This window comes from Phocoena sinus, chromosome 17, assembly GCF_008692025.1.
Source record: "Phocoena sinus isolate mPhoSin1 chromosome 17, mPhoSin1.pri, whole genome shotgun sequence".
NCBI lineage: Eukaryota > Metazoa > Chordata > Mammalia > Artiodactyla > Phocoenidae > Phocoena > Phocoena sinus.
In genome coordinates, this window is record NC_045779.1 from 78,051,594 (window position 1) to 78,121,660 (window position 70,067).

Genomic DNA, 70,067 nt, shown 5'->3' on the forward strand with positions numbered 1-70,067 from the left:
GCCCCGCGGGATGAGGCCGCTCCTCCCCCAGCAACTCCCCAGCCAGGCTGAAGATGGTTCCCATTGCAGGAAGGACAGGGAGGAATGAGGGAGGGAGGGAGGCTCGGCTGCTTGGACCCAAAGCCTTTTCTGGAATTGACAAAGGTGGTGACTGCTCTCTGCCCACGGGCTGCCTGGTCTGGAGGCAGCTCTGACCCTGGGACCCGGCCCCGCCCTACCCGGCCCCGCCCTACCCGGCCCCGCCCTACCCGGCCCCGCCCTACCCGGCCCCGCTGCCCCATCTCCAGGGAGCAGAGCGTGGTCCTGCACACGGTTCTGTGGGCATTGCAGGTCGTGGTGGTGACTCAGCTGGGCACGCTGGTGGGCTCAGGACAGGTGTAGCGTTGCAAGGCCAACACTGGGGGAGGAGTGGAGAGGGACGGGTCAGGCAGGCCCCGGACCTCCCAAGCCCTCTGACCAGAAGGCCCAGGTTTGAGGGGGACAGCTCCACCCAGGGTCCAGTCGCCCAGCGACCAAAACTCAGGGAAGATTCAAGAGCTTGGAGCTGGGGTGCCTGAGTCCGGAGGCCGATTATGCCCCTGGCCAGGCAGGGATGAAGCAGCTTTGGGAGCGCTGGGGAGGTGCAGGGAGGCGCAGGGAGACGGAGGCACTGGGGCCCCTGCAGTAAAGGGCCTGGCAGGGGCAGGTGGGTCACCCCTGGTGTCCTGATCAGCCAAGTGCAGGACCCGAAGGGCTGCAGAGGGGATCAGGGATCATCAAGGAGGCATATGGCACGCAGGGTGGGCCGGACTGGGCCCGGTGTGCCCGCTGTGGAAGCTTAACAAGGGAGGGGAGAAGAGCCACGGTGCAGTGAGAGCCAGGCCGGTCAGGGCACAGGCTGGTGGGGCGGCGGGGGGGCTTAGGGCACACAGGCTACTGCTCTTCCCTCCAGCCCCAGTGCCCGACCCCTACCATGGCAGCCCGGGCCGCCCGTGTGCACAGTGAGGCCCCTCCACCCCCGCTGACTCTTGCTGTGTCTCTTGGGATGACCTCAGTTTTCCCCTCTGGGAAATGGGCAGAGCCATCTGGCTGGGGCCCACCCAACCCAGCTCCTTTTCTGGTTGGGTGTGGGCGCCCAAGGGCCCGGGATGTCTCTCAGACCCCGAGTCTCCTGGTATGTCTGGTTTGCTTCCTTCTTCTCCACCTCCTGCTCCCCCAACCCCCAGGGCCTCCCTGGTGTCCGCAAGGCCCCTCCTGAGACTGCCCGCGCAGCGTGGCCCGGGAGCCAGGAGCACGGTTCTGACCCTGCCCGCCCGCCCCAGCGGAAAGCCCCTCTCTGGCGCCCGGTGCTGATGAAGGGCTGTTCTCCAGTGGGCACCCAGGGCCTTGGCCATAAACCCCCCTGCCAGTCTCAGCCCTGGGAAGACGCCCCTCCCCGCCACACCCCTCCTCACCCTGGCCCAGGTCGCAGGCGCCCCGTCTGCCCCAGAGCCCCTCCGTGCCTGGCCCACCCCACTCCCACCTCTCCCTTTGCACACCACATCTCCTCTGCCTCCCTGCTTTCTTCCTCTCCCTCCATCCCCCCAACCCCCCAGGCACTGCCCCCTCTGGCGGCCCCGCACCCCTCACCAAGATCACAGCCGGCAGCCAGCACCAGCGCCAGCAGCGCCAGCTGTGTCCCCTGAGTCTCGTCCCTGCAGCGCGCGGTCCCGGGCCTGCCCCGCGGGGATGGTGAATACCCACTGCAGCCACCAGACTGGTCAGCCGAGCAAATCAGGGGGACTGGTTTTCCCGTGGGTGGCAGAGGTACGGAGACCCGCCACCTGCCCACTGGGGCCCACCTGCCTCCACCTGGACACCCGCTCCTCTGTGGTCCTCCGCCGCCCCTGCCTGCCCCTTCCTCATTCCTCCGCCTCCCGCAGTCTGGGCCCCTCCCCGCACCCTCATGACCCCCCTCTTAGGATTGGGGATTCCTCACCCACCTCTGCAACTCCCTTGGTGGGGCTCTCTACCTTCTCCCCCCACCCCAACCCGAGACACCCCTGCACCTGAGGAAGACCCCCAGGCTACCTGGAAGGGAGCAGCAGAGGGTGAGGGCTCTCCTGCACCCTGACTCCTGCCTCTGTCAGGCACCTGTCTGGCCTGGGGTCCCCACTCCTTTCTCCAGGGTGGATTCCTGGTCTAGTGGTTCCGCGTTCGAATCCTCCCAGGGCGCCCCAGGCCCCAGCACCCAGCTACTTTGAGATGGTCACGTGGGACGTAGTGATGGGGAGATGGCCGCCAGGACCACCGGCCAAAATGTGCCCACAGGCTTAAGGGGACAAAGACAGGGCAAGTGCTGGGCCAACAGGAAGGCCCTGGAGGGTGGGAGGGGAAGGGGCAGGGTCGCCTGGGAATGCTAATCCTGGCATCCCCTGGAGGGGCAGGCACATCTGGATCAGGGCCCAGGGGGCTGCCCCTCAGGCAGGGCTCCCCTGGCCCAACTGCAGGTCACGAAGTTGACAGGCAGGCCCTTGCCCGGGGTTCAGATGGGGGAGATGTGGATTTGGGCCCTAGATTCAAGCGGCTCCAGGCACTGCTCCCCCTCCCCGCCCCAGGACGGCCTGCGCCTCAGCCTTGCCAGGTGTGCCCCACCTGTGACCCTGTCACCCCCTCCTCCAGGCCCCATGCTGCCGGAACACTCGCTGGGAGGGTAGGGGCGGGTTGTTGACAGGGCTGTGCGCAGATGCACTGGGGGTTCTGCTGCAGCCGCGTGAGACCCTGCATCTTCTACCAAAGGCTCCAGAGCTCACTCCCCTCCAGACTCCACTCCCACCCTTCCTGCGCCAGGGATGCCCTCCCCACCCCTGCCTCTCACTGTTGAAATTCTGTCTCGGGACCGCCCGCCTCACCTGGCCACCACCCCACAGCCTTTTCTAGCCTCCGGGCATCAGCTCCATTTGGCGTCTGGTCTTTGACCCCGAGACTGGGAGGGCCCATGTCCCCCTGGGCACTGGGTCGGGGGACACCCGGCCTTCCTTAACACCCAGAATGTGTCAGACACTCCGCCTGCTGGATCTTATTTTCCTCACTACAGCCAGCGATGGTACCCAGTGCTAATGGCTGGATGTTGGATGCAGAATGGGAGGCTCTAGCTGCGCGCTGACGAGCCGGTCATCCAGGGAGGCCTGGGCAAACGCCAAGACAGCAGCCGGGCCTGTCTGATTCTACTCTTCACCAGGCTGCCAGGCTTGAGGCTGGGTGCAGCTAATCCTGGCGGTGCAGACACCACCACGCACAGCCGAGCTCCCTCCTCGGGTCGAGCCCAATTCCTCTGCTGTGGCTGGCCCGGCCCACCGCCTTCCTGCCCTCAGACCCACGGCCCCCACCTGTTCTTTTCTTCCGTAACATACCTGGCCCTCGGGCATTGGCTCCTCCTAGAGTTTCTGCGTGACCCCTGCTGGGGAGACACAGGTTGCTCCCTACTGAGGGTGAGGAGACATGTGCCCCAGCCAGCGTCGGGGCTGCTCTGCTTAGGCTGCCTCCCTGCTAAGAGGTCTACATCCTTCTCGCTGTTTCTCCAGGAGCCTCCGGATCAGAGATCAGCGTGCGGCCAGGCTCAGGGCTCAACGTGGGGCCAGGCTCAGGGCTCAGAGTGTGACCAGCATCAGGGCTCAGCCTGTGGCCAGGGTCCGGGCTCAGCGTGGGACCAGGGCCAGGGCTCCGCTGCTCCGTCTGCCTGGCGTGGCCTCCTACCCAGCCTGCCTGTGGGGTTGTCTCCTCAGAGCAGGCTCTGTGGATCCGCAAGTAGGCCAAGGGGCTTCCCTCCCTGGGTTTCCACTTACCTGTGCCCCTCTTGTGTCCGGCAGAGCAGACCGAGCGCCCTTAAACCCATGTTTCTAAGATGTGAAGAACCTGCACAGACGGTGCGAAGGGCTCCTGGGGCTGCTGCCTGTTTCTTCTCTCTGCAGCACCAGTGGGGCGCCCTCATGGGTTATTCCCTGTCCTAGTGGGCACTCAGGCTGCTCAGTCTGTGCTCAAAACACTGCTGTGAGCGTCCCCCACTGCAGAGTCTTCACGGCCTTTAGCCATGAGCAACGGGACACACACACAGGGGCCAGATCAGTCCCTCGAGCACCGTGCCCTCCCTCACGGGCAGGGCCCCCCTGGTCCAGTGGTTAGGGCTTCTTACCCCACGTCCCTCCCATCCCAGGTGTTCGGGTGACCTCTCGGGAGCCTGCACTCAACAACACTCCAGGGACATCTTACAGCTTCCCAGACGGCACCTCCGAGAGGCTGCGCGATTCCCGCGAGGGCACACGGCGGGCCGTGTCCCTGCCGCCTTGGCGTCCTTGTCCTGCCATTATTTTGCTCGAGGATTTAAAATGCTACTTCCTTCATTCTGCTCCTCTCTGATTGGAAGTGTGGTTGAATGTCTTTTTCTTTGAACGTGCTACTCACATCCTTGCCCCTTCCTGTGGATTTGTAGTTTTCTTTGTATAGGAAAGGAATCCACCTCTTTTTCGCATAAAGCAAATGTTTGCCACCTTGTCTTCCTTTAGTTTTATGGCACTTCTCACGCATTTTTTAGATTTTTACGTCATCATGACTCTTTCTCAATCTGAATTTTGAGTCTTGTTTTTCCTAAAATGTTTTTTCTTTTTTTTCACCAGCTGTATTGGGTATATTTCACATACTAGGCAGTTCACCCATGTGAAATGTTTTTGGCATATTTAGAGATATGTGCAACCATCAGAGTCAGTTTTTGAATACTTTCATTGTCTCAAAAAGAAACCCCTACCCTTTGGCCGTCACCCCCAAACCCCCTGATGGGGGCCCCTGGGGGCGGAGGGTCACCTGGGTGGACCTGGTCCCCTCTCTCAGGCCTTCTTCTGGGCTGAGGCCAGTGGGTTCTCTCCCTGCTCTGCTCCTGACTTGCTGGACGCCTGGGTCAGGCTATGCCCCTCTGCTTGGCTCTCCCCACCTGGGCCAGGAGGGTGTGGCCAGCCCGCTCCGCACCCCCTACTCATGGGTGGCAATAGTGATACAGAGGCTGGAGCCTGCTGGGCATCTGGACTTGTGGGAGCATCCTCCAAAGCCCTTGCACTGGTGACACTGCAAGGCTTGGACTGCAGCCACAGGCGTAGGGACAGACAGATGGACGCATAGACACAGGGACAGAGCTGAGGGCAACTCCTGCACAATGGCACCGTCTCTTTCCACTCAGCAACGTCTCAGTGGACTCTCAGCACCCAGCAGGGCTCCCATGATCCCCTGGCCATAGGCTGAGCCGGGGGAGGGAGAGGAGGCTGCCCAGCCCCCGTGACCCAGCCCTGGCGGTGACAAGGGCTTTCTCTGCATTGAGCTCAGATTGCCCAGTCTTCCTGTCCTCATCCATCCACCCTGATGACGCAGGGGCAGTTCTCGGGGGTCATTGGTGAGGCCTGGGCCCCGAGCCTCACAGTCTTTTCCCACAGGGCAGAGACCCCCCCCTTCCCCAGGGTCCCTGCGAGGGGAGACGGTGGGCAGATCCCGGAAACAGTTGGGAAGGGGAGTGCCTGGCCTGGGCCGGGGCTGTCCAGATGCTTCCTCTGTCCGTCTCATTTAGGGCCATGGGGCTGGTGAGGCGGGTGTTGACCCAGATGGGAAAACAGGTGAGGGCTGGGGGAGTGGGCTGGTTGGGATTGGATCGGGAGGGCCCAGCTGGTCTTGTTCAAGCATCTGGGTGGGTGGAGATGCCACCCCAACACAGGGGTCGGTGGGGAGATGACGAGGCCAGGTGTGGGCAGCCCCATTTGGGGGCATGTCCCCGAGGAGCCCTCGAGCAGGCCTCAGGGGCAGATGCAGCCAGCGACAGTGGATGTGGGCAGAGCCAGAGAAGACTGCAGAGATGGGAGTGGGAAAACTGCCTCCAGAATAAGGCCAGACCGGAAGGGGAGCGGCCTGGATCCTCCCTGGGGGAGAGGCAGGGGGAAGGCAGGAGAGGGCGGGCCCAGGAGCAGCCAGGGGGGCGGGGTCACTGCTGGACGGGGAAGGCCTGTGCGGGTGGGGGAAGGAGGGGTCAAGCCAGGGGCAGGGCGCTGAGCGGTCCGCAGCTCTTGCAGGGACGAGGACAGGGTGAGGGCTCAGCTGATGAGCCCGCAGGTCCGGGGAGGGGCTGGGCAGAGGGTAGGAGCTGGTGGATGGGAGGGCCAGTGCCTCAGGAAAGGGGGTGCGGGGGCAGGAAGTGGGCTCCCCCAAGGTGGGAGTCACAGCTCAGTGGTGGCCGAGATCGGAGGGGCAGGCTTAGAGCAAGCGGGGAGAGCTGGAAAGGAGGTGGCCGTGACCCCTGGACTCACCCAGCTCCAGGTTCAAGGCAGCGGCCAGCAGGAGCCCAAGGAGCAGACTCATGTCCTCCTGGGGGAGGCCTGGCTCCCAGGGCGCCCGGGCTGCCGTCTTATACCAGCTGCTGCTCTGCCCCGCCCCAGAGGCCAGTGCAGCCGAGGAACTGGACTGGGGCCTGGGCAGCACGGGGGTCCAGCCTGGTCCCCAGGCTCGATGGCTGTGTGGCCTCCGGAGAGCCTCATTTAATTCCATAAACCTCTTTCCTGGTCCTCAAATGATACGATTGGGGATCACGTAAGGTGGCGTGACACACGATGAACCCTCAGCACACAGCCTCTGGCCTCCTGGGTGAACAGGAATGAGGGTCTGGCTCAGGCCTGGGGGCCAGGCCCTGGCCCTAAACATGCAAACAAAGCTTAGGGCCCGCCGAAACCAGAAGCTTCACCAGCACGGCCCCCTGCGGTGAGTTAGTGGAGCAGCTGCCCTCCGAAGAGCCACAAAGCACGGTCCTCGGCTTTCCCGTCTGTCAAATGGGCCTCCCTCCAGAAGTGGTGGTTCTGCACTGCCTACCCGCTGGGAGTGACGAGGGACCCTGGTCATGATCGTGACTGTATCGCAGGGCCCAGGACCTGTGGGTGTTTGCCCAGTGCTGGGGGGCGGGGAGCAGAAAGGCCCTTGGTATTGAGAGGCCCCATGATGGGTGAGAGCCCAGAAGGACCCTCCGGAGAGCAGGAGCCAGACTTTGTGGGGGCGATGCGCCAGCCAAGCCATTCTGCCAAAACAGGAGGTGCACCGTGGGGGGAGTGTGGGTGGCTGTCTGAAGGGGGCCAGCCCTGCCGGCCCAGAGGCCATTGTCTGCCCTGGCAGCCCGAGTGGCTTTTGTCCATCCCTCTATCTGGTGGGCCCCTGTGGGTAGTCGGTCTCAGACCCCGTTCCCAGGCAGAAAGGAAGAGCCGGTGCCAGGAGCTAGAAAGCTGGGCGGTGGGTGAGTTCCTGGGGTCCTACCTCCCCCACCAGCCCCGTCAGCCTTCCCCAGGGGGCCGCTGGGTGAGGTGGTAGGTCTGCCTCGCTCCCAGGGAACCAGAACCGGGGCCGCTCCCGTGAACCTTGGGAGTCTTCCTGCCTCGCCTGCCTGGCTCCCATCCCTCCCATGGGTCACCCCCTGCCCTGGACCAGGGCTGGTTCCGAGGTCAAGACTGGGCGACCCAGGGTGGGCGGGAGTCTAGGACAGACAGAGCCAGCAGGACCAGCAAACCAGCCCACAGGGTAGAGGTGAGCGCAGGAGGGGTGGCTGGTGGGACAGAAAGTCGACACACATATTCATCCGTTTATTCACTAGCTCGAGGAGGTGCAAACGAGACCTCTCTGGGAGGCCGTGTGAGGGAGGGGGGCCGTGGCCTGAAGTCGATGCCCATGCTGGGTAGGGTCAGGAAGTGGACGGAAAGGGCACCATCCATCCGTCTGTCCGTCCGTTCATCCATCTGTCCACCCGGTGCTTCCTGTGTGCCAGGCCCCAGACTGGGCAGTTACTGGCCCCACTGGGCAGCCTGGTGGGCGCTATTGTCCCCATTTTATCAGCAAGACAACAGAGGCTCAGAGGTGTGAAGGACAAGCTCCAGATCAGCCCGAGGGATAGGATCCAACAAAATTTGGGGGAGGGGGAGAGATGAAAGAGAGCTCTCACTTTCTTTTCACCTTTCTCAGAGGTTTGGAATCATGAAAAAAATACACGTTCATCACCACAAATCAGCTGTTACAAAGGGAGGTGAGAAGCTCCCAGGGCGAGAAGCTCCCAGAAGCTGATTTGTAACACCACAAATCAGCTGTTACAAAGGGAGGTGAGAAGCAGCTGTCCAGCCTCCCCTCCGCACGTCCGTCTGCACCGGGGCCGCAGCTGTGTTCCAGGCAGATGGACAGCCCAGGAGTCCGTGGAGGTGCCGCCACACAGTCAAGCAGCCGCTCCTGAGACAGGCAGGCTGCTTCCAGATCTGAAAGGCCGCGAAGAGCCGCGGGGAAGAGCCTGGGCCTCTCCGCCTGCTGACCCACGATCCTGACACAGGTGGGGAAGGGGTCTGGGCCAGGCGAGCTCGGAGTGCCTGGTACCCCTCTGCCCTCCTCTGTGCTATTCCACCCCTGGCCCAGCACCCAGACACAGGGCTGGATGGCCTGACTCTGTCTTTCATGGCTTCTCAAACCTCCTGGTGCTGATTTTCTCCTTTCCTGACCCTAAGCTGTTGCAATGATTTCACATGCTAAAATCCTCTTAAATTTATAAACCCACCTTCTCAGCTTCCCCTTCCTCTCCCAGCTGATGGGAGAAGCGACTGCAGGGTGGGGCAGGGGTGCAGTGGGGGCGGGGGACAAGAAGTCCCACCTGGCTTGGGCAACTACTTCACCTGTGCCTCAGTTTCCTCATCTGTGAAAGGGGCATGATAACGGCTCCTACCTTGCAGGGTTGTCTTGCAGTGCTTAGAGCCACAACTGCAGGGAAACGGGCAGATGTTAGTCACTAACCTCATGGACAGTCAGTTGGGACAAGTTGACTTGTTTGATTTCCAAGGGCACTACTGGTGCGATCCCCTGATTTTGCAGTGCCACACGCTTCCCACTAGGGGGCCCGGCCAGGGCGTGAGCATAACACGTTAGGTGTGTCTGAGTTTCGACCACAGCCGGGCCAGGCAGAACCCAGTCTGTGGAGGTGGGATGGGCAGCATGGTCCGCGGTGCTGGGGGCAGTGCCATGGGTACTGGGATGGGACCAGGTCAGGGTGGAGGAGGGTCGGACAGATGGAGGCAAGAGGCAGGTGTGAGAAGCTCCCCCAACACCAAGCACGCCCAGCTGCTGGATCCCTGCTCTCAGTGACCCCAGAGCCCACAGGGGGCCAGGCAGGGCTCTACTCCATCCCCGCCAGGACAGGACGGAGGGAGGGAGGGAGGGAGGACCCGATCTAGCCGAGGAGCCACCGGACCCAGGACAGAGTGCTTGCACAAGCAGGGCAGTGACGGTGCTTCCCAGACCTCTCCTGCTGAGTCAGGAGGGCAGTCTGCCCAGGGCTGCCCTCCCTCCCAGAAAGCATCTGGAGGTGCCGTGGCCCCGCAGCCAACTCTGCGGGGAGTGTGGTCACTTCCCTGAGATGGACCACTCCTGGGAGTCTTTGGGTGGAGGAGCTGGGGGTGGGGTCTGGCTTCCCCCCAGCCTCCCCCAAGGAGGGGCTCACACCACACTGGGCATCAGGGGGAGGGGCCACCTGGACGGCTGTCTGGGGTTCGGTCCTTCTGCTTATTGGCCCTCCGGGAAGCCTGACCCAGGCCTGCCTAAGGACCGGATACCCTGAGGTCTGGCGGTCCCAGAGGGAAGCTCTCAAGAGGGAATTTCCAGCACAGGTCCCCCTGACAGGGGCCATGCTTAGGGGCCAAGGGCTTCTGAGTTCCAGGGACAACCCCCCACGTGGGCACCTGACACCATCCTGCACACTTGGGCCGTGCCAACCTGAAGGGGCTCCTTGGCCCCTCCCCGGACACTGGAGCTGGGGGCACTGGTCAGCTGAGGAGGCCTCAGGTGCCGTGTGACCCCGGGCACAACGCTGCACATCGACTGGCCTCACTGAAAGGAGGGCCCGGCTCCCCGGGCCACCCGGATCCAGAACAGCAGACGCTGGGCAGACCGGGCTTCCCCGAGCTGGCCGATGGCGGGGCTCACCTAGGGTGGGTGCCTTTTTTTTTTTTTGCGGTACGCGGGCCTCTCACAGCTGTGGCCTCTCCCGTTGCAGAGCACAGGCTCCGGACGCGCAGGCTCAGCGGCCATGGCTCACGGGCCCAGCCGCTCCGCGGCACGTGGGATCTTCCCGGACCGGGACACGAACCCGCGTCCCCTGCATCGGCAGGCGGACTCTCAACCACGGCGCCACCAGGGAAGCCCAGGGTGGGTGCCTTTTAAATGATGCCCTTTCTTGGGTCTCTGGGGGGTCCCAAGGCCCAGCTTGACTGGGGGCACCTGAGAGCCACTCCCTGAGCTGAGGCTGGAGCGCTCCAGCCGGAGCGGAGCTCCCGCCCTCCCCGTGGGCAGAGTCAGAGGTCGAGGGGCCCGCGAAACCCTTTGGGGCCAAGGCCGGCGCACCCAGCACTCGTTCAGTCGGGATCCTGCTGCCGCCCGGATAGCAGTCAAGCCGCTGCGAGGGGCGAGGGGATCCCGGCTGCGCGGGGAGGGAGCGCGGCCCTTTGCATCCTTCTTTCCCAAACCGTCCTCCCCTCCTCCCCCGGACCTCCCCTCTCCCTCTTCCCTCCCCTCTTTTCCTGACCACAGTCCCCTCCCTTCCCCGACCCCTCCTCCCCTCCTTCCCCGGACCCTGCCTTCCCTTCCCCTCCCCTCCGGCGGACCGAGCCCACCCCCGCCCGGCGCGGCCCCAAGCGTCCACCAGAGGGCGCCCCGCTCCGGTTCAAGGATGCACCGCCCCCGCCCCCGCCCCCGCCCTGGCGAATCCTCGGCGCCCCAAACACCCGCCCCCCGTAAAGAGGCGCGCTCCGCCAGGGCCTGCTTAGGGCTGAAGGCCAGGCTTCGGCTGGCTACCTCTCTGCTCCCTTCCCTCCTGGCCCAAAATAGTACTGGGATCAGCTCTCAAGCTCGACCAAATATAGCCTGGCCTCTCCAGGCTCAGGCCTCGCGCAGCTCCAGTGCTGGGTCTGGAGGGGCCTCACGGGCCTCTTTAGGCTGACCCACTTCCTCCCCTGCCAAGGGCTGCCTAGACACGAGGGGACGGCCGACGGGGGGCGGGGGGCACAGGGCTTCCCCGATCGGCCTGCCATGCCACACCTGCCCTGGGCAGCCCTCCTAGGACCCTGGAGAGCCTTCTTCCTAGGACTGTTCCCCACCCCCTGGGTCCCTAATCTCCCCTCCCCCTCCAGCACACTTACAGGGCAGACGCAGAGGTCCCCTTCACGTCAGTGTTCGCCGGCCAACTGAAGATCCCCCATAAACAGCACACCGTGCCCACACCCCCATCCTGAGACAGAGGAGGGGGCTGAGACAGAGGAGGGGGCTGAGCTGCCCCGTCAAAGCCAGATGCCTTGGGAGGTGTGGTCCCACATCGGCCTTCTGAAAACAACAGGTCATGACCTGGAAGCAGACCCCCAGGTAGCTGGGGGAGGTCAAGGGTCCTCTTGCAGACACTCCTGGATGTGGCTGGGGCGGGGGGGGGGGGGGGGGGGGGGCGGTTCTGGGGCGGGCGGGGCGTGGGTGCGCAGGGGGAGAGGGTGGGACCGTGCTGCTCCGCACTTTGCCCTTGAGTGAGTCTGTGGAGGGCGGGACGGGGCTTTAGAGCAGACCCCAGAGGGTGGCCAGGAGTACAAGGGCCAGGGTTGCAGGGGCTGCGAGGCCAGCGCCATTACAGAGGTCGTACTGGCAGCAGGAAGTGGTGGACGCGTGCTTGGAGTAGCCATCGTACACGGTCTCAAAGCAGCTGGGCACGCACGACTTGCTCACCTTCATCCTGGTTGGGGTGTAGTCTGCAGAGGGATGGGGAGGTGGGCCAGGACCCTGAGGGGGCCAACCCCAGCATGCAGGGCCATTCGGCCAGGTTCCCCTAAGCCAGGAGCTCCCAGAAAGGATCCTGGGGCAGGTGGGAGCCTCCCTCCTCAGCTCCCGCACACTCCCCCACCCGCCACCGCGCCCCCCAGGCAGGGCCGTGAGGGGCATCCCAGCAACTCACAGGTGCGCGTGGTCATGCAGTAGGTGACCATGGCCGGGCAGCGCATGGGGTTGAAGCAGTTCTCGCCATTGTAGGCGCACACGTGGCAGTCCAGAGCCTGGGCTGGGGGCCGGGGGCCGGGGCCGGAGGGAGACTGGGGTCAGAGAACAGCGAGAGGCCCCCTCCTCCAGCCCATCAGCCCCCTGGTCCCGTCAGCCTCCCCAGGTCAGAAGAGCCGGGAGGAGAGGTGGTCACTGGGATTTCCGCCCCCACCCCCTCCAGCCTGCCTGCCCCCAAAGGTGGGTCTGTCCATCCCTCTGTTCTCCCTCCATCTTACCCACAGGCAGGCCCACCAAGGCCACCAGGAACAGGGCGAGCACGGGCACCATGGCCGGAGGTGAGAGGGCAGAGTGGGAGCAGGGAAGAGGAAAGCAGCTGGTCTTCGATTCAACTCAGGCCAGGGCTGGGGCAGGGCAAAGAGGGGGTGGGACAACCCCCTGCCCTCTGGGAGCTCCTGGTCGACTGGAGGCGCTATAGCCCTGCACAGAGGGGGATGAGGACAGGTGGTCACAGCAGGGCCTGAGGGACCCACAGGTTTGGGCGGAGGAGTCCCCCAACTCAGCCTGGGAGTCAGGGAAGACTTCCTGGAGGAGACGACACGAATGAGATGAGAAGGAAGCAGGGGTGGGGGGCCAAGGGGAGGCCAGAAGGCTGGAGGGGCTTTGAATGCCAGGCCAAACCCACAGTCTACCAGGGATGGTTGATGCAGGGGCCCAGGAGCTTGGTATCCAGCCCTCTCCCACCCAGGGCCCTGGGGCCCCAGGGGTGGGTCTATCCTCACTGCTACCCCTACCCTTTGCCCCTGGCGTGTCCCCGCGTGGGCCCCCCCAACTTCCTGACACTTTCAGGGCCCAGCTAGGGGCCCCTCTCCCGGAAGACCTCCAGAACCCTGCCTGGGGTTTTGAGTCAGTACTGCAGAGCTCAGGCCTTGCACAGGGGCCCAGCGCCGGGTCTGGAGGGGCCTCAGGGGCCTCTTTAGGCAGAGCCACTTCCTCCCCTGCCAAGGGCTGCCTAGACACGAGGGGACAGCCGACGGGGTGGGGGTGGGCACAGGGCTTCCCCGATCGGCAGCGGACTCTGTCCAGCCTGTGGGGGAATGTGCTTTGATGCACTCCAGGAGGGCACTTGGGCAAGACAAGAACTTCCCAGTCTGGATCTGCTGTTTGGGGCGGAGATGCCCACTCTCTCGGAAAGGGTCTCGGGGGGTGTCTGGAGCACGACTCCCCTCCCCGCGCGGAGGGTCCCCGCCTCGGGGAACTAAGTTAGACCCTCCCGTTCCCGAGAACAACAAATCCATCTTCCATGACCCATTTTCCGGGCGTGCACCTCGAGATGTCGAAGGTCTGAGCAAGCCCGGGCCTGCGGCTCCAGCTCCTCCCGCCCCCTCCCGGAGAGCCCCGCCCCCAAGACTGCGGTCCCAAGTTCGGGCGGCTGTCGGGTGGACCTCAACCATGACCTTCACCACCATGAGCCCCCGTTGCGCCTAGGACTCACCCCTCGCCGGCCCTGCGAGCCCGGGTCTGACCGTGCGTCCGTCCTTGAGCCCCGCAGTGCCCACGCCGCGCCGCCGCCCCGCGGCAGAGCCGCCCATCGCGCGTGACCTCACCGCAGGCCCCGCCCCGCCCCGCCCGCGAGTTCGTCCTTCCCGCGGAGGGCCAACCGCGCCCAGACCTAGGCCCCCGCAGTGACACCCGCGCTACCCTCAGACGCACGTGCACCTCGCGATGGGGCACGGGGACAGAATCTTCTGCCCCTCCCTCCCTCTCCCTGCTTCCGCCCGCCGCCCTTCGCCTACTCACCCCCGTGCTGCTAGTCAGCCCCGCGCCCCTTCTTCCTTTAGCCCAGTTGTACAGGGATGTTAGCGGAGCTGCGGCGAGTGCCGGGGGTGGGGGGGGGGGAGGCGCTGATTTCTGGATCCGGCTTCTGGGTCCCCACGTGGCCCCGCTTTACCTGCTGTGTGACCTGGGCAAGTTACCTAGCGTCTCTGGGCCTCGGTCCCCACACCAGGTCCCTCCTAACAAAGCGTAAAAGCAAGCCTTGAAAGAAGCCCATTGTTTCATGGACCCCCTTCCACGGTAATAATAATGTTTAAGGCAAAATTTAAGATTTTCATGGGCCCTAAATTTTTTTTTTTTCTAATGTGAGGGAAAAAAATGCAACATTTTCTTTGACCCTCAATTTTATTTTTCTTTAAAAGAGTTGAACCACTTTGGGGACCCTAGGCCCTGAGCCTCCAGAGCGAAGTGGGCACTCTCCCTGGACAGACTGGGATGGTTGGTCACGCTATTTGCCAAATAGTCCCTGAGAGGCCTCAGGGTGCCAGGAGTTGGAGATAAAACGGGCAAACATTCCCAAATATTCTTGCGGTCATGAAGCTCACACTCTAATGGGGCATATGCTGTGGGCTTCAGCATCGGGTCATGATGAGTTAACAGCAACTGGAGTTTCCGCCTGCCTTTAAACAACTGAAAAATGGGGCAAAATAAATGAAGCCACGGTTCTCGGAGGTCGCACAGCAGGCAGCGGGGGCCGTGACCCTGGAGGTGGGGGAGACAAAGGAGCTGCAGGCCACAGAGCAGGGAGGGGAAACCCAGACAGAGCCCGGGACGCTCTGACTGAGGAGAGGAGAGTTCAGGGAAGCCAAAGCAGCTGGATCTCACTGGGCAGAGAGGAGAGAGCCGTCCCCTCTCCAACCCACAGGGCTGGGGAGGTCAGCAGAGGGCGCCTGTGTCTTCAGCTGAGGGCCCATCAGTGCACACATTTGAGGAACCAACCCCAAGATGTGGAAGGAGCAGGCACAAGGGTTCCCAGAGCTCACACGGGGCTGGAGGAGAAACCTCGTGTCAACTAAAAAAAGTACAAACCCGCACAACCTAAAAGTCTTGAGTTAATATTTTACTTGGGGACCCTACGGAGGACTACAGCCCAGGAGACAGCCTCTCGGCTCTGAGGAACTGGTCCAAGGAGGTAAGGGAGGAGCCGGGACATACAGGAGTTCTTGCTGGGAAAAAACAAACAAATGTACTCAAACATCAAAAGATCACTGCTAGTCACAAAAAGCAGACATCGCAAGTTAATGATTTTAGTGCTTTTCTCTGTTCGGGAAGATGCAAGAGTCTGGGCTCATTGAAATTATTCCTTTGATGTGCATCTTAGCTATTTAGGGCAAGTATCCTGCTTGCCTCTATCCTGAATTCCCCTCAGGGAAACTATAAACTCATGGAACCCAGAAATTCAATGAACCTCAAGCACAAGAAATTGAAGAAAACTATACCAAAGCACATCGTGATCAATTGCTTAAAACCAGTGAAGCCCACAGCATATGCCCCATTAGAGTGTGAGCTTCATGACCGCCAGAATATAGGGGCTTCCCTGGTGGCACAGTGGTTAAGAATCTACCTGCCAGTGCAGGGGACACAGGTTCGAGCCCTGGTCCGGGAAGATTCCACATGCCATGGAGCAACTGGGCCTGTGCTCCACAGCCGCTGAGCCTGCGCTCTAGAGCCCGTGAGCCACAACTACTGAGCGCATGCTCCTAGAGCTCGTGCTCCACAATTAGAGAAGCTGCTGCAATGAGAAACCCATGCACCGCAACGAAGAGTAGCCCCCGCTCGCTGTAACCAGAGAAAGCCTGCACACAGCGACAAAGACCCAACGCAGCCAAAAATAAATTAAATAAATAAATTTAAAAAAAAAACAGTGATAAAGAGAAACCACTAAAAGCAGACATTGTGCAATGCACAAGAAGAGAAGGACGCCAGCAGATTTCTTGTCAGAAACAGTACAAGCCAACACAGTGAAGCAATATTTGAAATACCAAAACACAAAAACAAAACAAACAAAAAACTTGGAATTATATGCCCCCCAAAAACATCTCTGAAAAGTGAAGGGGAAATAAAGATATTTTCAGACATGCAAAGGCAAAAAGAATTCTTTTCTAGAATTAAAAAAAAAAGTAAAGAAAGAGCAAGAAAAGAAAAATCAAAGAGCTCTACTTAATAAGGTAACAAAGGAGATAAAATGGAATCACAGGGAGTAATCTGGTCATTGACAAGAATGCAGAAAAAGAGGGGAAAGGAAAAAGAACAAGTGGGACAGAGAGAAGACAGAAGGCAGGGTGAGAGAGTTAAACCCATGACGCCTCTAATCACACTGAAAGGTCCAAACACCCCAACTAGGAAGCAGAGGTGGTCAGATTAAATAAAACGAGAAAGAGCCATGTCTCTGCTGCCCTCAAGAAGTCCACTGTACATGTAAGATCACATGTAGGTTAAAAGGCAAAGCACGGAGGAAGAGACACCAGACTCACAGTAATTAAAAGAAAGCAGGAGTGACCACACTCATATCAGACAAAGTGGATTTCAGAGCAAAAGATATAGCCAGGAATAAAGAAGGATGTTACATAATGATAAAAGGGTCGGTTCATTAAGGGGACATAGCAATCCTAAATGTTTATGCACCTAACAACTGAGTTTCAAAGCACATAAAGCCAAAATACCTGATAGAACAAAAAGAAGAAAAAGAAAATTCATGATTCCAGCCAGAAATTTCAACACTCCTTTCGTAGAGAATTTTTTTTTTTTGGCTGCACTGGGTCTTCGTTGCTGCATGTGGGCTTTCTCTAGTTGTGGTGAGTGGGGGGGCTACTCTTCGTTGCAATGCACGAGCTTCTCGTTGCAGTGGCTTCTCTTGTTGCGGAGCATGGGCTCTAGAGCGCAGGCTCAGTAGTTGCGGCGCATGGGCTTAGTTGCTCCGCAGCATGTGGGATCTTCCCAGACCAGGGCTTGAACCCGTGTCCCCTGCATTGGCAGGTGGATTTTTAACCACTGCGCCACCAGGGAAGCCCAACACTCCTTTCTTAAGAGCTCATAGAAGTCAACGGAAAATGAATAACGATAAAGGAGACTTGAACAACACTACCAGCACATGTGACCTGCTTGATAAGTACAGAAAGAGAGCCCGTTCTTTTCAAGGACACACAGAATATTAATCAAGATAGGCCTATTGTGGGCCATAAAATAAATCTCAACAAATTTACAGGGATTGAAATCCTACAAATTATTTTCTTGGGCTACAATGGAATTAAATCAAGAACAGAAAAATAAGATCACCAAATATTTAGAAACTGGGCAACACATTTCTAAATAACTGGTGGGCTAAAGGAAAAATTTTAAAGGAAATTAGAAAGTATTTCTAACTGAATGAAAATGAAAACACAATATATCAAAGTTAGTGGATGCAGCTAAAGCAGTGTTTAGAAGGAAAATTTTGGCACTAACTCTTGTATGAGAAAAAATAAAGTTCTCGACATAATGGCCTATGATCCCACCTTCAGAAACTAGAACAAGAGTAAATCAAACCCCACATAAGCAAAATAAAGGAAATGATAAAAATAAGAGCAAAAAAACCAAGGAAATAGAAGAAGAAAATCAATAGAGAAAATCAATCAACTGGCAGTCATCTTGGAATTGGCCGCCAGTGGTCTGGTCAGCGTCATCTTGATTGTTTTAAGTACAGTTAAATCTTCGTTTCCAGGGTTGGTTTGTTCCCATTTCTTTGAGGCCAGTTCTCAGAATTGTGGCCGCTTATGTCATGGCTACAGCCTGGTCCTCATGTAGTTAACTTCTTCCACCTGGTGGGGATTTCGAACCTGGGGCCCAGGTGGCCTCGGTGTCCCTTCAGGGATGGCTGCTCTGCGGAGCCTTCCCTGACCCCGTGTGGCGGCCTCCTCCTCCTTCTGCCCCGGAAGTTTGCTGACTGCACCCCTGGCTTCCAGGTGGGGGTGAGGGGTCTTCTCCGGAGTTTGGCACCAGGAGGCACTTTCCTCCCTGGCTCCAGCTGGCCCAGCTCAGAGCACCCTCCCCTCTCCGGAGGCGGATGTCCCTGACCCCCCCACCTCTTGATTCAAATCCCAGCCACACGGCCGGCCTGCTGTGGGATATCCCGAGGACTCGGGATGGTCCGCGCCCTGTGCGTCCCCGCCCGTCTCTCCGACCGCAGTGGCCGCGTGTCTGATCCGGCCTTTCCACTCCCTGCCCCGGGTGCCGGGTGCCGTGGGCACAGAGTGGGCTCTGAGGGAGGGGAGAGGCATGCCCCCTTGGCAACTCCTCCCAAGGCCCGGCTCTCCGGTGGCCACCGGGGTGGCGCGCTGGTCCTCGGAATATTCCCGTCGCAGCAGGAGCTACGGTCGGATCGCAGCCCACGGGGGCGCGGAGCGGGAGAGACCTGCCGCGGGCAGAGGGTGTTGCTCAAGGTCACCTGGTAGGACAAGGTGGGACCCGGGCGAGCCTGGGCAGGCGGGGCTTGGCCGTGAGGGGTGGGGGAAGGGCTGGCAGGGTGGGCGGGGCGGCCCTGCAGGGAGGGGTTCCACCGCGTGGTCTCCGGCAGGCTGGTGGCTGCCCGGGGAAGAGCTATGGCCTCGCATCACTGCTCCACTGACAGACTTCTGCCGGCGCGCCTACTCAGGCCTCCCCCAGGAGGGCCCTCCTTGTCTGGGGCTGCAGAGGAGGTGTCTGGGGAGGGTCGTGTCCCCTCCGGGGGTGAAGGGTGATGGTGCCCCTCCAGGCGTCATGCACGCTGCCAAGACTGGCCCTGGGTGACAAACCCTGGGACTTGGGGGCCTGTGTGTGTGGATGGCTCCTCCCCACCTCCTCTACTCCCGGAACTAGCACAGACATGACCACAATGGTTTGCAACCATTTATTCCGGTGCAGGGCTTTGGGTAGAAAAATAAACGGAAACCAAACAGAACGAATATGAAGCCTGAAGGGAGCCGAATGCCTCCTGTCCCCCCTCCTCCCCTCGCTGCTCAGGGAGGGGCGTCCTCTTGTGCTGGGGGAGGGGCGGCTCCAAGCCAGCAGCTCTTCGTGCCGCACCACCGCCCTGCACTAGACCTTCCAGGGGAGCCCCCAGCCAGGGTGTCTGAGCCCCCATCCTGGCCAGGGAGAAGAGGGGGTGGGGCCCCGGTCCCGAGGGTCACAGGCTGGCGGCCCAGGTGAGGGCGAGGAGGCCCAGGGCCAGCGCCAGGCCGAGGGGGGCGCTGGTGAGCAGGGCGCGGGCGGGCGCAGCGCTCTGCAGACTGTCGTTGCACAGGTCGCCCCTGCAGCACAGGGTGGCCGAGGACCCCCTGCTGACTTGGCCCTGCAGGTTGTGGGTGGGCGTGCACGACTCGGCGCAGTCCTTCTCCACCAGGTTCCCAGATAGGGGCTCCACTGGGGACGGGCGGGCGAGGTCAGGCCAGGCACCGCCTCCGACCCCCAGGGCCTCCCAAGTACCAGTTCCCAGCGTCCATCGCCACCGTGACCGGTCAGTCACCGAGATCACTCCCACCATCCTCCCCAGGGATGATCCTCCAAGCCCTGGGGCACCGGGACAGAGCCCTGGAGTGTCCTGCAGGGGCCCCTTTCCCCTCCCCCAGATCGCTCACCCTTGGTCACCGTCTTGCAGAAGTTTGAGTTGACTGAGCAGACCTGAGGTTTCTCACAGTTGGTGGAGCTTGTGCATACGTGACACCGGAGAGCCTGGGCTGGGGGCGAGGGTGTAGGGGTTTCAGCAGGCCCCAGGGAGACCTCCCAGGGAGACAGGGATGCCTGGGTTTACTGCCAGAAAAGACTCCTCCTGGACAGAGCCCTCTGTCACCCCTACCCTAGACCAGTCGCCTCTGAGGCTCCTGGGCCCCGCCAGGGTCCAGGTCTCGCACACAGCCTCAGGAGGCAGGAGGTGGCAGTTCCTGTCTGCTGGGGCCCTGGCACCCCACCCGGAGGAGCTGTCCAGTGCCGGGCATCCCTAGAGGACCAGTGAGGGGGTGGCCAGTATGAGGTGCACTGAAGACCCTTCCCCAGGGGCATCAGAGGCTCTGGGATTTGCTAATAGTGGCTCACAGGACCTGGCTGCAGTCCCCACCCTGGGGGCTGTCTCCTGGTGGGGAGCCCACGGTGAGGACCTGAGGCTGCGTTGGGGTCCCGGAGGCCGTCAGGTTGACCATGCTGAGCCTACGGGGGGGGGGGGAGGGGGAAGGGTGACCCAGGAGGGCCCTGGGCCCTGGAGAGGGGGATGAGGGGCTGAACCCTGGGTATCTGTCTTTCCCCAGGAGAGGCATCTCAAGACAACTCCCAGCATCGCTCCCTCTCAGAATGTCTGATTCTTGGGGTTGATTTTCTGATTCTGAAATATTGTTAAGTCTGTGATCCCACAAAATTAAGATGAGGGGTTCACTTTGTTCTAGGGTTCACAACGCCAAGGTTCTCCGTGCCTAGAAGTGAGCAACTCCAGGCTTCCAGGGTCCGGCTCCCCACTGCCCCCAGCCCCCAGCCCCCAGCCAGCCCCTCACCTGGCCCAGAAGCCACAGCCAGGGCGGCAAGGAACAGCAGGGCTGTCTTCATCTCGGGGCGTTCCCGGGGCAGTGGGAGCCCCTCCTCTCTGGAGGCCTTATAGCTGGGACCGGTGCTGGTGGGAGGGTAGGGGCGGGGACCTGCCCCTTCCGGCCTGGCCCAGCGAGGCACACCCCTGCCCTGCCAGCTGGAGGGATCTCTGCCCGCGCTCCACCACTGCCCCCCACCACCCCCCACCGCCTGCCCTTCTCTGGGCTGTGGACAGCGGCCTCAGCTGGCTCTGCCGCCTGCCTCCTCTCTGTCCTCTGCCCAGCTCTGGTCACTTTGTCTTTGACCTTCTACTTTGTCTCTGACTTCCACCCTCAGATAAGGTCACAGAGTCCCAAGCCTGTGTGGTTGCCCTGGGGATGCCCAGTGCTGTGCTCGGGGCCGAGGGGCGTGGTGCAGGAGGAGGTTCAGGCCCTGCCTTCTTGGGCTCCCGGGGGCTCTGGGTTGCTAGGTTGACCCCCAGGGGTCCTGGGGAAAAGACCCTAGGGAAGTGAAGTGTTCACTAAGATGTCTGGACCTCGGGAGAAGGGGAGAGAGAAGCCCTCGGGGCAGGGACGTGGATGCCAGATGTACCTGCGGAGAGGTGAGCACCGCCGGGGTGAGGGATGTGAAGTCCAGCGGGGCCTGGGGCTTCGGAGGAGGGGCAGGGGCTGGATGCTGGGGAGGCGGTGGTGTGGAGGCAAAGACTCAACCCCCCGTCGTCTCCACCGCCCCTACCTGCCATCTTTCCAGGCCCCAGGTCCCCTCCTCGCCAAGTGCTCCCTCCGCCATGCTCCAGCCCGGCCCTCCTCCAGCAGCTGCCTGCGTCCTGCCTTGTGACAATTGCTCTGCATGTCTGCTTTGGTCCTGAAAGGCAGTGTGCTCTTCCAGGCCAGGCCTAGGGTCCCGCCCGGTGCGGGGTTCGGCTGGGGGCTGCCGGGCAGATCCCGCCGCACCTTCCCCCTCCGGCACTGCTCACAGGAGGGACTTGGGCCTCTGCGTGTAGGCTCCCCCTTCCCTTGTCCCTCTCCCCACAGGTTTCCCTGTCTGCTTGCTGACCCTGGGACCCCACTACTTCTCCGATGTGCCCGGCAGACCCTGCTGGGAGGTGCGGGTGGGACCCGCAGAGGCAGGCTGTGATGACGCTGACTGGGGCCGGGGCACCGATGGAGGTCGGCCCTGGGCCGCTGCCAGCAGCCGAACCTGCCGGTGGACATCCCCCTGAGGGTCTGGTGGGGCAGCGCCTGCTGTGGGGATCTGGGCCAGCCTAAGGCTCTTTGGAGCAGAGGCTCAGGACGGTCAGGTCTGGGCTACAGACCCCTGGCCTTTCCTCCTGGCAGGCCCCCAGGCAAGCTGGCTTCTGAGCTGGGCCTCACCTCCTCCCTGCCGAGTCAAGGGTGCATATCGTGATGCTGGGGGGCCAAAGAGGTGTGCCCACCCTGAAGCAGTCACTGGACCTGCAAGACCTGCACGATGGTGGAGGGGTGGTGTTGCGGTGCCTTCCAGGATCCTGGGGGGCACAGGGAGGGGGCGGGCAGGAGCCCCCGAGGCAGCCCCGCATCAGCCGCCTGAGCCCGCAAAGGCTGCCTGTCCTACTGGCTGGTCCCTGGGGCTGGTTTAAGGCAGCTGGGGTCTGGATTGACAAGGCAGGTGACGTGGGGGTCCCTGGGCCCTGATCCAGAGAGAGAAAGTCACCCTGAGCTCCAAGGCCTCCCTCGGAGTGGGAGGGATGGTGCCCAGGAGGCCCTGGGAAGCAGGGCACAGGGCTCAGTGACAGGGTGGTAACTAGCAAGGGGTGGCAGATGGCAGGTGGGGAGTGGTGACTACTTGGGCCAAGGGTTATGGAAGCTGCTGGAAAAATAGCTTTGGGGGATTGGATTTCCTGCCGGGCCCGGTGGCGCTGCAGGATCCAGGGATGTCGGGCCGACTGGGAGTGGAGGTCTGGGCGTGAGGGAGCTGGGCAGCGGGCTCCCTGCACGTGGGGCTGGAGGGGGCCCTGTACCCCCGATCCACCTCCGTGAGGCACCTCAGGCTGTTACGTGGCTGTGTGCCCTGGTGGCAGGGCTAGACACTGGAGCAGAGACGGCAGCTGGTCCTGTTCTGTGGGAAGGAGGCCTTTGCCCCAGCAGGGCTGCCCACGAGGACGCGAGCTGCCTCTCCTGGGGCTTCCTAGCAGAAACGTCAACCCCAGATACACTTTACTTGTGGGAGAAAGTGGGTGATTCCAATGACTGGAGCTCTCAGAGAACTGGGAGTTATCAGGACGGTGCAGTCGGGGAGGGCTTCCTGCAGGCAGTGCTCTGGCCACCACGGTCTTAGAGGCCGGGTTCAGGGGAGAGAGGAGCCCTGAAGCTCTTCCCCTACCAACCCCTTTCACCGGTGAGGAAATAAGGGCCAGAGAGGGCCGGGCTGGCGCCAGGTCATCCGGGAGTGGGGCAGAGACTGGCTTGTTTCTGTCACCACTGACCCCTCCTTCCCTTCGCCCTCACATGCTGGAGAGAGCAGCTGCTTTCCAGAACCCGAGCCCTCCTATCAGCCTGGGTCCCTAGACCTGACTGTACCAGCAGGCGTGACGCCCAGGAGAGGCCTTGGAGGGAATACTACCCCCTACACCCACCCCCAGCCCTGCCTGCTCCCTGAACTCAGCTGGCCAGGAAGCCAGACGCCAGGACAAGCCCAGGCCTCTGCCTGCAGCTGAGGTTCTCCTGCCCGGGCCCTCTCCCTGCACCTTGCCTTCCTGCCCTCTCCCCCTCGTCTCAGCCTGGGCATGGGAGAGGGGCAGGGCCACTGGGGTTACACAGAGCAGGAGTGTGGCCCAGAGAGGGAAGTGCCTGGCTCAGCGTGGCACAGCAGGCCCCCAGGCCTGCCCGGGCTGAGGGTGGGCACCTCCAAACCTCAGGCCGGGACAGGCTTCTTCAGCTCAGGTCACCATAAGGGCAGCCCCGGCCCCGACTATACCCCCAAACTTTCCTCCACCTCGAGGTACCCCATTCACCCCCTCCTTCATTCCTTCAACAGAGTTTTAGAAGGACTCAGCACGTACCAGGCACAGAGGGTGCAACGGAGACTGAACGAGGAGAGACAGGGTCCAGGCTTCAGGGCCCCCTGACTAGCCGGGGAGATGTCGAGGGGGTGGACACGTGATGCTCTGTGTGTACCCCACGTGACCATGATTATCAGGGAGGCCGAGGGACCCAGGGGGCCTCTCCCCGGGGGGGAGTGGGGAAGGGCATCCCGGCAAGGCAGCCAGGGTCTGGCTCAGGGGCCGTGCATGGCCTTGGGGGTCATGCTCCCGTTCTGTCTCTCTCCTTCCCCAGCTGGAGTGAGGTGACTTCCCCTGAGCCAGGCAGCGGAGTGATCCAGGGTCTCCCTTGGGCCTGCTCTGTTCCTGTAAGTCACACACCTGCACGCATACGGGGCCTCCCTCAGCTGACATACAGAGGGCAGGGCCTTGCCCAGGGTCACCCAGTCAGTGAGTGGGAGCCAGAGCTGGGCCTGGCCCCCCAGCATGGGGCTCTGACCCTCACCCTGGCCTCTCCACTCATCCTTCCTGGTGCGGGAGAGTTGCCTTTACACCCAGGGCCGCGGGCCTAGATGTAGGTCTCTCTCACCAACTGCCCAGGGCCTGACGTGGCCCCATCCATCCTAGATCATCCCCTGGGGCCCTGGCCACCAGCTGCCCTTCTCCAGAGACACCTTCTCCCCATCGCTGGGCGAGGCTTCTGGGTGCAGTTAATATCCTTGGGCTGGGCTGGGGGCTGGGGTCCAAGGCCGGCTCTGCCCCTCCGCTGGCCTCTCATACATGCGGGGCCCCTCTTTCCTGCTCTGCCAGACCAAAAATCCAGGGAGTAGCTACGTGGGCAGCCCTTCCCTGCCTGGAAGCACAGCCTGTTGCCAGGAGTGGCTGGGCAGGAGCCCTAGGAGAGGCCTCACAGGAGCCCTGCTCACAGCAGCTCCTAGGGCCAGCACTGGGCACCTCTCCACGGAGACCCACGTGGGCCCCGACCATCAGCTTCTCTGGCTGTGTCCCTGAGGACACTGGGACTTGGAGATCTGGGTGATGAGGGAGAAGCCCTCAGGTGTGAGCTGCGTCCTTCCATGAAGGCATGGGTATAGGTTCTGGGGTAGTGACCACGGGGCCCTTCTCACTTTCCACCCTCACTTCTCTGTCCTCACTTGCTCCCAACACCTACCCACCCATCCACTCGTCTATCCATCATGCACGCATGCATCCATCCACCCATCCATTACCCATCCATCCATCCTGGGTGTGGGTACAGCCCCGGGGCAGGGAGGTGGGTCCCAGTCTGGGCCTGCCAGCAGCTCATGACTACAATCCCAGGGGCTCAGGGGATCAGAGGGTTTGTGCCGTCATAACTTCAGATGTTATGTAAGAAGGGAGCAGGGGCGGCCCCCCTGGCTGGAGGAAAGGTGACTCACAGAGGCCCAGGAGCCCCCAGGGATGTGCCCAGAACAGAGGAGGCAGCTCTGACTGTGAAGCCCAGGGCACACGGAGGGCCTGGTGCTCCAGGACCCCTGCTGGCTGGCAGTCTGGGCTTCTAGCCCAGAAGACTGCAGAGTCACCCCTGCTCCCAAGCCCTCTGAGCTCCAGCTGCCTCCCTGCCCTCCCACCCCACCCTCCCTCAGGGATTTCAGAAATAACAGGTCGAAGCCTGAGCCTTCCACAGACGGCCCTACCCCCGCGCCCCCTAAATGCTCCTCCCTAAACCAGCAGCAGAAGCGGGGGCTCCAGGGTCAGAGCCAGCCTCCCTGCCCCGCTGCCCGAGAGCCCTGCTCTGCTGGCACATCAGGTGCCCACCCTCAGTCTTCCCGCCGGGGGTCCTCTTGAAGTCCCTCCAGCCCTTCCCTACCTCCGGGCCTTTGCACCTGCCGTCCGACTGCCTGCCCGTGGTCAGGATCACAGCCACAACCTCGCCCTCTGAGAGGCCAGTGAGCCCTGCAGCACCCGACCTCCTCCCGAGTCCCCGTCAGAACTTGCGGGCCCACTTTTGCTTGTCGGTTTGCGGGCTACGGCCCCCAGGTCTGCTGTGTCACTGTGATGTCTCAGTGTCTGCTGATTTAATGACTGGGGGGCACCTGTAGGTGGGCGTAGAGAGAACTCAGGCTTGGGTGCAGACCACCACACCCCCACCAGGAGCTGGGGGGCCGGGAAGGGGTCCGGAAGGCTCCTCGTGCCTCAGTTTGCTCATCTGTAGTGAGGGAGAGTGAGTGTCTTCATCTGGAAACAGCCCCCTTGCCCCACCCCTACTTCTGAACACAGAAGCTCTTGGAGGAGGTGGCCATGAGTCGTCATGTGGCGTCCAACGTGGCTCTCCGTTGGGACTTGTAGGGGTGGGGCCTGCCCCAGAGGGAAGGTTGGTCAGAGAAGAGAGGCGAGAAAGGAAATTTCCACTTTCCTTAAGAGAAGAAACCCCAAGCTTCTAAGGCTGGGTGGAGTGGTCCAACCCTGAGCTCACCTTTGCTGCTGGGATGGCTGCCCCATACGTGCCCCATAAACACCTCTTCCTGGGCCTCTGGGCCTGGCTGTGCTGGGGGCTGGGAGGGCCCCCAAGGGAACCCTGACACCCTTATTTCAAGGCAGGGCACCCTCAGCCTATCTTGTCCCCCAGACATAGCCCAAGGTGCAGACAGCGGGCAGGAGTCCCACAGGAGGGCAGGCCCCCTCCCACTGGCTTGAGACCTCTGCTGCCCTGCACTTCTCAGGGCTGCTGTGCTCCCCGACGGAACGGCCACCACTGCCCTGCCACAGGAGCAGGGGACCGACAGTGGCTGCGCACACAGGCCCTGGGGCCACTCAGAGCTCCGGGCGCCTGGCGTGCCCTGATCGCGGATGTAGGATGGGCAGGGGTGGGCACAGAGCTGAGCACCCCTGCCGGGCTACACTGAGGCTCCGAGGGGCTACCCGGGGGTGCCGTGTCAGCCCCCAACGTGGGATTTGCTGAAAGCATGTTTCTGCCTCTCTGGCCCAGGGGGTTCGGGACAGAAGTAAGTGCTGCGTCCCCACCTGAGCATGTGCCTTGCTGAGGACCCCCCTCCAGGGCACAGCGGGGCCCCCAAGACCGAGGACGCGCGAACTCACCAGACCCCACGCCTCAGACAGCTCAGAGCAGCCCTGCAGCTCTATTCCTTCTCTCTCAACACCCTGCGGGGTCGCCTCTGGGGGAGGTAGGGCCACCTCCCAGTACCGATGTCCCCCCCCCCGGCCTCCGTGGGCAACCAGGGTACCGTGGGAAAGGTCTGACTTCACCTGGCAGGGGCTGGCAGGGGTGCCAGTGGCCTTCCAGAGGCTCCATCCCTCCCCGATTTCAGCACCCTGAGCCCCGGAGGCAGGAAGGAAGGAGGCGCCGTGGGTCTGTGATGCATGAACGCTCTGGCTGACCAGTGGACGGGAAGGTGGGAGAGCGAGGCGGCTGGAGGGACACTGGCCCTGCCTGTCACTGTCACCAGCAGGCCCTACTCGAGAGCTGGGGCCCCGGTTCAGCCGGCGGATGCTCAGAGCTGAAGAGGGGATCCCGGGAGGTTGCAGGAAGGAGGGGCCTGCCCTGGGGGTGTGAGGGGAGCCTGGAGAAGGCAGGGTCTGGGCGTGGTTGGGCAGGGCAGGCCGGGGCCCCAGCACAGTGCGAGGTGCCCAGGTCGGGGGTCCTGCCACGCATGATGGGAGGTAGGGAGCCCGGGAGAGGCGCCCCGGCCGGGCTGCCGACCGAGGCCAGGCGTCCCAGGCATCACCCTCCTGCATGCCCACGTCTTGCAGAATCCGTGGACCGGCTGCTCCCTCCCTCCTGAGTATTTTACATGGACTCACTCAAACCGGGAAGCCCACGCTGGGGCCTTGCTGGGACGGTGTTGTTGGGCTGCAGAAGGAGTTTCTCTTAACCGACCCTTGTATGGACACGTGAGTATTACAAACAAGGACGGGTAGCCCCTGCCCCCTAGAGCCCCGGGGTGGGCCCCACTGCGGGGATTCCTGCTGGAGGGCGTGGTGTCCCCCAGGGTCTGGGTGGGCCGAGGAGAGGGCACTCCACCAGGCTCGCAGGGCTCGAGGCCGCAGCAGGCCAGGGCCTGGGCTGGGAGGAAAGGAAGCAGACCCGTGGGCAGTCTGGGCTGGGGGCTCGGGCAGCCACTGGGGTGGGCGGCCTCGGGGCCCAGGCCTGGGGCTAGACTGAGCGCCCCCTCTTCCTGGTCCCCTGGGACAGGCCGAGGGGCAGGGACTGCTGTGCTCCACTGGCCCTGTGTGTGTGAGCGCCAGTCTGGCAGCAGGAGTGCGGGCAGAGGCGGTGGGTGGAGGTCTGCAGGCTCCCCCGGGACAGAGACGACCTGGGTCCTCTTCCTCACTGCGCCGTCCCTCTCTGGGCCGCAGTGTCCTTACCTACAGGATGGGGCTGCAGGCTCAGGACTGCTGCCTGCACACAGTAGGTGCTAAGTGTTGTTTACTAGCAGGAAGGAAAGGCCTTGCCCCTCAATGCCTGGGGCCTGCTGGTGCACCCCACCCCAGGCCGATCGATGGGGAGGCTGCAGCAAAAGGTCCGGTCCTGGCTCACCCCTGAACGCTGAGCAGCCGGCCCTAGGGCCCACCGACAGGGAGACCGGGACAAGGCCCCTGTCCTGGAGGCCCCAAAGGCCGTCCAAGGGTGGCCGCCCGCCCGAGGTGCAGCGCGTCACCCCAATGTGCTGGAGCGGAGTGCAACAGACACCCCGTGGGCACTTGGCCGAGAGGGACCACGGTCTTCACAGAGGGTGGCTGCAGTCTGGGAAGGCTCCCTGGAGTGGGTGGCCCTGGAGCTGGGCCTGGACAGATGAACAGATTTTTACTTGTCATCTGGGGAAAGAACCCTCGGGCGGAAGGTGCAGCCTGGCGGAGGCCAGGCCGGCGGGGACCAGGCTGCGAGGACCCAGGAGCTGTGACAGGGCAAGTGGGCAGGTGGGAAAGCTAGGAGCCCCTTACGTGGGCTGTGCTGTAGGAAAGGGCACCTCTCTGCCAGGGCTCGGGGTAGGGGGCTGTGGGGGACCCGGGCGGGGTGCCCCGTGGGGTGTCCTTGCCCACATGGGTCCACTGATGTCAAATCTATTTCCGCCTATGGGGAGGGTTGGACCACAGGCAAGCAGGAGGTCAAGCTCAGACCTCCAGAGCCCCCGCCCCGGGCTCGGAGGCCGTACCTCCCAGGTCAGGCTTCTGGAACTCCCCAAGAAGAATAGGCCTCTGTGTCTCAGGGTGACCCCCCGCCGCTCCTAATCCTCTGTGTGCAGCTAAGTCCTGGGCGCTGGTGGGGTGGGGAGACACTCCTAGCTTCCCTTGACCAAGAACCTTATTGTGCCTCAGTTTCCCCCACAGGGGTCCAGATCGTCCCTACGTCCTTGGGCCGTGCTGAGCATTAATGGGTTAATGCTCCACAGGTCCCTGTGCTATCTCCCAGTGTCAGCCTCCCAGGAGCTCTAAGCCCTGGAGGACAGAGACGTCCCAAGCCCGCCTGCCCCCTGCCCTGCTCCCGCAGCTGGACCCTCCCCAGCACCGGCTCTCTCTTCCGCTACTCACCTCTGCACCAGGCTCTCTTTTGAGAAGCGACCCTGCCCACTGCCCGGTCCACGGAACCAGCCTCACACCCTCGCCCGAAAGTCCCCTCCACCTGTCTTTCCAGCCCCCCCAATCTGGGACTGATCCCCAAGGTGCCTCCTTCCCCTCTGCCCTCTACCCCCTGCCCCCCCGGGCCTTCCCCGACAGCTGGCGGCTCCACCTCAACCCTCATCCCCCAGCCACCCTCAAGGGAAGCCACAGATGGGGCTAATTATCCCCAGATGATAGTTATTCAGCTGATAATAACGGGCTGTACCACCCACTCCTCAGGCCCCATTTCCGGTGACCTTAAAAGCATCAGGCACTGGTGTTCAAGGTCATAAAACCAGGTCATCAGGTAGGGGCAGAACTGGGACTCAAGGGGGGTGACCGATTTTTTTCCCTGGTTTTAGCACCACAGTCCCACCTCCCAGAAATCCCAGGAAAACAGGACAATTGGTTACCCTCACTGGAACCAAGGTCCCCCTGCCTGGCCCAGAGCTCTGCCGCCTCGGACCGCTCGCCAGGGTCCTTCGCCCCACAGGAGGCAGATATGCCAGAAGCTGTGCCCAAAGGGACACCAAGGTCTCCGTGTCTGGCTGGTCAGGGAGCAGCCACGAGGGCCTCTCCCCCCAATCCCTGCAGCCCCCCATCCAGGCTGATGCCGCAGACCCTCAGACCGCAGCCAGCCCTACCCGGCACCTCCCACCCAGGTCAGCGTCCCTTACCCAGGTCAGTGCACAGCACAGCCGGAAGCAGGAACACCAGGAGTGGCCTCATCGTGGGGCATCTACCAGCTAGGACTGGGAACACAGGACACCGCCCGTGTCCCCCACAGCCGACACCGGGGGCCTTTGTACGGCCAGCTTCCTGGTCAGGCAGACCTAGGCATTTAGCTAGAGGTGAGCTTGGGCCAGCCAGGCCAGCCTGACTCATGCCTCCTGGGCCTCCCCTTGCCCTGCCCCCCAGGCCAGCCTGACTCATGCCTCCTGGGCCTCCCCTTGCCCTGCCCCCCAGGGGCCCCAGGGGCTCTCAGAAGGTCTGCTAATCCTCTCTCTGCCTGTCTGTCTGTGCCGAACCTTCAGCCTCCCTGTCTCTGCAGTTATCACGAGGCCCCAGGTTGGGCTGGGAAGAAGGAAGGCAGCACGGGCATGGTGACCCGCTCTGGGAGTCTTAAGGACAGGGCCCTGCCCTGAGGTCTGGTCTGGGGGTCACAGCTGTGCCCTGGGGTCTGGGGGGACACGGCTCCCCCAGAGCTCTTCTGAGTAGGCATAGCCATCTCCCCTGGGCCTCTCTCTTGGGCCAGGGCCGGCAGGGAGGCATTTTAATGGGGAAACTGAGGCACCACAGGCTGAAAGCTGGCTTTGGACGGGCCTGTCAATCCAGAGCAGGCACACAGATCACCTGGGCTCTGGCAAAATGCTGCTTCTGACTTGGAGCCCCAGGTGGGACCTGAGCCTGCATTTCCTGTGAGCTCCTAGGGTGCTGGTCTGTGGGCCCCACTGACCAGGGGCAAGCGGAGCCAGTGGCGTCCCACTGGGAGCCGCTCTGCTGCCCATCAGGCCTCCAGGCCAGGCTCGGGGGACTGTGGGTGACAAGGGTGCCCTGGGGAATGCAGCAAATGGCCTACTCACACGGGGCTGCCCCCACTTAGTGTCTTGGGGTGGGAGCTCACATCTCCTGGTGTCTCTACTCCATCCCCTCCCAGGGCGCAGCCTCTCTCCTGGTGGCTACCGGCCCCTCCCCGGTAACTATAGCCACCCTTCTGGATGCAACTCTGACTGGGCCGCAGGGCTCTCTGAGTAACTCTGCCCTCACATCCGCCTCCAGGGCGGACCCACACATACCTCCAGGCCCTCCCTCGCCCAAGCCTGCCCTGTGCCCACGGCCCTCTCTCCACCTTCCCCTCCCCGGCAGAATCACCTCTGTCTAGAACACTGTCAGACCCCCGCCCTGGCCTGTGTCCTAGAGGCGCCCGCCTGGAGCCTGCACCCTTTCCCAGGACCCCTGTGGGGGGGATGGCTGCTTCACCCACCCGCAGAGCACGGGCTGAGCTTCTGGGCGCTCATCCTCAGGCCCAGGTGTGGCACAGGGCAGCTGTTGGTGGGGGTGGGAGGTGGAGCTGGCGTACAGGCTGGGGCCACACGCACGCAGGGCCAGCCTTGCAGCGCAGGGCAGCTCAGGTCTCGGGCTGGGGCCAGCCGTGCTCCGTGCAGCCAAGGAGCCGGGAACCTAGACTCGCACTAGACGGTCCAGTGTTTGTTTGTTTGTTTGGGTTTTTGTTTTTTCCGCGCCATGTGGCACGTGGGATCTTAGTTCCCCGACCAGGGACGGAACCTGCTCCCCCTGCATTGGAAGCAGAGTCTTAACCACTGGACCGCCAGGGAGGTCCCTGTCCAGTTTGTTTCCATGGTATATTTGTCAATGATATTTTATTTTAACTTTTTTAAAGCTTCTTTTAGAACTGTCATATTTTTGGCTCTATGGTACGTGGGCTCCCATTTACCCCAGGCCCCAAAAGATGAGGCTGGGTGAGGAACCGAAGTTCTGATCACTTCCCCCAAAATTGTGCACATCTGTATACTGAGATGAGACAGACACTGAACAAGCAATCCTGGTGTCCACACCACCCCCTCCGTCCACACCACCCACTCCGTCCACACCGCCCACTCCGTCCACACCGCCCACTCCGTCCACTCCGTCCACACCATTCATCCATCCACACCACCCCCTCCGTCCACGCCGTCCACACCACCCACTCCGTCCACACCGCCCACTCCGTCCACTCCGTCCACACCATTCATCCATCCACACCACCCCCTCCGTCCACGCCGTCCACACCACCCACTCCGTCCACACCGCCCACTCCGTCCACTCCGTCCACACCATTCATCCATCCACACCACCCCCTCCGTCCACACCGTCCACTCCATCCACTCCGTCCACACCATTCATCCATCCACACCGTCCACTCCATCCACACCATCCACTCCATCCAAACCATGCCTCCATCCACACCACCCCCTCCGTCCACGCCGTCCACACCACCCACTCCGTCCACACTGCCCACTCCGTCCACTCCGTCCACACCATTCATCCATCCACACCACCCCCTCCGTCCACACCGTCCACTCCATCCACTCCGTCCACACCACCCACTCCGTCCACACCGCCCACTCCGTCCACACCGCCCACTCCGTCCACTCCGTCCACACCATTCATCCATCCACACCACCCCCTCCGTCCACGCCGTCCACACCACCCACTCCGTCCACACCGCCCACTCCGTCCACTCCGTCCACACCATTCATCCATCCACACCACCCCCTCCGTCCACGCCGTCCACACCACCCACTCCGTCCACACCGCCCACTCCGTCCACTCCGTCCACACCATTCATCCATCCACACCACCCCCTCCGTCCACGCCGTCCACACCACCCACTCCGTCCACACCGCCCACTCCGTCCACTCCGTCCACTCCATCCACTCCGTCCACACCATGCCTCCGTCCACACCGTCCACTCCATCCACACCATCCACTCCATCCAAACCATGCCTCCATCCACACCACCCACTCCGTCCACACCGCCCACTCCGTCCACACCGCCCACTCCGTCCACTCCGTCCACACCATTCATCCATCCACACCACCCCCTCCGTCCACGCCGTCCACACCACCCACTCCGTCCACACCGCCCACTCCGTCCACACCATTCATCCATCCACACCACCCCCTCCGTCCACGCCGTCCACACCACCCACTCCGTCCACACCGCCCACTCCGTCCACTCCGTCCACACCATTCATCCATCCACACCACCCCCTCCGTCCACGCCGTCCACACCACCCACTCCGTCCACACCGCCCACTCCGTCCACTCCGTCCACACCATTCATCCATCCACACCACCCCCTCCGTCCACGCCGTCCACACCACCCACTCCGTCCACACCGCCCACTCCGTCCACTCCGTCCACACCATTCATCCATCCACACCACCCCCTCCGTCCACACCGTCCACTCCATCCACTCCGTCCACACCATTCATCCATCCACACCGTCCACTCCATCCACACCATCCACTCCATCCAAACCATGCCTCCATCCACACCACCCCCTCCGTCCACGCCGTCCACACCACCCACTCCGTCCACACTGCCCACTCCGTCCACTCCGTCCACACCATTCATCCATCCACACCACCCCCTCCGTCCACACCGTCCACTCCATCCACTCCGTCCACACCACCCACTCCGTCCACACCGCCCACTCCGTCCACACCGCCCACTCCGTCCACTCCGTCCACACCATTCATCCATCCACACCACCCCCTCCGTCCACGCCGTCCACACCACCCACTCCGTCCACACCGCCCACTCCGTCCACTCCGTCCACACCATTCATCCATCCACACCACCCCCTCCGTCCACGCCGTCCACACCACCCACTCCGTCCACACCGCCCACTCCGTCCACTCCGTCCACTCCATCCACTCCGTCCACACCATGCCTCCGTCCACACCGTCCACTCCATCCACACCATCCACTCCATCCAAACCATGCCTCCATCCACACCACCCACTCCGTCCACACCGCCCACTCCGTCCACTCCGTCCACACCATTCATCCATCCACACCACCCCCTCCGTCCACGCCGTCCACACCAGCCACTCCGTCCACACCGCCCACTCCGTCCACTCCGTCCACTCCATCCACTCCGTCCACACCATGCCTCCGTCCACACCGTCCACTCCATCCACACCATCCACTCCATCCAAACCATGCCTCCATCCACACCACCCCCTCCGTCCACGCCGTCCACACCACCCACTCCGTCCACACCGCCCACTCCGTCCACTCCGTCCACACCATTCATCCATCCACACCACCCCCTCCGTCCACACCGTCCACTCCATCCACTCCGTCCACACCATGCCTCCGTCCACACCGTCCACTCCATCCACACCATCCACTCCATCCAAACCATGCCTCCATCCACACCACCCCCTCCGTCCACGCCGTCCACACCACCCACTCCGTCCACTCCGTCCACACCATTCATCCATCCACACCACCCCCTCCGTCCACGCCGTCCACACCACCCACTCCGTCCACACCGCCCACTCCGTCCACTCCGTCCACACCATTCATCCATCCACACCACCCCCTCCGTCCACGCCGTCCACACCACCCACTCCGTCCACACCGCCCACTCCGTCCACTCCGTCCACACCATTCATCCATCCACACCACCCCCTCTGTCCACGCCGTCCACACCACCCACTCCGTCCACACCGTCCACTCCATCCACTCCGTCCACACCATGCCTCCGTCCACACCGTCCACTCCATCCACACCATCCACTCCATCCAAACCATGCCTCCATCCACACCACCCCCTCCGTCCACGCCGTCCACACCACCCACTCCGTCCACACCACCCACTCCGTCCACACCGCCCACTCCGTCCACTCCGTCCACACCATTCATCCATCCACACCACCCCCTCCGTCCACACCGTCCACTCCATCCACTCCGTCCACACCATGCCTCCGTCCACACCGTCCACTCCATCCACACCATCCACTCCATCCAAACCATGCCTCCATCCACACCACCCCCTCCGTCCACACCGTCCACTCCATCCACTCCGTCCACACCATTCATCCATCCACACCACCCCCTCCGTCCACACCGTCCTCTCCATCCACTCCGTCCACACCATTCATCCATCCACACCGTCCACTCCATCCACACCATCCACTCCATCCAAACCATGCCTCCATCCACACCACCCCCTCCGTCCATGCCGTCCACACCACCCACTCCGTCCACACCGCCCACTCCGTCCACTCCGTCCACACCATTCATCCATCCACACCACCCCCTCCGTCCACGCCGTCCACACCACCCACTCCGTCCACACTGCCCACTCCGTCCACTCCGTCCACACCATTCATCCATCCACACCACCCCCTCCGTCCACACCGTCCACTCCATCCACTCCGTCCACACCATTCATCCATCCACACCACCCCCTCCGTCCACGCCGTCCACACCACCCACTCCGTCCACACTGCCCACTCCGTCCACTCCGTCCACACCATTCATCCATCCACACCACCCCCTCCGTCCACGCCGTCCACACCACCCACTCCGTCCACACTGCCCACTCCGTCCACTCCGTCCACACCATTCATCCATCCACACCACCCCCTCCGTCCACACCGTCCACTCCATCCACTCCGTCCACACCATGCCTCCGTCCACACCACGCCCTCCTTCCACGCCGTCCACACCACCCACTCCGTCCACACTGCCCACTCCGTCCACTCCGTCCACACCATTCATCCATCCACACCACCCCCTCCGTCCACACCGTCCACTCCATCCACTCCGTCCACACCATTCATCCATCCACACCGTCCACTCCATCCACACCATCCACTCCATCCAAACCATGCCTCCATCCACACCACCCCCTCCGTCCACGCCGTCCACACCACCCACTCCGTCCACACCACCCACTCCGTCCACACCGCCCACTCCGTCCACTCCGTCCACACCATTCATCCATCCACACCACCCCCTCCGTCCACGCAGTCCACACCACCCACTCCGTCCACACTGCCCACTCCGTCCACTCCGTCCACACCATTCATCCATCCACACCACCCCCTCCGTCCACACCGTCCACTCCATCCACTCCGTCCACACCATTCATCCATCCACACCACCCCCTCCGTCCACGCTGTCCACACCACCCACTCCGTCCACACTGCCCACTCCGTCCACTCCGTCCACACCATTCATCCATCCACACCACCCCCTCCGTCCACACCGTCCACTCCATCCACTCCGTCCACACCATTCATCCATCCACACCACCCCCTCCGTCCACGCCGTCCACACCACCCACTCCGTCCACACCGCCCACTCCGTCCACTCCGTCCACACCATTCATCCATCCACACCACCCCCTCCGTCCACACCACCCACTCCGTCCACACTGCCCACTCCGTCCACTCCGTCCACACCATTCATCCATCCACACCACCCCCTCCGTCCACACCGTCCACTCCATCCACTCCGTCCACACCATTCATCCATCCACACCGTCCACTCCATCCACACCATCCACTCCATCCAAACCATGCCTCCATCCACACCACCCCCTCCGTCCACGCCGTCCACACCACCCACTCCGTCCACACCACCCACTCCGTCCACACCGCCCACTCCATCCACTCCGTCCACACCATTCATCCATCCACACCACCCCCTCCGTCCACGCCGTCCACACCACCCACTCCGTCCACACTGCCCACTCCGTCCACTCCGTCCACACCATTCATCCATCCACACCACCCCCTCCGTCCACGCCGTCCACACCACCCACTCCGTCCACACTGCCCACTCCGTCCACTCCGTCCACACCATTCATCCATCCACACCACCCCCTCCGTCCACACCGTCCACACCCACCACTCCGTCCACACCATTCATCCATCCACACCGTCCACTCCATTCATCCATCCACACCATCCACTCCATCCAAACCATGCCTCCAATCCACACCACCCCCTCCGTCCACGCCGTCCACACCACCCACTCCGTCCCACACCACCCACTCCGTCCACACCCCCCCCCTCCGTCCACTCCGTCCACACCAGTCATCCATCCACACCACCCCCTCCGTCCACGCCGTCCACACCACCCACTACGTCCACACCGCCCACTCCGTCCACTCCGTCCACACCATTCATCCATCCACACCACCCCCTCCGTCCACGCCGTCCACACCACCCACTCCGTCCACACTGCCCACTCCGTCCACTCCGTCCACACCATTCATCCATCCACACCACACCCTCCGTCCACGCCGTCCACACCACCCACTCCGTCCACACTGCCCACTCCGTCCACGCCGTCCACACCACCCCCTCCGTCCACACCGTCCACTCCATCCACTCCGTCCACACCATTCATCCATCCACACCACCCCCTCCGTCCACGCCGTCCACACCACCCACTCCGTCCACACCGCCCACTCCGTCCACTCCGTCCACACCATTCATTCATCCACACCACCCCCTCCGTCCACGCCGTCCACACCACCCACTCCGTCCACACTGCCCACTCCGTCCACTCCGTCCACACCATTCATCCATCCACACCACCCCCTCCGTCCACGCCGTCCACACCACCCACTCCGTCCACACTGCCCACTCCGTCCACTCCGTCCACACCATTCATCCATCCACACCACCCCCTCCGTCCACGCCGTCCACACCACCCACTCCGTCCACACCATTCATCCATCCACACCACCCCCTCCGTCCACGCCGTCCACACCACCCACTCCGTCCACACCGCCCACTCCGTCCACTCCGTCCACACCATTCATCCATCCACACCACCCCCTCCGTCCACGCCGTCCACACCACCCACTCCGTCCACTCCGTCCACTCCGTCCACACCATTCATCCATCCACACCACCCCCTCCGTCCACACCGTCCACTCCATCCACTCCGTCCACACCATTCATCCATCCACACCACCCCCTCCGTCCACGCCGTCCACACCACCCACTCCGTCCACACCGCCCACTCCGTCCACTCCGTCCACACCATTCATCCATCCACACCACCCCCTCCGTCCACGCCGTCCACACCACCCACTCCGTCCACACTGCCCACTCCGTCCACTCCGTCCACACCACCCACTCCGTCCACACCACCCCCTCCGTCCACGCCGTCCACACCACCCACTCCGTCCACACTGCCCACTCCGTCCACTCCGTCCACACCATTCATCCATCCACACCACCCCCCTCCGTCCACGCCGTCCACTCCATCCACTCCGTCCACACCATTCATCCATCCACACCACCCCCTCCGTCCACGCCGTCCACACCACCCACTCCGTCCACACTGCCCACTCCGTCCACACCATTCATCCATCCACACCACCCCCTCCGTCCACGCCGTCCACACCACCCACTCCGTCCACACTGCCCACTCCGTCCACTCCGTCCACACCATTTCATCCATTCCACACCACCCCCTCCGTCCACACCGTCCACTCCATCCACTCCGTCCACACCATTCATCCATCCACACCACCCCCTCCGTCCACGCCGTCCACACCACCCACTCCGTCCAAACCGCCCACTCCGTCCACTCCGTCCACACCATTCATCCATCCACACCACCCCCTCCGTCCACACCGTCCACTCCATCCACTCCGTCCACCACCATTCATCCATCCACACCACCCCCCTCCGTCCACGCCGTCCACACCCACCACTCCGTCCACACCGCCCACTCCGTCCACTCCGTCCACACTATTCATCCATCCACACCACCCCCTCCGTCCACACCGTCCACTCCATCCACTCCGTCCACACCATTCATCCATCCACACCACCCCCTCCGTCCCACGCCGTCCACACCACCCACTCCGTCCACACTGCCCACTCCGTGCCACTCCGTCCACACCATTCATCCATCCACACCACCCCCTCCGTCCACGCCGTCCCACACCACCCACCTCCGTCCACACTGCCCACTCCGTCCACTCCGTCCACACCATTCATCCATCCACACCACCCCCTCCGTCCACACCGTCCACTCCATCCACTCCGTCCACACCATTCATCCATCCACACCACCCCCTCCGTCCACGCCGTCCACACCACCCACTCCGTCCAATCCGCCCACTCCGTCCACTCCGTCCACACCATTCATCCATCCACACCACCCCCTCCGTCCACACCGTCCACTCCATCCACTCCGTCCACACCATTCATCCATCCACACCACCCCCTCCGTCCACGCCGTCCACACCACCCACTCCGTCCACACCGCCCACTCCGTCCACTCCGTCCACACCATTTCATCCATCCACACCACCCCATCCGTCCACACCGTCCACTCCATCCACTCCGTCCACACCATTCATCCATCCACACCACCCCCTCCGTCCACGCCGTCCACACCACCCACTCCGTCCACACTGCCCACTCCGTCCACTCCGTCCACACCATTCATCCATCCACACCACCCCCTCCGTCCACACCACCCACTCCGTCCACACTGCCCACTCCGTCCACTCCGTCCACACCATTCATCCATCCACACCACCCCCTCCGTCCACGCCGTCCACACCACCCACTCCGTCCACACTGCCCACTCCGTCCACTCCGTCCACACCATTCATCCATCCACACCACCCCCTCCGTCCACGCCGTCCACACCACCCACTCCGTCCACCCACTGCCCACTCCGTCCACTCCGTCCACACCCCATTCATCCATCCACCCACCCCTCCGTCACGCCGTCCACACCACCCACTCCGTCACACTGCCCACTCCGTCCACTCCGTCCACACCATTCATCCATCCACACCACCCCCCTCCGTCCACACGTCCACTCCATCCACTCCGTTCCACCACCATGCCTCCGTCCACACCGTCCACTCCATCCACACCATCCACTCCATCCAAACCATGCCTCCATCCACACCACCCCCTCCGTCCACACCGTCCACTCCATCCACTCCGTCCACCACCATCATCCATCCACACCACCCCCTCCGTCCACGACGTCCACACCACCCACTCCGTCCACACTGCCACTCCGTCCACTCCGTCCACACCATTCAATCCATCCACACCACCCCCTCCGTCCACGCCGTCCCAACCACCCACTCCGTCCACACTGCCCACTCCGTCCACTCCGTCCACACCATTCATCCATCCACACCGTCCACTCCATCCACTCCGTCCACACCATTCATCCATCCACACCACCCCCCTCCGTCCACGCCGTCCACACCACCCACTCCGTCCAAACCGCCCACTCCGTCCACTCCGTCCACACCATTCATCCATCCACACCACCCCCTCCGTCCACACCGTCCACTCCATCCACTCCGTCCACACCATTCGTCCATCCACACCACCCCCTCCGTCCACGCCGTCCACACCACCCACTCCGTCCACACCGCCCACTCCGTCCACTCCGTCCACACTATTCATCCATCCACACCACCCCCTCCGTCCACACCGTCCACTCCATCCACTCCGTCCACACCATTCATCCATCCACACCACCCCTCCGTCCACGCCGTCCACACCACCCACTCCGTCCACACTGCCCACTCCGTCCACTCCGTCCACACCATTCATCCATCCACACCACCCCCTCCGTCCACGCCGTCCACACCACCCACTCCGTCCACACTGCCCACTCCGTCCACTCCGTCCACACCATTCATCCATCCACACCACCCCCTCCGTCCACACCGTCCACTCCATCCACTCCGTCCACACCATTCATCCATCCACACCACCCCCTCCGTCCACGCCGTCCACACCACCCACTCCGTCCAATCCGCCCACTCCGTCCACTCCGTCCACACCATTCATCCATCCACACCACCCCCTCCGTCCACACCGTCCACTCCATCCACTCCGTCCACACCATTCATCCATCCACACCACCCCCTCCGTCCACGCCGTCCACACCACCCACTCCGTCCACACCGCCCACTCCGTCCACTCCGTCCACACCATTCATCCATCCACACCACCCCATCCGTCCACACCGTCCACTCCATCCACTCCGTCCACACCATTCATCCATCCACACCACCCCCTCCGTCCACGCCGTCCACACCACCCACTCCGTCCACACTGCCCACTCCGTCCACTCCGTCCACACCATTCATCCATCCACACCACCCCCTCCGTCCACACCACCCACTCCGTCCACACTGCCCACTCCGTCCACTCCGTCCACACCATTCATCCATCCACACCACCCCCTCCGTCCACGCCGTCCACACCACCCACTCCGTCCACACTGCCCACTCCGTCCACTCCGTCCACACCATTCATCCATCCACACCACCCCCTCCGTCCACGCCGTCCACACCACCCACTCCGTCCACACTGCCCACTCCGTCCACTCCGTCCACACCATTCATCCATCCACACCACCCCCTCCGTCCACGCCGTCCACACCACCCACTCCGTCCACACTGCCCACTCCGTCCACTCCGTCCACACCATTCATCCATCCACACCACCCCCTCCGTCCACGCCGTCCACACCACCCACTCCGTCCACACTGCCCACTCCGTCCACTCCGTCCACACCATTCATCCATCCACACCACCCCCTCCGTCCACACCGTCCACTCCATCCACTCCGTCCACACCATGCCTCCGTCCACACCGTCCACTCCATCCACACCATCCACTCCATCCAAACCATGCCTCCATCCACACCACCCCCTTCGTCCACACCGTCCACTCCATCCACTCCGTCCACACCACCCACTCCGTCCACTCCGTCCACACCATGCCTCCGTCCACACCGTCCACTCCATCCACACCATCCACTCCATCCAAACCATGCCTCCATCCACACCACCCCCTCCGTCCACACCGTCCACTCCATCCACTCCGTCCACACCATTCATCCATCCACACCACCCCCTCCGTCCACGCCGTCCACACCACCCACTCCGTCCACACCGCCCACTCCGTCCACTCCGTCCACACCATTCATCCATCCACACCACCCCCTCCGTCCACGCCGTCCACTCCATCCACTCCGTCCACACCATTCATCCATCCACACCACCCCCTCCGTCCACACCATCCACTCCATCCAAACCATGCCTCCATCCACACCACCCCCTCCGTCCACACTGCCCACTCCGTCCACTCCATCCACACCATGCATCCATCCACACCACCCACTCCGTCCATACCACCCACTCCATCCACACCATTCACTCCATTCGACTCCATCCAAACCATGCCTCCGTCCACACCGTCCACTCCATCCACTCCGTCCACACCATTCATCCATCCACACCACCCCCTCCGTCCACACCGTCCACTCCATCCACTCCATCCAAACCATGCCTCCGTCCACACCGTCCACTCCATCCACTCCGTCCACACCATTCATCCATCCACACCACCCCCTCCGTCCACACCATCCACTCCATCCAAACCATGCCTCCGTCCACACCACCCCCTCCGTCCACACTGCCCACTCCGTCCACACCATTCATCCATCCACACCACCCACTCCGTCCACTCCATCCACACCATGCATCCATCCACACCACCCACTCCGTCCATACCGCCCACTCCATCCACACCATTCACTCCATTCGACTCCGTCCACTCCATCATCCCTCCGAGCTTGGTGACCTCCTGCGGCCACGGGCCGTGGCAGCAGCCAGGCCTTGCCCAGCAGCCCCTGGCTTCCCTGGCCTGAAGCCCAGCCTTGCCTGGAGCTGTCCTGAGATACGGACTGGACTCTGAAGCCTGGGTGACTTTCCAGACTCCACCTCAGCCCTCAGCCCAGGCCTGAGGAAGTTCTTCGATCTTGCTTCGAGGGTCATGTGGCTGGGAAGGGCACGATGGAGCCCAGACTGGGGCCATGAGCCTTTTGTTTGCAGCGCCAGGCAGTGGGCCGGCCCTAGACCCAGCTCAGAGGCCAGCAGGCGGAAGCCAGGCCTTGGGTCTGTGGGTGCAGCAGACAGTCTGTGGGAGGGAGAGAGCTCCTGGGGCTCTGGGCTCCCCCTGCCCCAGGCGTTGCTGATTTCTACTCCGTTACCCCTTGGTCCTGGGGTGCAGGGACGAAGGACTGAATGTGAGGGGTTGGGGGACCCGCGTTCAGTGATCTGTTGGGTAACACACCAGAGCCCTGTGCACAGCCTGGAGAAGGTGGACTGCATTTGAAGTAGGGGCGATGAGGGGCGGGGCTTGAAAGAAGAGGAGGAGCCAGTGCAGAGCAATAGGCAAGGGGGTGGGTTCCCAAAACCCTCCCACAAGCAAAGTCCGCTGGATTTCTCCCGGGGGCACAGCGTTTCTCAAACTGAGGTCTATATTCCTGGGGATCTGTAAGAGATTTTTTTCCCCTAATAGGGCAATGTGGGAAATACTGAACATAAGGACTCTCAAAGGGCCTTTTGCAGCAAAGACTCTGCAGTCCTGTGGGGCAGGGCCCTGAGAGGGCCCAGCTATCTGCAGAGATGCTCTCAGGGAAGGGGGGGATCCTCCGCACAAGGAGGGCAGGAGGGCAGAGGCTGCCCTGGCCTGGGGATGGGCAGAGAAATGCGTCCCAAGTACCAGCCTGCCCAGGGGCTGGGGGCCGGGGGGGAGCCACCCCTCATTAAACTAACCAGGCATTTGAAACTCACTCTTTTACCAGCTGGACGTTCTCCAATTAAGGCCCATGCTCCCACCCCAGGTCACAATTAACACATGGCCTCCTCAGCCTGGCATTGGCCTCCACTCCCCAGAGTGGCTGAGAGGAGACATGGAGCTCCCTGCCCCACAGGTGTGCAGGGCAGGCGAGAAAACTAAGATCCCAGTGAGGCCCTGGACTGGACACCTGCCCAGAGGAGCTCCATCCCTCCCTCTGGGAAAAGTCCTTGACCCCAGTTATGAATCCAGGACCACCACGTGAACAAGAGGCTGAGCCCTGTTCCTGCCTCCCCCTTCCCCCCTCCCCTCCCTGCGTCTGACCCTTCCTCGTGCCCTGTGCCGGGGACAGAGTGGTGGGGACCCAGGATGTGAACTCAGGCCCCACGCTGTCAGGCAGGTCTGGAAAAGGGATGTTCCTATGCCTATTTCACCAAGGGGGCTCCAGAGCCCTGAGCCTGGTCCCACTCTGAGCCCTGAGCCTGGTCCCACGCTGAGCCCTGACCCTGGTCACACTCTGAGCCCTGACCCTGGTCCCACTCCGAGCCCTGGCCCTGGTCACACTCCGAGCCCTGACCCTGGTCACACTCCGAGCCCTGACCCTGGTCCCACTCTGAGCCCTGACCCTGGTCACACTCTGAGCCCTGACCCTGGTCACACTCTGAGCCCTGACCCTGGTCACACTCCGAGCCCTGGCCCTGGTCACACTCCGAGCCCTGACCCTGGTCCCACTCCGAGCCCTGACCCTGGTCCCACTCCGAGCCCTGACCCTGGTCACACTCCGAGCCCTGACCCTGGTCCCACTCCGAGCCCTGGCCCTGGTCCCACTCCGAGCCCTGACCCTGGTCACACTCCGAGCCCTGACCCTGGTCCCACTCCGAGCCCTGACCCTGGTCCCACTCCGAGCCCTGACCCTGGTCACACTCCGAGCCCTGGCCCTGGTCACACTCCGAGCCCTGGCCTTGGTCACATTCCGAGCCCTGGCCCTGGTCCCACTCTGAGCCTGGGCTTTGGTCACATGCTGAGCCTTATTCCTGGCCATAAGGAACGGATGCTGTTCTAGTCTTAGGACCCATGCCCAGAGTGTTGGGGAATGGCAGAAAGGCTGCTGTGCGCACGGGCACAGGGCGCCTCAGAAAGGGCTTAAGCAGCCACCAGAGAGCTCAGGCTGGTGGGACTCTGAGTGTCCTGAGTAGAAAGCTCGGTGTCCTGAGTTGCTCTGGCACCTGCCCTCGGCCAGTCTCCCCTCTTCCTTCCCTTCCCGCTCACGCAGAGCCTGGCCCCTACCCCCCGCACTGCAGCCTTCTGTTTCCCTGCAGCAGGGAGAACACCAGCACCTCCCTACCCATCCTGAAGGGCCCCAGTCTCGGGGTGGGGGTCTCTGAGTGTCCACCTGGCCCGGGAGTGTCCCAGCTAGCCCCTCCTTGAGCCTCCCTGGCTCCTTCAGAGGGACAGAGAGAGAGGTGGAGGATGGGGATAATTCACTCTGGGTCCCCAGGTGGGAGGGCTGCTCCTCTTTGGGCTGGTCTGGGCAGCAAGGAGCCAGGATGCAGGGACACCCGTGTTCCTGATCATGGGCAGCTGGTGTTCTCCAGGAGCAAGAAGGTGGGAAACTGGATAAACAAGGGAGTCCCAGCAGCCAGCGGCCAGCAGGGCACACCTGGGACAGCCCGGCACGCCCTCCTTGCAGGCTGGGGCTGAGCCACGGAGTGGGGGGGGGGGGCACTGCCAGCTCCCCAGTGAGGGGCACTAGAGATGGGCCGGGAAGGGTGAATAGGAGCTCACCAGCCAGAGCAGGGGCCAAGGTGAACAGGTACACCATCTCAGGGGATGTCTGCATGGGAGAGGCTCCCTCTCTGAGATGGTGCCCTTGGGTTCTGTTCCAGCAAAACGTCATGGAAACTTCGTCACACCCTGGGCAGAGCCGTTATCCTGTTTAATGCGGTGCCAAGGGACAGCCGTGTCACAGGCCCAGCTCCTGCCCTCCAGTGTCCATCTCCCTCTAGCACCCTCTGCTGGCAAAGTGGGAGTGTGGCGGGCAGCCTTGCTGCCAGAAGCTGGGCACAGAGGGTAGGTGTGGACCTGAGCCCATTTCACCACCAGCCCCCTGTGAAAATTAATAAAGGGAAAGTCACTAAAATGGAGTTGGGATGCCAGAAGAGGGCGCTCTCATGCACCTACCCCTCAAGGTCAATACAGATCCCAACAGGAAGAGACCTACCTTGCATCTCTGGCAAGAAGTGACACCAAGACCAGCAGGAGGAAAGAAGATTTTTCTCCCCGCCCGACAACAGCCCAGCCAATGAAAAGCTACCACTCCGTCAACTCCCAGTTTCCTCCAATGGACTCTGTTTATAACAGCCCCTCCCAACTCCCCTTCTCCTCTGCAAAAGAGTCTCTTCTTTGCTTTACCAGACATACATATAGTTCACCACAGTTGCATTCTTTGCAAATCCCAAATTGCAATCCTTTGCTATTCCAGAACAAACACATTTTGCTGGTAAAAGAACTGGCTGTTATACTGTTTTAGGTTAGCAACCCCCTCCCATAGCCGAGACCACGCGCCCCTCAGGGCTCTTTCAAACCTCCCTCCAGCCCAGGACTGGAAGATGCCTCTAATGGGCAGCTTGGGCCTGGCCCAGAGCACACTCCCTCCCCCTCCCTGCGCTGTGGAGAGCTCTGTCTGCTCCTGTTACCCTCCTAGGGCTCCAGAGAGCGAGGCCACCGGTAGGGGCTGGAGCAGGGTGGCTCCAGGGCCACACTTCCCACCTGGACGAGGAAGCAGGGGACAGTGGAGGCTACGCTTGCTCGGGGCAGTGGAGCTTTCTCTGCCAGGTTCAGACCTCGAGTTCGTGCCCCTTGCCAGGTGGGGAAGGGTCTTGAACAGGCACTGAAGTGGCTGAGTGGACACAGGATTGCCGCCCAGCTTGGAGGATGCCAGCAAGGATGGTTTTGAAGGAGAACCTCGTGTCCCCAATGCTGCCCTGAGGTTCTCCATCCCTAAAGTTCAGGTGCCCTCTTGGCTGGTGAGGTAAAAGCTGGGTTGCTGGTCTGCGGGCAGGGACCCAGGCCTCAGGGTCCCCTCCCCACACTCCACCCCACGCTGTTTATACCACCACTGGGTCCCCTCTGCCTTCCCGTGCCTGCAGTGCCCAGCTTGGAGCCTGCCACCTGGAGGGCCTGTGTCGCTGTAGGGCAGGTGGCACCTGCAGGACCGTGCGGGGCCTGGAGAAGTCAGCTGGCCTCCTGGAGGCTGGAACGCCCCAAAGGCAGCACCACCTTGCTGGTTCTGCTGCAGAGGCCTGGCCAGTGGGCAGGCTGGGCCTTGGCATCTTGGCCCCCAGGACCCTGGCAGATGTCCTCAGTCTGCAAACGGGAGACAGGTAGGGGAGGACTGGGCGAGCTGGAGACAGTGAGGCCCCTACGCACTGATCTTTTCATTTATTCACTCATCCACAGACACTCATGTACCTCCTCGTGCTGGGCGCTGTGTCCAGCACTGGCTCACACTGGCCTTGGCTGGATTGGAAGGGCCAGTGGCTCCACAGGAAGGGGGCCCTGGGCGTGAGAAGAGTGAAGGGAATGGTCTCTGCACACGCTTGCCACAGTCCCAGGGAGCGGAGAAGACCTTTCTGGGAGGTCCTCAGGCGGGGGCGGCGGGCCGGTAGTTCAGACACCTGACTGTAGCCTCTGGCCTCCAGCAGTGAGAGCTTAGGCAAGCCGCCCGCTTCACTCTCGGCTTTACCATGAGCCCCCGCACGGCCAACCCTGGAAGGCACCTACCAGGGACCGCCGTAGGCCTGGCAGCCTCCCGCCTGTGCCCCGTTCCCAGCACCGGCGCTGCACTTCCTGGCCTGGATCCCATTTCCCCCCAGCAAGGTAGGGAATCGATACCCGCCTCAGTCCCTGAGGCCCCAGCACTGACAACTGGGAGACGGTACCCGCACTTCCTCGCCCAGGTGGGACGATTCTGAGGTGAGGGTTCTACATGGGCGTCAGAGAGCCCCAGGGGACCGTCTGCAGTGGCAGCTGGATGGTGACCTCCCTTCCCCGTCTCCCCTGGAGATGAGCCTTCACCTCCGGAATAAGCCACCTGCTCTCCAGCCCTTGTCTCAGGGCTGCTCCTGGGAGGCCTGGAACTTAGTGCCTTTGGCACCTGGCACACAGCTGATCAACCACCAGCAGCTACGGCCATGATGCTAATGATTATCTCAGGGGTTATGGGGCTCCCGGGGAGGCTGCAAACACCCGGATGGTAGACCAGATGTCTATCTGTCTGCCCACAGCCGAGGGTCCTGGAAACTGCGGCTGGATCTGCCCTGGGCTGCTGAGTTCACAGAAACCTTCCCAAGTGGAAGCTGAGCCAGGTGCGCGCCCCCCCGCCCAGACCACACTGAGGCTGCTGAGATCACAGAGAGCAGGAAGAGTTGTGCGCCTAACTCGCTGTTGCAACTGTCAGGACGTGAGGAATGTATTTTCTTGATTCAGTTTTAAAAATACAAGGAACAGCAAGGCATAGACATTTAAGATCTATTACGACGGACCGTGTTCTGACGTCACCTGGAGCCGAGTATGACTATCTAAATTCAAATTAAACAACGTAAAATCGCTTCCTCTATCACACGGGGCAGCGCTTCACGCACTAGGCAGCTGCGGGCGGGCGGCTACGGGCGTGGAAGCAGCCCCGGGGGAAGGGCAGTGCTGGCAGGTGGGGAACCTGCCGCCGTGGTCACAGAACCTTCCTCCCGCTTCCCACATCCCCAGCTCCACACGAGCCAACGCTACCGCTGCATCAACGGCTCTTTCGCTGGCAAATCAACCATGTCTCTCTAGTTCCACTCGTCCCGGTGACCCTGCGGGGCGAGCACAACCCCGTCTTTCACTATTTGCCGGCCAGAGGCACTGACAGTTTGTGGGGAGGCAGCCCTGCCACAGAGCTTTGCATCCCAGCCCTTGTGCCTTCTGTCGCTCCTTCCGAAGCCCTGCATACGCTTCCCAAAGACCTAACAAGATAAGAAACGTCCCAGTGGGGAGCCATCAGAGCCCATGGATCAGGGCTGATCTAACCAATTTCCTTCCATAAAGTGTCCCAAAGAGAAGGAAGGTCTCTCACTTGGCTTGCCTTGGGGCTTTACCCCGTGGCAAGCTTGAAACGTGTTCAACTGACCCTTCACCTTGTCACCTGTAGGGTGGAGAAGGTGTGAGTGCCCTTCTCACTGGGTGGATCTGTGCGTACCGAGCTTAGGACAACAGCTCACCACATACTGTTCATTCATTCATTGATCACCGGCTGCACAGACTCGGCTGCCTTCTCATCCTCAGGGGATCCTACCATGAGGCTTCCCCATAATAGGTCCTGGTTTTCTGGATGGTTTGAGAAAGCCTGTATCGTTATGCAGATGGATCCCCATAGTATGTAGGGGGAGACTGGCTGCTTTTCTCACTCAGCACAATTCCCTTCAGATTCATCCAGGTTGTTGCCTGTTTCAATAGTTTGTTGCTTTTTATTGCTGAGAAATAGTCCATGACATGGATGGACTGCAGCTGGTTTAACCACTTGCCCATTGAAGGACATCTCGGTTGTTTCCAGTTTTGGGCACTTTTAAATGAAGCTGCTATACACGTTTATCCACGGGGTTTTCTTGTGAACATACATCTTCATTTCTCTGGAATACACACTCAGGAGTGCAACTGCTAGGTCATATGGTAGTTGCATGTTGAGTTTTATAAAAAACTGTCAAACTGTTTGCCATTGTGGTGATATAACTTTACATTCTCACCAGCAACGTATGGATGGTCCTGTTTCTATGCATCCTCATTGGCATGTGGTGTGGTCACTATTTTTACTTTAGCACTTTGATAGGTGTATAGTGCTATCTCATTGTGACTTTAATTTGCATTTTCATAAAGGATAATGCTGGTGAAAATCTTTTCGTGTGCTTATTTGCCACCTACCTCTGCTTATTGGTGAAATGTCTGTTCATACGTTCTGACCCATTTTCTTTCTTTTTTAAATATTTTATTTATTTATTTATTTATTTATTTATATTTTTTTGGCTGCATCAGGTCTTAGTGGTGGCACACGGGATCTTCGTAGAGGCATGCAGGATCTTTCATTGCGGCGCACGGACTTCTCTCTAGTTGAGGCACGCGAGCTCAGTAGCTGCGGCCTGCAGGCTTAGTTGCTCCGAGGCATGTGGGATCTTAATTCCCTGACTAGGGATCGAACCCGCATCCCCTGCATTGGAAGGCGGATTCCTTACCACGGGACCACCAGGGAAGTCCCCTGGCCCATTTTCTGATCGGATTTTCTTCTTTTTAATTGTTGAGTTTTGAGAGTTCCTTAGAATTTTAGATGACACTTTGCTGGATACGTGCCTTGCAAATATTTTCCCCCAGTCTGTAGTCTGTCTTTTCATCTTCTTATCAGAGTCTTCAGCAGGGCATAAGTTTTTAATTTTGATGAAGCCCACTTTATTAACTTTTCCTTTTATGGATTGTGCTTTTGGTATCAACTCTAAGAACTCTTTGCTTAGCCCTAGATGGTATCTTTTTCCATATCTTTTTAATGGTTATAGGACCTGTAGATATGTCATCCTTTTCATTCCTGATATTGACAATTTGTGTCTTCTCTTAGTCATAATCATTCTTTCTAGGGATTTATCAGTTTTACTATTTTTTCAAAGAAATAACTTTTGATTTTTTTTATTATTTTGTGCATTTCTATTTTGCTAGCCTGTTTCTACTTCTTTGGAGTTTGTTATTCTTCTTCTAATTCCTTGAAATAGATACTCAGATCTCTGACTTTCAGGTTTTCCCCGTTAATATATGATTTCAGATTACAAATTTCTCTTTATAAGCATGGCTTTAGCACTATGCCACAGGTAATAATATGTCATAGACACATTGTAATTTAATATAAATATTTTCTAATTTCCATTGTGATTTTTTTGAATCTTAGGCTATTCAGGAATGTATTGCTTAATTTCCAAATATTTGGGAGTATTTTAATTTTTGTTCTTAGTTTCTTATTGAATGTCACTGTGGTCAAAAAACACACTCCAGATGATTTCAATCCATTGAAATTGTTGAGAATTGCTTTACACCCAGCATATGGACAAACGTCTGGTGAATATGCCATGTCCCTTGAAAAGATTGTTCAGTTGTATGTAATACTCTATATATGTTATGTGGAATTAATTAAAGAAATCTCAGCTAAAGTTGTAGTTGGGACAGGCCTGGAGTGGGGAGCGCTCCCCCTATATGCATAGTCAGTTACCCCAAGGGGAACACACAAGGGGCTACATACATTGCCACAGGAAGGAACCCCTACTTCCTGTCTAGCAGAAGGAAGACACTGCTCTCTGCAACCCGCAGCTCAGCCAGTCAGAAACTGCAGCAGCTGAACCAATGGGAAGCCTCCATCCATTGGCCTCCCAGCTCCTCCAATGGACTGTTTGGTTATCACGGCAGCCCCGCCCAACCTCCCCATTTCCCTATAAAAGCAAGTTCCCCTTCCTCATCCTCTGGGTTTGCCTATGGTTGGCCCTAGCTGGCTCCTCTCGAGTCTAAATTCCTCTCGCTATTCCTGAATAAACTCAGGAATAGTTTATTTTTGCTGGTAAAATACCTGGCTGTTATATTATTGAAGTTGACGGTTACTAAGTCAAGATTGTTAGTCACGACGTGCAAATATTCTATACCTCTATTAATGTCCTGACTTGTTCTATCGTACACAGAGAAAATTATACTGAAATCTACCAATTCTTCTTTTATTTCTGTTAATGGTTGCTTTATATTTTGTGGCCATGTTAATAGATGCAAACTCTTTTAGAATTATTTCAGCCTCTTGGATTTACACTTTTGTAATTACCAAAAGCTATGATAGTAATGCTTCTTGTGGTGGGATCACCTTTGTCTGATATTAGATGCTCTACCAGATTTCTTTTGTTTACTGTTTGCAGGGTATGCCAATGACTAGTTTTTGACTCAGCATCTGTGCCCACCCAGGAAAGCCCCCCGCCCCTGGACTCAGCTCTGCAGATCCCATTGGATCTTCCTGGTGCCGCCGGGCGAGGCTGGGCCGCTAGGGGCGCCAGAGGGAGCAGTGGGGCTGGGAGGAAGGAGGACACACTCCTTCCACCGTGCTTCCGGTTTGCGCATTGCCGCTTCCGGTTCGCTGGCGGCTCTGCGGAGTTTGGGGCGCACAGCTCGTTCACCTGATGCGGGCGTTTTTGTCCGCAGCTGTTTAACCAGGTTGCGGTTTCGCCGGCGTGGAAACCTCGTGCATCGCGCTCCTCTTGGCGGGGGTCTCTGTGACCGCCCCGTGGGCTCCGCTCGATGGCGATTCTAGGTGTTAGTGGTTCCCTGATGCAGTGGTTGGCCGACTGCAGCCTGAGAGCAGTCCGGCTGCTTGTTTTTAGTTGCACCTGGGAGCCGAGAATATCTTTTGTACGCTTAAACGGTGGGGGTGGGGGGAGTGGGGGGAAGCAACTTTTGTGAAATATATGAAATTCAGGTTTCGCCTGTCATAAGTAAAGTTTTTTTGGAACGTAGCCACGGTTGTCCATTTCCATGTTTACCGCCTCTGGCTCCGTGTATCTCGCTGCCACCTGTGCCACTCCTGTCGCAGGCAACTCTTTACACTATTGATATCGTTGGGTTAAATATGCTATGTAATTCTTTAACTCTATGTAGCGAAACCCCAAGACCTCGTTGTTATTGCTTCAGATAATGATATTCATTTACATTGTCTCACATTCACCCTTTTTCTTCCCTTCTTTCTGTGCATTTCTGTGCTTATGTTTGAGATCATTTTTCTTCTACCTCTTATAACTTTTTTGAGTGTGGTTCGCTGGGGGTAAGTTCTCTGGGATTTTTTTTCTTTGAATTTGTTGTTACCTTTGATCTTTCTTTTTATTTATTTATTTAGGGTTTTTTTGTTTATTTGTTTGTTTTTCTGGCTGTGCTGCGAGGCATGTGGCATCTTAGTTACACCACCAGGGATTGAACCTGCACCCCCTGCATTGGAAGCGCAGTCTTAGCCGCTGGACCACCAGGGAAGTCCCTGTTACCTTTGAATTTTGAAGGATATTTGTGCTTTGTATTAACTTCTAGACTGGTAGTTATTTTCTGCCAGTGGTTTGACGATGTCATTCCATTGTCTCCTGTCTTTCACTGCTTATTTTGTCTTTTGGAACTCAGTTGTTAGTCTTGACGTTGCCCCTTTAAGTGTGGTGGCTGTCTTCTCTGGCTGCTCTTAAGATTTTCCCTTTATCCTTGGTGTTCAGCAGTTTTACTGTGATGCGCGTGGGTATGATTTTTCTTGATCCTGCTTCAGTTCCTTAAGGATTTCTTAAATCTGTGGGATGATATCTTTCATCAGTTTTGGAATCGTATTAGCTCCTGTATCTTGGTGAAATGTTGTGTCTGGCCCATTCTCTTTCTTTTCCTCTCAGTGGATCCACATTGTCTCAGTTAGCTGCTGCTGCTGCTGCATATCAAGTGGCTACACAGCTCTCAGAGTCAAAGCATTGATATTATCATCCATGCATCTGAGGGTAGGCTGGGGTTCAGTGCTTCTCACTGCAGATCTGGGGTCAGCTGAGATGTTCAGCCACAAGTGTTTCTCATCCTCCTGCTACAAGGGCACTAGTGAGCATTTTCTCTCATGCTGGTGATAGCGGCATAAGAAAGCAGCCCCTGGCAAGTTACAAGATTGAGCCCCAAGTCAAGGTCAAGGAAATAAATCCAGCCTTTGGTTGAAGGGACTGCAGTTATATGGCAAAGGGTTGGTTAAGAAATGGGGTCCATATTTACATCTGCATTCAAGTATGTTAGACCCTTCACCATGTCCCAGATATCAATCTCTTTGCTGTTTTCTAGGCCTTTAAAAGCGGTACTGTGTTTAGTCTGATGTTTTCTACCTACTACTCTTCTCGATTACTAAAATCTCTCTCCTTGGTTTTGTCTCAAATGCTGCTAATCCAACTCTTGGTCCTTTCTGTTATACCCTAGATTTTTATTTCATTAATTTCTGCCACTTCATTATTTCTCATTACAAATTTCTAACTTTTGAAATGGAATGTCCAATTCCTTAATTTTCCGATGTTCTTCTTTTCTGTTATAAGCGTTTGAGTTTTAAAATGCTTATCAGTTTTTCCCTGGAAGCTGCTCTAGCTTTATCCCAGTGTTCCGTTGTGTATCGTTTTGTTTTCTGTAGACCTTGTTAACTGTCCAATTTAAAGTACTTGAAAATTTTCATCATGGTGTCTTGTTTTTGAGCAGAGTGCCTATGTTGTAATTGTTGGGTGCAGGGTACAAGATATGTTAGCTGTGTTGTTCAGTGTTTTTACTAAACTTCTGCCCTCAGGTCTGTCAGTTGTTGGGAGAGGTGTGTTTAAACATTCCACAGTGTTGCTGGTTTTGTCCATTTCTCCTTGTTGTTCTAGCACTTTTTATGTATTTTGGAGCACTTCTGTTAGATAGATACACATAAGTTTTAAGTTGTTAAAAAAGTTTTTTTTCCGGTGAGTTGAATATTTTGTCATTTACGTCTCTTAGTGATTTTTGCCTTAAAGTCTATTTGTCTAACATTAATAGTATAAGTCCATGATATCTTCTTCCATCTTTTTTTTTTTTTTTCTTACAGTACGCGGGCCGCTCACTGTTGTGGCCTCTCCCGTTGTGGAGCACAGGCTCCGGACATGCAGGCTCAGCGGCCATGGCTCATGGGCCCAGCCGCTCCGCGGCATGTGGGATCCTCCCGGACCGGGGCACGAACCCGTGTCCCCTGCACTGGCAGGTGGACTCTCAACCACTGCGCCACCAGGGAAGCCCTCTTCCATCTTTTATGATGAATTTTTCTGTGGTCTTTTGTTTTGAGTGTTTTTCTGGATGAAAACAAAAACTTCAATCTAATAATCTGTCTCTGAGCTGGTGATTTTATTTATTGTGGTTGCTAAGGCAGGCAGATGTATTTCTATCATCAGTTATGTAGTACTTTTAATTTTTTCTATCCGTTTTCTCAATTATGACTTCCTTTTTCTGTACCTATGCGGAAGGTAACAAACGCTATTTCTATGACCCTTTGGCATTGACCCTTTATGCCTATGGCATCTCTAACCTCTCTGTGAACCACGTAGAAACCAGAGAACACTTCATCGTTAAGCACATTCCTCCTGTCTTTTCATGCTGTTTGTATCCCACGTTGTCTTATTTTCTTTAACCTCCCAAATAAGAAATTGTTAGTTTCGTGCTCTCTAGTCAGTGTTTGTTTTGCTTTACCCACATGTCTTAGTCTGCTCGGGCTGCTACAACAAAACATCGTAGGCTGGGGGGCTTAAACAGCAGACACTTATTTCTCACAGTTGTGTAGGCTGCGAGCCCAAGATCACTGCCTTGTCCTCTGTCTCCCATGTTGAGCTGAGGTCTGCATAGGGTGTAACTGCTGTTGCCTCCGAGACGTGTCTTTTCTCTCTGGCAGCTTTTAGGATTTTCTCTTGGTTTGAAATCTGGACATTTTACTCTGAGTGTGTCTCAGTACAGGTCTGTTGTGATTGCTTGACCTGAGTATTCGTGTCTTTCATCACTTTTGGAAAATCATCCGTTGCTCGTTTCTTTGAACATTGTCTGTACTCCATTTTCTGTGTTCTCTTCTTCTGGGATTCTGCTTGTTTCTGTACTAGCCTCTCTCCTTCTGTTCTTCATGTCTTCTAGTTTCTTCTCTGTGTTTTCCATTTCTTTTAATCTCTAGGTTGCAGTGGAATAATTTGTTCAGCTCAGATTCCAGTTTATTGTTCTCTCTTCATCTATGTGTAATCTGTTAATTTCTCCCTTAAGTCTTTATTTTTGAATTTTATTTTTTTTATGCAGCACGTTCTTATTAGTTATCTGTTTGATACATATTAGTGTGTACATGTCAATCTCCCAATTCATCCCACCACCATCTCCCTTAAGTTTTTGTATTCAAAGATTACATCATTCGCTTCCAGCAGTTTCCTTTATTTTTTTGCCTAATGTTTTTTGATGGTATCTCGTTCTTTCCTCATGTTTTCTATGCTCTTTTATTTCTTAAAGAAAATTTATTTTTTATTATATATCTGTGATTTCCAATGTTTGAAACCTTTGGTGGTCTACTTCTGCTTACTCATTGTTTCTTGTTTTCTTGTGTCTTCTGTGATTTTTTAGCAGATATTTATTGAGATAATACCTTTGGGACTCTGACTTCCGAGTTGAGCAGATATTCCTTCAGAGAGGATTTTCCTTTGTTCTTCTAGGTATCTACAGGGTGAAACCCATCATTGCCACTTAACATTTATTTTGTGGCTTGAGGTTGATTGGAATAAACCAGTAGTGGAAATACAAGCTGCAAGGTCATATGAGAGTTTCTAATTCTCAGGAATAACTTCTCTTCATATGTTTTTCTCCACATAGAGCCAATACTGACAGAGACAAGCTTCCTCGTGCAGAGAGTATCCTTTTTTCTAGTTTAGTATTTAATTTAGGGCATATTCCTTCTGAAGCTCCTCATTTATGTTTTTTTACCTTCACTTCCTCTCTTATGGAGACCAGTGCCTTGTCTGCCACCCAGCCTGTGGCTCTAGGTGACTGGAAAGAAGCAAGTATCCTGAAGGCAGCTGCCAGCTTCACTACTTGCTGTCCATATATTGTCAAGATCGTTTCCTTTTCTTTTCTTTTTTCTTTTTTTTTCCCTTCCTTCCTTTCTCCCTGCCTCCCTTTCGCCCTCCCTCCCTCTCTCCTTTCCTTTCTTCCTCTTCTGAAATGTTCACATTAGCTTGGCATACAGTTGAAAAGTATTTAGAATGTTTTTTCATGCAACATTTTTAAGTGTTTTGTAATAGGAGGGTTTTTAGCTGCCCGGTTAGACCTGTTGCTGGGGGAAAGCATTTCTATAGCCCTTCCTTTATTCTCCTTCCTTTGTGACATGTCTAAGCCTCCACTTGAGCATCTGACTGTAGCCGGGACAGTGTGTGTGCACGTTACGTTCTTGGGTTACGTGGGAGCATTTGGAATGCTTCACCACTAAGTATGGTGTTTGTTTTAGGTTTCTGGTGGGTGACTTTTAGTAAATTACTGACATTTTTTCCAGTTCCTAGTGATCCAGGATTTTAAAAAAATCATATAAGTGAATGTTGATGATCCTCTGGTTATTATCCTTTATCTCCTTGGTTGACATCTTTTTCTAAGGCTGACTCATTCTTAACGTTTTTGGAGCAAATTGTACTTGGTCATAGCCTGTTATTATTTTAATACAGCCAATTAGCCAGTTTTTGGTTTTAGTTCACAGTTACGTGGACCTCTAGTGTTCCTTTCTTGTACTGTTTCTGTTTTGTGGTAGTATCGGTTCTGCGCTTGGCCTATGAAGGGAGTGAGTTGGTAGGAGCGTTCCAAGTGCTTGAGACAGAGGATGACGTTTCAGAAGGTGGACGTGCTTGTTCAGAGGTGCACACGGGCTTTGGCGACCCTGTGTCCAGCACCTTGTGATTTGCTCCATGGGTATCAGGAATGGGGGGGGGGGGCTTTGCTGTGGTCGAGGAGCACCGTTTGAAGGCTACAGTCCCTAGCTCCTCTGCGTGTCTTCACGTGGCCCGTTGAGTCCAACCGTCCAAGGGACCGGCAGCTCAGAGCACCTGAGATACCTGTTCTCCCTAGAAGACTGCTTCCTGTACTCAAAGTGGACCCTCAAATTCTCAGTTTTCTTGGTTTTTAAAGCCTACGTACAGGTGACAACTTGGGCGTGCCTATATATTTTGGAGAACTTGTCACTTTGAAAGAGATGCTGCTTTTGCGGCCCACACGCTCCCCTCCCCGAAGCGTGTGCCCCGAGCTGCAGCAGCGCTCGGCAAGGCGGAGCGTGCTTCCCCGCCACGCCGCGCCGCTCTGGGCTGCTGAGCGCTTCGCTTCGTGTACGTGAGCCAGAAAGAAATACTTTCTGCCCTTGCTGAGGTCACCATGGTTTGGGGTTTTCTGTCACTTGCACCACACCGGCTTTTTTTTTTTTGTGGTACGCGGGCCTCTCACTGCTGTGGCCTCTCCCGCTGCGGAGCACAGGCTCCGGACGCGCAGGCCCAGCGGCCATGGTTCACGGGCCCAGCCGCTCCGCGGCATGTGGGATCTTCCCGGACCGGGACACGAACCCACGCCCCCCGAATCGGCAGGCAGACCCCCAACCACTGCACCACCAGGGAAGCCCCACACCGGCTCTTAAGGAACACGGTGGCCCACCTTAGCAACGCCACTTGCGGAATCACGCGTCCTTCCCCAGCACGTGAGCTTTCTCGTACTCTGCATGGAGTTCTGAGGGGTCCGGGTGACTGCGGGCGCTTCCCTTCACGCTCTTCCCTCAGCTCTAGCCAACACTCTGCCCTCTGCCTCCGCGTGGCCTTGCAGGCCTGGCCTGGGCCTACTCACCTTGGCTGGACCTCCTTCTCTATCCGGCCAAGTTTCGACAGGTCGTCACTCGGTTGCTCTCCTGAAACCACGTGCAGTTCCCTCTTGCCCTGGCGACAGCCTTGGTCACCGTGAGCCTTGCTCACGGCAGGCTTCAGAGCGCCTCCACCATGTCGGCCGGCTCCTGCGCCTCAACCGCTCCTGCGTCCTCCCGCCAGCAAGCTCCTCTGGGCCTCTGCACGGTCTCAAGCCACGACCTCCTCTCTCCGCGGCTTGCAGGGACGGTCCCAAGCTGCCATCATGCCCCACCCCGTCTGTTCGCTCACCCTCTTTAGCAGATACCCCGTCTGCTGCTCACGGAGCAAGCGTGACTGTGGGGAGCGCATCCTTTCAACTTCCCGGCCCCTTCCCACACGCGCGCTCTCTGTGCACTCCTGCCCGTCGCTCTGCTGGCTCACGGGAGAAGCGTCCGCTCTCCCTGCCGGGGCTGCGGCCTCTGCTCTGGATCCCATTCCGTTCTGCCTGCACCAGCTGGGCCCCCGCCTCCTGCTTCTGTCCTCCGCCGACTGGCTCCCCACTCTTCGCAGATAAAGGCTCCCAAGTCTTTACACTCTTAATGTGGCACCGATGTTGACCCTTGATCTGTTTTTTCTAAACTCTACCCTCTTACAGCTCCTTCCTTCCACAGTGACTTCTGGAAAGAGTATCTATCACACTGGTGACAACACGTTTCCCAGTTCACCTGAACTCCTCATCCTGCAATACGCTGGTATCTCCCATCATCTGCCATTGAAAGCGATCCTCATCAAATCACCAAAGACTCACCAGGTCCAAATTTAGGGATTCTCCATATTCACGCGTCTTGACTTCCCGGTTATCTGACACTGCACCTAACCGTCCTCCTGGTGAAGAGACTCCAGTGTCAGGTTGCCATGGTAACCCTCGCGTAGTTGACCTCTTGCCTCTCTTGCCTGCCCCAACAAAAGGGTTGCTCCACAAGCTCCTATCCTAGGATGTGAGTCGGGAGTAGCTGGGGGATGCCATTCCCGGACCCCGGCACGAGTAGCAGGGTGTGAGCGCAAAGCCTGTGCTTGGAAAAGGGACGTGCATGCAGTAGGAGCCTAACAGAGGCTGGAAATCTTCAGTCCTGGAGTTGCTGGCCAAGCCTCAGGGGGCTTCTGGCCCACCTAGACCTCTGGTTTAGAGGGTCCAGATGTGACAGAGAGGGCCCTCCTCCCTGCCTGCCCCACAGGGCCTCCTTCTGCGGCCACCGAGACTCTTTGGAAGGTTCCCAGGCTGCCCCCACCAGCAGTCTCCCTGAGTCAGACCAGGTCGGGGCGGGCTGGAGTGTGGGCAGACGGGGGAGGAAGGTGAGCTGCAGACGGCGCTGCCCCCATCCTAACACCGAGTCAACGCCACGGGGGAGAAAGCCTTTGTTTTGTGCGCGACTGTGACTCCGACTTTTCAGCTGTCTTTGGACAGCTGCATCTCACCTGAAAACCGAGAAAAGGCTGACCCTGCCGCTGCCTACCTGCTCAAGGTGGACATGCTGGACAAATGCATGGGAAAGAATTCGTGAGTCCACCCACCTGTGCCAGTTGGTGGGTGAAGTCCATGCTTATTCAGCAGAATTCCTTGTCTTCTGTCTCCTGGAAGCTGGTAGCAAGAGCTGACGGAGAGCAGCCATGGGGCCTCCCCCGTCAGAAGAGAGCTGCCCCCAGGACGATGTCCCACTCCCCACGCTGAGCAGTATTTCTTTCGCTTCAGGGATGTCTTACGCCCAAATCATTGTGTCTCCCCCACTGACCCTGGGCCCCCCGAAAGGTCAGAAGCCTCTGAGCAGTACTCTTCGTGGGTGGGCCTCAGGCCCTCGCTCCCAACAGTACTGAGGCCCTCCGAGGTGAAGGGGAGTCAAGAGTGGCTGTCAGCAGTAAACAGACTTACACGTCTTGATTTCAGAGAGAAACAACTTGTAGACGAAATCGCTGTGGGGAAGGTTTGGCCTTGCTCTAGTTTGACCTGCCGACCTGCCGGCTAGAGCCAGACAGATTCGATCTCCCCACTCCTTCCCCATTTCGAGGTCCCTGGAAAGTCAGACCACCAGTGAGCTAATAAACGGAAAACAAGTTTAATGCAACAGGTTCCAACCGTCTGCAGCCAGTCGGCTTCATCATGGCAGCCTGAGGCCCAGGAGCCCAGAGGCCAGTGTCAGGAAAGTCACCAGCCCCGCACTGCTGCCCCTGCGGCCCTGCCTGCTGCTGACGCTCCTCTCTTTGTATCTATCTTCTGTGTTTTCTTTGATGATTGGATTCTGGTTGTTGCACAGATCCTGCTTACAGCACGCTATGAACAGGAAGGGCGTGGGCTTTACGAGCAGGAACGACTTGGCCTTCTGTGGAGGTGGACCGACTATCCCACAATACCTTACGCACTGCTTGGAAACATAGAAGAACCGTGGAAATATTCCTAATGGGAAATAAGGACAGAGACAGAAAGGAGTCACGTGAATTGAAAACGACACCAACACCATTTCTGTCTGAAATCTGCCCAACCCTGACCCTTCCGGTGGCGCCTCTCAGAAGCCCTGCTCAAAGAGGGCACCTGATGGGGAGTCGGGAGCCATCACCACAGAGGAAGAGGATCAGGTCTTTGTGTTCAGATTTGCTCCTGGGAGTGGGGTGTGGCATCGGATGCCCCCAGCCTTGGCCTGTCCGCGCGCACCGGGAACCTGGGCCTGGCAGTCTCCGTTTGGGAACGTACAGGCTCCTTAGGCCTCAACTTCTCAAACGCAGGGTCGATCAGGCCTTTGTGACCACGGACAGACGCACGAGAGCAAGGGGCTCCTGGCCATCCCAGCCACTGCCCGGAGCTTAGAGCTGGCCTCCTGGGGAGCCGCTGCCCAGGGCCTGGGTGTGAGAGCTGTGCCCGCAAGGGCACAGCTCAGCGCTGGGTGACAGGGCCAGTCTTCCGACTTCACCTCATCTCATATTTCACCGTGCAGTCATCTTTCCACACTAAGTTATCAGGTCCACGTGAGGCCTCAGTGGGGCTTACACCTCGACCCACTCAGCACCCCGCACACTTCCTGGAACACGGAAGCCTCCAGAAGCGACTGACGAACGGAAAGTGAATTCTCCAGCCCTGACGAAGCCACTGCTGGGTCACGCCGGGGCCCTCAGACTCACCCTCGGGAGAGAGCTCTTCATGCGGCCAGAAGTCCTCGGACGAATTACAGATGACCCAGCAGTGGTGTCCAGTCGTTTTCAAGCACGCACACTCCTTTCAGAACATATTTTAAGCCCACGCCCCTAATTATGTACATCTCTTGTAAAAGCTACTCTTGGTGGGACATCTGAAAGTCCTTAAAGCTTAATTTTTCACTTAGAAGTGAACGAAGAGAAGTCTCCGTTACTTTCTTCCTACACTTCAGTACTTCACCCTGACCGGCGGGCAATGCGTGTTGCCCTACGTCGGCCCTGCTGTGACTTACGTAAGCTGGGTCTCCTCCATGGCCCACCTGCCCTCCTGGCTTCACAGGACTTTGCTCTTCAAATTTAAAAAAAGGGTAGCTTTCATATTAGTTATTCTCTATTGAGGAAAACTAGACAGACCCTGAATCCTGAAAGTATCCCACTGACCTGCCCATGGAAGCCCAGTACTAACTGAGATACTTACTCACGGCCACAGAACTACAATACGGGAGGCCCGGCTGACAGTCTGTTGGTCTTTCACAATTGAAACTGTTCTCCATCTCGCAAACGTGACACCTCAGTACGTCTGAAATGAGGAATAAAAAGAAAATGGAAGGTGGCAGCTCTCAGGTCCTGTCAGACCAACACCCCCCATCCTCTCCTTCCTCCAAATGAGAACAGCCTGGGGTCCCGCTGTCTTCCCAGCTCCCCACAGCCCGCCCCATGCCCGGAGCCCCTTCTCTGCTCTCTGGGCTTCCCTCATCCACGCACAGGGTGTGTCTCTCTCACACCTCCACACCAAGACCCACCGCGCGAACCCGACACGCACAGACACTCGCCCCAGAGACACGCAAGCTCCCACCTTCATATGGCAACACCCAAGGCTCACCTCCCCCCACCCCGCCCAGCCTCAGGGACGTGCCCCATCCACACACAACACTGGCGTCTCACCTCTGACTTCTCTAGAAAAAGAAACGCCACAGCGTTGGAGTCTGCTCTCACACACCCTTTCCACCCCGCTTCCTGGCCCGCCCCACCTCCTTCAGCACCCGGCTCCCCCTTCCCCTCCCGAGACCCCGGAGCGGTGGCCCACTGTCAGCTCTGCGTCACGGCGGGACTTGCTTTTGGGGGAGAAGCTGGTCACACTCCTGCAGCTCTCTGTTCTCAAAGGCAGCCCCAGAAGGCCCAGTGACGGCTGCGCCAGGCTTGGCCTCCAGCCTGACCTCCCCCAGGAAGGCAGGGCTGTGGCAGGGAGAGCTGGGCGCTGGGGAATAAAGCCAGCCTTCCAGACCTGCTCTCGGGGGGCTCCACATCACGAGGCTCCCCCACTAGGCGTCCAGGAGCTGACCACCCTCTTCACGCTCTTTTGCCCACTGAGTCCTCTGTGCTGCAACTGTCCAAACCCACCTGGGGCCGGGGCGGCGTCCAAACGGGGATGGCCGCCCCCGAGTCCGCACAGGCGTTCCGGCCCACCGCCTCCTCCCAGCCCAGGAGGCCGAGGGCCTGGAACTTACTTTGCCTTCCAGACGAGGTGACGTTGGTCTCCACCCGTGGCAGGCTCACGAGCAGCAGCCAGACAAGGAGGACGGTCATCTCCGAGGACGTCCGGCCCTGAACGTGAGAAGCGAGCAGGCCACGTGCTCAGCCCTGTGGCTCCGCGCTTAGATCTGGCCCCTGTGTGGCCACCAGCATTCGGAGCGCTTCCCCGCTGGACACCGGGGCAGACCCTCTCCTCCTCGCCCATGGGCCTGGGGCCAGGTGTGGCCTCTCGGTGCTGGGTGGCCTGTCACCGCCACTAAGTCCCCTCTACCCCCAGGGACGTCAGCACTCCCTGGAACTCTGCATTCATTCTGCTCGGCAGGTGTGCCCGCTGCTGCTCCCTGAAGGCTGCACCAGGTTTCCCCCACCGCGGATCTGAACTCCTGCCCTCAGGAGCCCTCATGGGGCACCCTCCCACCCAGCACCACCAGCCTTCCTCCACCATCTTCATCTCCCTCTCCATCTGTGGCCAGGGCATCACCAGTGCATCCTGACCCCAGGGCACAGGAAGGCGTGGGTACCCCTGCAGCACCCAGCCCATCCCAGGCTGGCCTTGCCACCCCTGATGCCGAGGCCGGCTCTCCTCTCACCAAGCCTGCAGGCCTCACGCGCCCCGTGCACTCCTGCCCGCTCCCTTCCGGGCTCCCCTCTCCTGCTCCTTCTGGAACGTTCCCCAAGTTCCTCACCCGCCTTCGCCCTGCTATCTGGCGGGTGGCGGCTCAAGGAGGCGAGACATTGGCCATGCGTCTGCGGGCGGCAGGGCCCTCCCGCGGAGGGAGCGGACACCCACCGCCCCTCCCACTCCGCAAGGCCCTGCCCCCTGAGGGTGGGCCGCGCACGCGCACCCGGCGCCTGGCGCTAGGGGAGAGGCTGCTCCAGGTGCCCCTGGTGCTCGCACCCTGTCGCTTCCCGGGCCGCACGGGATCGCGTTGTGGTTTCTCCCACGTCGTGGCCCCAGAGCAGCGTGGCGCGTGGCCGTTCCCCGCCGGCGTCCTTCCCGCAGCCCTCTCCTGCAGACGTGCCTTTGTTGGCACTGGCAGCACCTTCGCAGGAATTCTGTTTTTTTACAGTGGCGGAGCATCCACGGCCTGGATGTAAGAGAGTGTATTTACAGAGCCTCCTTCGATGAGCCTTTGTGTTGTTTACAGCGTGTCGTACTAGAAATAGAGCTGCAGTTGTCCGAGATGTTATTTCTTAGGAGTGCAGGTACACCGGAAGGACGGTTTCCCAGAAATTCGACGGACAGTCTCAGGTTCAATGTATTTGCAATCTAGATGCACCTGCCCAGCAGCTACATCAGTTTTCTCCTCCCATCTCTGAGAAGTGTGAGTGCCCGTTCCCACAGTATCGTAAAAAAGAATGCATTCTTATCCACCCTTTGGGTTTTCACCAGTCCAGTAGATAAAAATAGTATCCCGTAGCATGAATTTGCATTTCTTTAATTATGAGTGACGTTGAGCAAGTTTTTGCATTCAGGTAGATATGTGTATTCCTTTTTCTGTGCGCTCTATTCAAGTCTGTTGTCTAAATGCACTGTGACAGTAGTCCACTGCCATAAAAAGTCAAAAAAAAACTTGTTTCCTATCTGATACAGGTCTTGGTATTTTTGCCAAGCAGAAGTGCTTGCTTTTCATCGTCAAAGATAAAGTCAGACGCTCGTTCAAGTGGTAAGGATGGATTTTGATCGGGAACGTTCTATTTCAGTGGGGAAAAGAGTCTGTGTGAAGGGAACTCCACTTGGATTTGCACAGGGGTGACTGGGCATCTCAAAGGGAGAGTGAGGGAGTACGGAGGTGGCGAGAGGGGCTCAGTGGAGTCAGGGAGGTGAAAATTACAAAAGCGGGAAGGCACGGTTGGTCCCTGTGAAACCCACTTGGGTTTGCTAACTGGCACTTATCTAAGTTAAGCTCCCGCCCTCCCACGGAGGCTGGGAGAAGGGGCCCATCTTCAGGTGGCCGCCGGAACACAGTTCTTCAGGCGGGTACTTTAAGGCAGGGGTGGGGGGATTTGGGTCATCCTAGGGATGCGGCCTTCAGCTGTTAGAAGCGACCTTAGTGTCTGCTCTAGTCCTTACAGGCCAAGCTTGAGGCTTAGTTGATAAAAGGCCCAGAGGAGCCTGGCTGGAGTTTAGTCAGGAGAGGAGCTTTACCACCATCTTTTCTTTGATGGTGCTGGATTTTGAATGGTAGTTAGAAAAAAGCTACAGTAACCAAGACAGTGTGAGGCTGCAGCTGCAGAAAGCTTAGACATACGATCAACAGAACGGACTAAAGAGTCAAGAAACAGACCTACCCATGTGTGATTGATTGATTTTAGACAAAAGTGCCAAGCAAGATAATGCAACGAAGAGAGGGCCACCTCTGTGACAAATGGTGCTGGGACCTTTGAGCAACCAAATGCAAAAGATATGCCCCCAAATGAAAAGAACTTGTAAAAAAGAAAAGCAAAAACATAAACGTGACTTTTCCCTTACCTCACGTCATATACAAAAATCCACTGGAAATGGACCACAGGTATAACTCTACGCTATAAAACTTATCTAAATACAAAGCTAGAAGGCTTCTAGAAGGAAACAGGAACAATTTTTTCAATCTTGGGTTAGTCAAAGAATTTTTAGATAAGACACATAAAGCATGAATCATGCAAGGCAAAACTGCTACAGTTTGCAGGGGAAAGAATGCTGATGCCTGTAGCTCCTTTGGAAATGAATCAAAAGATAAGATGAACTAAAGCATGGTTGGAGAGATGGATGGATACATGGAAAAACTAGTCAAATGTTAAGGGTGGACTTTAAGTGGTGGGTATCCTTGTATTTGCTGTAAATTCTTTCAACTTTACTGTTTCAAATAATTTATATAAAGTGCCAGGGATTAAAAATGTGCTCTACAGAGAATTCCTTGGCGGTCCAGCCACGGGCCCGGTTCGACCCCTGGTCGGGGAACTAAGATCTCGTGAGATGAGTGGCGTGGGCAAAAAAAATTATTTTTAATAAAAAAAAATGGGCTGTACGTGATTTAGCCCAGATTCAATCCATTATGAGAATCGTGACACAGAGCAGAAAATATTTCAACGAGAGGCTGAATTCGCCTCCTCAGCTAAAGACTGAAGGTCCAGGATTTGGTTGCATAACCCTGAGTGTAGGAATCTAAGGCTTTTGCAGAGTTCAATGGGCTGGGGGTGGTATTTAGAATGTTTTAGGATTGCTAGTCACAGTCTTACAAGCTATGGGGATAGAAAAAGGAATAAGAATATCATTAAATGAATGAGAATTAAAACAGGTGGCCTTTCGCACCACTCCAATTGTCCCTGATACGGCAAAGACTGTGCGAGAAGAAAAACGGCTGATGGGAGAACTGACATATCGAGGACAACTTAGCTAAGGCCCTCTTCTCCCAATTCAGGCAAAAGGTGTATTCTTTGGAAATGAAACTCATCATACACTTATAGTTTTGCCACAGAGGAGTTTGAATTTGCCAGCATATGTGAAAATCCAGTGTGGTGGGTCTCAGTCTGAGAATCAGCGAGTAGCTACACTGATAATACCACGTGCGTGACTTCCCTCAAAGAAATGTGTGATAAGTAACCTTATTCAGCGCCACCTGGAAAGAAATCACCTGAAGAGATCTCTGGAAAAAAGATCCTGGGGATTACTCTGGACCCTGGATTATTTTGAGCACCCCCCCCACCCCCGCAATTTTAGCTCCAGAGGTTACAAAAAGTTGTAGAAGGCAAAGTTCAGCAGCAGCCTGTAAACTCATTTTTCCTCTCTGTTAGGGCCACTAGTTTGGGAAGGAAAATGATGACCTGGTCAAATCTCTGTGCTGGTCCTCCACTGAGGGTGTCGGCTAACAGAAAGATAACAGGGTGTCATATCTATGAATTGCTTTTAGCAGGAAATACCTGATCCTCCTAGGGGCTTAATTTAAATAAAACTGGAATCTACAAGGCACGGGTATATGAGTCCGGGAGCCTCGGGACTCAGGGGAGGGGATGCCAGGTGGGGTCCGGGTGGGACAGGGATTTCAGTGGTGAAGATGCTGTGTGGGTTCAGTGGGCCATCCGTACCCAGAAAGGTGATAATATATGCCATATATCATCATATATTATATGGCACAGGGGGTGGTGAAAGGGACACCCACAGGAAGGGCTGCTAGGTGGGTAGGAGAGGCCATGGGACCCCAGGGGAGGGATGCCGTGTGGTCAGAACGGATGGGTGGTGGTAGTGGGATCTGCGACCCCTGCTCCAGGAGGGCAGGGCCAAACCCCAGGATCTTCAGACACTGACCTAAGACCCAGTCCAAGCCTGCAGCACTGCCCCCACCACCCTGCCTCCTGCCCAGACCTTTTGGCACCTTCCCGCCCCCCCATCCGTCATCCCCCCTGCCCCCCCATCCGTCCCCCTCCCCCCCCATCTCCTACCCAGATCTTCTGGAATCTGCCCCATCCCTGTGTCCTGCCCGAACCTTCTGGAACCTTCCCCTCCCCCCCTCCCAGCCCACATTCTCCCCAGACTTTCTGAAACCTTCCCCTCCCCCCTCCCAGCCCGCGTTCTGCCCGGACCTTCTGGAACCTTCCCCTCCCAGCTCCCGGCCCGTGTCCTGACCGGACCTTCTGGAACCTTCCCCTCCCCCCTCCCAGCCCGCGCTCTGCCCGGACCTTCTGAAACCTTCCCCCACATCCCTGCGTCCTGCCCAGACCTTATGGAACCTTCAGGGACACGACCTCAAGACGGACTCCCACTGGCCGTAGAGAGCGCAGCCGCCGCAGGTGAGTGAGGAGAGGCTGGTCAGGCTCAGAGCCCAGACCTCACCCAGGAAGTACTGAAGGGCGTCTCCCGTCAGGCTTTGCGCGGCCTCTAGAAGGTTTGGCCTGGCCTCGGGGCGGAAGCGCGTCCCCAGCGGCGGTTCCCTCAGAGCGCCTGGCGGTGGGCTGGTGCCCGAAGGTCTCGGAGGACACGGAAGGGGGAGATGGTTCCAGAAGTTCTGCGCAGGACGGGGGTGGCGTGGAGGTCTCCAGAGGGACCACACCAAATGCTGGGCAGGATGCAGAGAAACCAGATCGTTCACACATTGCTGGTGACCCAGAAAAATGGTGCAGCCAACGTGCAGGACAGGGTGGCGGTTGCTTTAAACGCTAAACAAGCAACTACCGTAAGATCCCCAAATCTACTTCTCTGTTTTCCCCAGACAAACTGAAACGTGTCCATAGAAAACATATGCATGGCTGTATATGACAGCTTTATTTGTAATATCCCACGAAAAGAAACACCCCAGATGTCCTGCAGTGGGTAAACAAACCATGTAACTTTCTCACCTGGGAAATTACTCAGCAGTAAAGAGAGAAAAATGTGATACATGCGCTGACTTAAATGAATATTCAGGGACTTATGCTCAGTGAAAAAAGACAATCTCCTAAGGTCACATACCACACTGTTTCTTTTATATGCCGTTATACAGGTGACAAACTTTTATAAATGGACATGAAATTAGTATTGCAGGGGCCACTGTTTCCAGATATGGCTGGAAAAGAGGTTCGTGAGTTCATATAAGGGAAATTGCAGTGATGAAACCAATCTTTTTCCTCACTATTGTGAATGGAACTACCCTATTAGTCGTAATACTGCATATATTTTGCGAGATATTAACAAGTGACTGAGTAAAGGACTCGCAGGATCTTTCTGTATTTCCTGCAAGTGCATTTGAATACACAATTATCTCAAAGTAAACGTTTAATGGAAATGAAGTGTTTAAACAAACATATCATTAATTACATTATTATTTAAATGGCTACAATTAGGAACTCAAGACTTTTGGGGTAAACAAACAAAATGCTCTTTATTAGAGACATGCTTTAAAACAAGGACATGAAAAGATTGAAAATGAAATATAGAAAATGGTCTACAATTTGATTGCCCCCCCAAAGGACCCTCTTATACACACACCCAGGCTGAGTAAATATTAAGACAAGAGCGTTACTTATGTGAAGAGCCACGTTGTGTAGAGGCGAAGGGACAAAATAGCAGAAAGACATTACAATCAAAATCCATACGCACCCCTAACACGGGCTCAAAATACGTACAGAAGATACCTTGGTAGAATTTAGGTACTGTAGACAACTCCATTATCCTATATTTAGTTATCATCAACACTTCCCTCTCCATAGCTCCTAGATGCTGGAGCAAGGAGAAAAAAACATCACAGCGATAGACCTGGATCAATAATCTTTTCCTGAAAGGAGCAGGCAGCAAATGTTTTCAGCTTTGTAGACCTCCTAGCCTCTGTCGCTACTACAAAACATTGTCTTTGTGCGGGTGGAAGCAGCCATACAGGATAAGTAAACATATGATCGTCCCTGTGTTCCAACCAAGCTTTAATTACAGACACGGTTGGTGGACAGGGTTTGTCCCACACACTCCTGTTTGCCAACCTGTGCTATAGAAGTTCTGAGCAGCCTCATTAACAAACTAGGAAAAATCAGTATACATAACAACAGACCCAGAGGTGACCAGATACAGCTTTTTACAGGGTTGCATGTGACTCTACAAGGTTGAGTTCATGCCGTGACATAACCCAGCACCAACAAATCTCAAATGATTGACGTTACTTAGAGTTCCTTCTGTACTTCAGTGAAATTAAGCTAGAAATGATTAGTCAAAAGAGAACAGGAAATCCCCAACTGCTTACTAATTATTCAGGGCACTTCTAAACCAATTACACAGAAGACAAGCCCCAAGAGAAATTGGGAACTAGTAATGTCTAAACGATTATGAAGTTATGACAAGTTGAGAGTGTGGGGAAAGCAGCTGAAAAAGTGCTTGGTGCAAAATATATCACATCACAGGCATCTAGTAGAAGAGAGAACAGGGTGAAAGTTTTCTCAGCTTCCATTCAAGATGTTAGAAAAAGAAGAGATGATCCACCCAGAGAAATGAGGAAGGAAGTATAAAGAGGACAGCAGAATGAACACGAGGTAAATCCACAAAACCAAGGCTGGTGTTTTGGAAGGATTCAGGGTATTGGTAACACAGAAGGAGATCACAAAGAAGAAAAATAAAATTCTCTTTGCCAATATCAGAAATCGAAAGGGAGGCATCGATCAGCCCTCATAGACCTTATAAAGAAAATAAGGGGCTGTTATGAGTAGGCTCCCTGTCATAAATGTGAGATTTCTGATGACGACAAAAACTTGGAAAACACTGTTAACCATAACACAATGAGAGAGGGAGGCCGAAATGTCCTTAATATTTTTCAAAAACCCTGTGAACCAGAGATTCTATTGAAGTTAAAGTCTTAAAGCAATAGAAGGATACACCAAGCTTATTGATGGTGAGTCCCAATAGAGTAAAGATTAATCTACAAATTCAATGAAATTGCAGTCAGAGTCTCAGCAGGTGGTGTGTGTGTGTGTGTGTGTGTGTGTGTGTGTGTGTGTGTGTGTGTGCGCGCGTGAAGTTGATTCCAAATGTTCAAGTGTTTACGGAAATGGAAAGGGCTAGGAATAGCCAAGGCAAGCTAGTGGGAGAAGAAAAACGCTGGAGGACTTGCACTCGCAACTACCAAGGGCATTTATATCGTCTCATTTATGAAGACACTGTGGGGTTGGGCTCAGGATTGAAAAATAGACCAACAGAGGAGAAAAGCAAAGTCAGAAAGCACATATATCCAGTTACGGGCTTTTTGACAAAGCTGACGCTGCCCTGGAGTGGGGATAGACTCTTGATTGCCTTGACGAGTGGTGGATAC

At 58.1% G+C, this 70,067-nt stretch overlaps 2 protein-coding genes across 8 annotated transcripts; both read right to left on the reverse strand.

Moving 5' to 3' along the window:
* Positions 1–7,597: 7,597 nt before the first annotated feature.
* Positions 7,598–13,613, reverse strand: LOC116742633 (ly-6/neurotoxin-like protein 1). 7 transcript variants are annotated; one of them, XR_004346526.1, is made up of 7 exons: positions 13,520–13,613; positions 12,303–12,504; positions 11,987–12,088; positions 11,761–11,783; positions 11,193–11,281; positions 9,982–10,153; positions 7,598–8,763 (listed from the first exon to the last, which is right to left on the reverse strand). XR_004346526.1 is itself a non-coding variant. In XM_032610404.1 (7 exons), exons 2-7 carry the CDS (start codon positions 12,352–12,354, stop codon positions 8,029–8,031), a joined length of 543 nt encoding a protein of 180 aa, XP_032466295.1. In that variant the 5' UTR covers positions 12,355–12,504; positions 13,520–13,613; the 3' UTR covers positions 7,598–8,028. The 7 variants fall into 7 exon arrangements, 5 of the variants coding, with proteins under 5 accessions (XP_032466295.1, XP_032466293.1, XP_032466296.1 ...); XR_004346525.1 differs by having other exon boundaries at positions 11,193–11,416; XM_032610404.1 differs by lacking the exon at positions 9,982–10,153 and having other exon boundaries at positions 7,598–8,270; positions 8,729–8,763.
* A 5,115-nt stretch (positions 13,614–18,728) lies between these two features.
* Positions 18,729–20,474, reverse strand: LY6D (lymphocyte antigen 6 family member D). Its single transcript, XM_032610221.1, has 3 exons — positions 20,355–20,474; positions 19,452–19,550; positions 18,729–19,236 (listed from the first exon to the last, which is right to left on the reverse strand). The coding sequence occupies exons 1-3, from the start codon at positions 20,404–20,406 to the stop codon at positions 19,001–19,003; spliced, it is 387 nt and encodes a 128-aa protein (XP_032466112.1). The 5' UTR covers positions 20,407–20,474; the 3' UTR covers positions 18,729–19,000.
* Between the last annotated feature and the right edge of the window lie 49,593 nt (positions 20,475–70,067).

What these genes read in the sequence shown, in the direction of transcription:
- LOC116742633 (XM_032610402.1), bottom strand. Translation starts at nt 12,354, where the DNA reads ATGGTGCCCGTGCTCGCCCTGTTCCTGGTGGCCTTGGTGGGCCTGCCT. An exon ending in ACACCCCAACCAGGATGAAG is followed by an intron (nt 11,417 to 11,760) that starts GTGAGCAAGTCG and finishes GACCTCCCCCAG; the next exon opens with CTACCTGGGGGTCTGCTTCC. An exon ending in CTGCAAGACAACCCTGCAAG is followed by an intron (nt 8,271 to 8,728) that starts GTAGGAGCCGTT and finishes GCGGCCTTTCAG; the next exon opens with ATCTGGAAGCAGCCTGCCTG.
- LY6D (XM_032610221.1), bottom strand. Translation starts at nt 20,406, where the DNA reads ATGAAGACAGCCCTGCTGTTCCTTGCCGCCCTGGCTGTGGCTTCTGGG. An exon ending in GGCTGTGGCTTCTGGGCCAG is followed by an intron (nt 19,551 to 20,354) that starts GTGAGGGGCTGG and finishes CCTCGCCCCCAG; the next exon opens with CCCAGGCTCTCCGGTGTCAC. An exon ending in CTGCAAGACGGTGACCAAGG is followed by an intron (nt 19,237 to 19,451) that starts GTGAGCGATCTG and finishes GCCCGTCCCCAG; the next exon opens with TGGAGCCCCTATCTGGGAAC.